Source organism: Limanda limanda, chromosome 23 (assembly GCF_963576545.1).
Source record: "Limanda limanda chromosome 23, fLimLim1.1, whole genome shotgun sequence".
NCBI classification, from domain to species: Eukaryota; Metazoa; Chordata; class Actinopteri; order Pleuronectiformes; family Pleuronectidae; genus Limanda; species Limanda limanda.
In genome coordinates, this window is record NC_083658.1 from 5651336 (window position 1) to 5717121 (window position 65786).

The window sequence follows — 65786 nt, forward strand, 5'->3', positions numbered from 1 at the left end:
ATAGACAACACTCTGCCACTTTTCAACATCTCCTTTTTTCCTCTTCCCTCGATTTCACCTCTGACAGTCGTGCTCTAGATATTCCTCCATCCTTGTCAGACACGCTAGCAGGTCTCAGCGGCTGCCAGCTGTGGAGGAGAGGAACGTGGAGATCAGCGCAGATGAGAAGTGAAAAGGATGAAGGGAATCCAATCGCTCCAAAAGCTCCATCCTAATCTTGTTGACATCCACAGATGGTGCAAACGACAGCCCTGGAGCAGCTTCGGGGAAGAATTAAATTAAGAAATCTCCCTTTTCTCCCTCTAATTCCTTGTCATTTCAACACAGCTGAGAGTTTAGCATGAGAAAACACAGGTAACTTAGACAAACACGTTCCGGATTCACCTCATTAATCCTTTTGATCATATTTCAGATATTGAAAACTCTTCAGGTGCGTTTGAGTTGTCAACTCTGGCCCCGCAAAGGTCTGACAAATCAAAAATACTCTGCTGCATCCTTGTGGCTGGAGAAGGAAGTGCAGCTCCACATAAAACAGAAAGCACATTATACGAGGTTTTAATATTTCCACCTCCGGCTTTTATTCTTAAGCACATGTACAGCTGTTTTCCGTCGATATCTACAGAAAGGTTGGCAAAAATCCACAAGTAAATCTTGATATGACTGTTTAAAAACTGTTTACAAAAAGACCCCAAAACTGTACATTAATTAACATAAGTACATTTATATCTTATATATATATATATATATTTATATATGTATACTGTATCAGTGTGTACAGAAGTTATAGATACTGTTTGGTTATGAGACATACAGAACATGACACAATAATACATTGTAAAAGAGAGAAGATAACATTCGGTTTGAAGGCTGCCAGTTTCAGTGGTGTTGAAAGATCCGGACAGAGAGTGATCAGTACAGTAAAGACCTTAAATCCACCATTTAATGGTTTTGAAAGATTCCTACAGCGACGTGTCAATCACCAGACGAAGACGGTTCAGTGCAGGGGTGTATCTGAGCGGACACCACAGGTATATATCTCTTGTCTTTTTATAATACTCATTTTTAAAAGGTAGTTGTTGTTCGAATCGGCTTCTACACAAAATAACAAAGCCTCATGAGACGTGGAAAACTTGAGCAGACACAAAGCTCTTGATATTCCTTTTCTGTAACAGTTTTGTGATTTGGGAGATGCCTGACTGAATGAAAAAGGGGCTTATGGCACGATTCATTTCTGATGTTTCTTTAAAAGACTCCCGAGTGCCTCTAAGTGCCGATATTCATACCTATTATTTTGGAATCCGGTGGGAAAACAATTTTTAAGATATTAAATACTGGCATGGTTACGTCTGACAAAAACCTCTACGATAAACTGAATGTGTCAAAGCCCAATTTAAATCCACACAAACAACAGCAGGAGGAGGAGGAGGATCTCTGATGACATGTTTACATTCGTAATCCTGAGAACATTAAGGCTCAGTTCACCCACATTGCAGAAATATATGTATTTTAAGATCCACTGTTTTATTTTAAGTTTGGATTTGTCTCTTCAGAATTATTTTTTCTTTTGTAATGTTTAAATGAATGGTATAAGACTGCTTGCTTTGCTGTTATTTTTTATGTCGGAGTCAGACATTAAAGTAAACATACACAGAACATATACTCAAAACAAATTCCAGTTTGTAACAAATCAAGCAGAGCTGAAGCAATGTTTCAGTGTCTGTAGAATAAAAAAACACCATTGGGCTGATATCTTCACAATGTACTTGGACCACTGAACGAGACCCTTACTCCCTCTTAACGTGGTGATGGGGAATTTTAAACTTTATACATAAATGAAACCAGTAAAAATAACATTTCAGAGACAAAATGCCCCCATGGACATATATAAAACAATTGGAATAAAAACAATAAAAAACTGATATTAAACATAAATTGTTGTTGAATATTTTTGGTGCAATTGCTGATTAATTTGTTCATTGATCGCAGACCAATCATATTTCAGTGCGGCATTGCTAATAAATGTTACTGGACAGTAGAACCTGACACTTACATCCACCCTTTCTTAATCTCTGCTCCATACAGCCATCATCTGCAGTACCTTTCCATCCAAACGCTGATTATAAGTAGTAGAATTCACCATAAAAGCGAGCGAAGACAGTTCTCTACCACAAGGCACCTAATGTAAAGCAGCTACAAGGATTTCTAGCAGCAACAAGGCTTTGGTTCATATTAGAACTATTAACAGTCGAGTACAAAACGATTTCTACTTTGTCTCACGATGGACGTGTAGACGGAGGGTTGGACAGACCGATGGAGGAAGCGGGTGATGAGGAGGACGGATGGAGGTGAGAACACATCTGCGTTGCTTCAGCAGGTGGAGAACGAGAGAAAGGTAGAAAAAGAGAAGTAGGGATAGCTAGAAAGAAAGAGAGAGAGGATACGTGTTCAAACAGGAAACCAGTCAAAGAACATGAAGGTAGAAAGTCTCATTCCCTCTGTAAGTCCATCATAAGGCATTTTAGAGGATGAGCAGTCTATAGCTCATTCATTTAAAGCAGAGTGATGACAACCAAACTAATTTTATACACATTTCTCTATATAATCATATATTAGTGAGGTTTAGAGGTGGGACTTAACCTGAAGCCAAGGCTACGTGTTGTCACCCGTTTCGTCTTTGTGCTAATCTGAGCTAACAAGCCGCTGGTGGTGCCTTCAATGTTTCTATATTGTGTCAACCTTTTCATATGAAAAGGTATAAGCACCTCATTCAGGCAGACATTACGTGGACAGAGCAAATCCAAGGCTGAATGAGAAATCATTTTGAAAACACACTGCTATTGTTTTCTGTTGGTGTTTCTCTATACGAGGAGCAGAGGATTTGGTGACTGTACACTGACCTGTGCACATGAAACTGCCTTTAAAAGAAAGACAGATCATAATAAAGACCAATATGGAAATAATTCCAATTAAGTGTGTCATATTTTCATACATAAAACTGTATTTGTTTGAATATTCCTGTTTCTTCTTATTGTTTGTGAATATTCTGTTATGTGTAGGTTGTGTAAAACCAAATAAGGATTGCATGGCTGTACCACCTCCATATTAAATGGCTGAACCACTGATGAACACATCACAGAAATACTGTTTTATTATTACTTTAAGGCATCAAGTAAGTTTGGATCACTTGACTTGGTATGTTCATTTCTACGGTGCTAAAAAAAGTATTGAACAATACATTATTATTTGAACCTCTCCAAACCTGACTATTAATGTATAAATTACACACTTTATCTAGATAAATAAAATTGCAGTATGTCTACGAAGCTGCTTTCAGACATGCACTAGTGTTGGAGTGAGTTGCTCTGGACGTTTCTGACACGTGAGGACACAAAACCGGAAGAATAGAGGACGTCTAACTTTCTTTTCTTCTGGATCTTTGTTTTTTTATCTCTGGTATTTACACGATGACATTAAGGCATTAAGTTGAAGTGAAGCCATTTCTACTGGATTCTATCGCTAAAATAATAAGGCATTTAAAACTTCAGCGATTAATCTCTCAGCATTACAGATAAATATATGTTAAAGTGCTTCAAAGACGATAAGAGAGACTGAATGAAAGCAGCACGAACACTAACTCTAGCTATCAACAAGCACACAAGTATCTAGCCCACCAAAAACTCTACTCTACCTACAGAAGAGTTTGAAAGTGGAGCTGAAGTTGGTCTTTTTCCCTTTAAGACACAATATAACTAATAAATGAGGAGAAGACCGACTCAGATCCACTTTACAAACACTAACAGCTTCTGTACTGCACCCTTCCTTACAGCGCTGAAGGATCTGACCCCAGAGTCCTACGGAGTGTTTCGGGAAAACAAGTTTGCACACAGGCAACACCAGTTTGTCCTATAGAGAGGAGGAACAGATGGACAGAAAGACAGAGAGATGGCAGGAATGGAAGAAAATAAAATGGTTGATCAGAGAAAGCATGTGCTGAGAAAGCACCGTCATCATCATCTGCACAATCACGACACATTTAAAGGAGTGTGGTATAAATCCTAAAAGTACACTTCAGCTGCCTGCTGTCAGCGGCAGACAGGTGTAAAGGGCGAATGTGCATATTTTCAGTCTCTTATAATCAAAGTTTTTAATGCTGTGACATCAGTACGCTGAGCCCTTTGCACGTCATGAGGCCCCCGTGGATGGAGTCCTTTCCAGAGTCGTCCCATAGTGCTTTGAGCCACACTTGGCTGAGAAGTTATAAAGGTCACGTTCATTGTTGTCAGTCAGAGATGGATTATAGATGCAGACATGGTCCATCATTTAACTCCAGCTCAGTAACACTTAGTCACCTTCTTTCCTCATTGAGCTCCGAATGTGTCTGATATCAGAACTCCAGGATTTAAAAAAGTACTAAAGAGAAATAAATTAGACTGAGGTCTCAGGCCCCGCCCCTCCGTAGCCGTGTCCCTGAAACGTGTGGCGGGAGCCGTCTGTGAATCGGAGGAGTGGGGTGAAGGTGCTGTAGTCTGGCTTTCTTTGCCAGCGTGTGAACATGAGTTTCTTGTTAAAGGGTTCAGACCTTCGAGGGTGCGCAGCGCTCCTTTGGTTTCCAGAGCCCCGCCGGCGGCTGCCAGCCTTGGATGGGGCGTGGAGGGACGCCAGGGGGGTGAACTCTGAGAGGTGGCCCTTATAGAGTTTATCAGCATTCTGCATGAGTGTGAAGAGGCAGGAGAAGGAGACAGAGGGGAAGAGATGGATATAAAAGATGTTACTTGTGGACAGATCTCGGAGAGCAGGTGGAGGAGAGGAAACACAGTTCTCTCAGCTGGCCAAAATTCAATCTGGGTTTATAGGACACTAACATTTGAGGACATCACATTTCTGTATTGTCTCAGGCAGTTTTTTAAAGTTAGGGCCATGGCTGCAGTTTGGACCAGTTTAGGCCATTCAAAATTTCCCTTGGGATCAAAAGAGTATCTATCTCTCTATCTATCATTTTATGTTTCAACATGACTGTCACTGTACACAAAACCAGATCGAGTATGGGTTTTCCCAGTTTTGCAGACAATTCATGATTATATCAGTTAATTACTTATAAAGTTCTGCAGTAACTTTAATCTAATTGGCCAGCTGTGTTGATAATGTCCCTCTTTGCAACCCAAGTACATATCTCATTAGAGCATAAACATGAAGAGATAAACAAATACCACAACACCATGTCACACCATGAACCAAACCATGCAAATGAAACGCATGACAAATAAAACATGCATGAAGGTTCAGTCCAACAGTGAGAAAACTGCCTCTGTAGCGATACTGTGTCACTAGAGGGCGGCAGAGCTCCGTGTAAAGAGTGAAGAACAGGACGTGAGATTGTACAATACCTGGAGAATCCTTGACTTTTAAGGTCTTCACAAAAGCTCAGAGACAAAATGCACTCGAACTCAGGTGTTAGTCAGCCACAACATCCCCAAAGTCAAATGTGAGGAACCACAAACCACGGCAAAGTAAACCCCCATAACTGCAGGATGTTAAACTCACCCACCATTGCCCAGTCCAACCATTAAAACACACACATACACAGAGAGCCAGGGTGTGTATTTTACCGTGCTGAAGCCCTCTAGGCTTCTGTGACAGCTACTCCATCTATTAACGAGTCAGAACTCTGGTAGGCAATGGCCCTCTCAAACCCTTTTTTATCCCTTACCCGCTGTGGACACACACACATTCAGACATAGTTGTGGCTTAATGTATAAAAAATACACATATTTCAACCTAAAAATTAAAAAAAACTAATATCTAAGACAAATAAAAGATGGAAGGCTAAACAGCGCACTTGCATTCGCTGCCTTTACACCACATACTCTTGCGGTGGCATGCACACAGACGAGTTAACATGAGACTCACGTCATGCAAAAAGAGTGGTAGGGAGAAAGCGATGGGACAAAGAGAAAAGGAAAGTACAGGGAAGAAGAAGGGTCACCTCCAAAAGGGGCTGGGTTAGAAACTGATTCTGCTGGAGGTCTGAGACAGCATAAAGATGGTGGAGGGCTCGGAGGCAAGGCAGCGACGTTTAGCCTGCCACTAGAACCAGAGGGAGGGATTCATCAAGGAGAGGAGGATGAGGGGGTCAGAGGAAAGAGGGGACAGGGAGAGGAGGGGAAAAGTCAAAGCCACATGATCAATTTATGAGATTTAAAAAATTCTAATGAATAAAGTCTCTGTATTTAAAGAGCTACGGGATGAATAAGTCTGGGTCAAAGCAGCAGAAATATCTCGACAGGTTCAGTTATGGGAAAAGGAGACGTTCAGGTTAAAGAGGAAGAAAGATAAAAAGACAATAGTTCACACCTCACTGCAAAGAGTTAGAAAACAAACAGGACACACTCTACACATTTATTATCTTGATGTGTTTGTGCCTCAGCAGCAACTGATCTCACTGTTGAACAGGCCTGGGAGAAAGTCCCTAACTCTCCATGTGCTGCACCTGCATCTAGAATAACAGCTGTGCTCCTCGCTGACCATATTCCAGAGCCTGGGTGTGGCTGTTTTTTTGTTCCTACACTGAACAATACGGTAATAAAAATCTGCTGTTTACCTGAGCTTTACCTGATTTTAGAAACATTGTTTTGTGTTATATACAGTATGCTCTCTTGTTTCAGTCTATTATCTCCCTCTCTGCTCTTTCTCTTGTATCTCTTCGTGTTATATCTTCTGTTTTGACTCTGTTTACAAGGCTCTTCTTTGTTTAATAATGACAGCGCAAACGTCAAGGTCCAGCTCTTTAACACCATAACCTATATTCAGTATTTTTTAAACACATCTTTACACATGTAGCTTCAGTGTCATTACTGACTCCAATAATAAAACCTTTTGAGTGTTAGTTGAAAGTAAACACACTATCTCTGTTGTCTTATCTGGCTTAGAAATAAAGGAGCACTGCACAAAAACAAAGAGGAGCGTACTGACTTACACCCAACAGAGCAGGGATGTAGCCAGAACCAGCGGACATCTGCTGACCCACGTTCAACAGTTAGACATTTAACACACGGCATTTACGCATTCAAAGATGCAATGACATTTTGATATGTACTCACTGTACAGAAAGTGAATAAAAGGTAATGGAGTACCATTAAAAATGCTCTGAATATCTATGGTTTGTATTTAGTTTCAGAAATGTTAAACTACAGATGCTATTTTCTTTTTGTAGTATGTACAACATGTTACTTGTACATACAAATGCACCCACCTGTATGCGTTCAGTAGTGGTGGGCCACAGCGCCCTCCAGATCACCTTCTTTAACACATCAGGTAACAGACTGGCTGTTATCAGGAGGCTGATACTGAGCCAGGCCGGACCACTGGATAGCATCTGCATGAACACATAGTACATCCTCTGGTAGTTGAGGAAGGGCCTGGAGGAGGAGAGGAGGAGTGGAGGAGAGAAGAGGATGGAGCAGAGATAGATTTAGTTCAGTAATGTTTAAGAAACCGACTGGTACTGACTTAAAATGTATGACACTGGGAATACGCAGGCTTTTACATAAAACAACCATTACAGTTACATCATCAAGTCCAAATTAGCATTTGCAATAGATTTAAAGAAATTCCCTCAAAGCATCACAAGAATGGAACAGATGGCTGACAACCCGGGAACATATTGCCTTTTGTCACTGGAGATATGTGAAAATATGTTGTCTTAACCTACCAGATGATTCCTCCCCACAGCAGAGAGAAGACCACAAAGAAGATCAGTGAGCCCCAGATGACAAAGTGGTTGATCCAGGTCCAGTAATGAGTATCTAGAGCCAACTACAACAGAAACATAACACCTGTCGTATTTAGAGCTCATCTTAAAGACACCAGTGATGCTTGGGAGAGATTGTGTGTAGATACTGTTTACTCTGTATTTGCATTACCTTGAATGTGACAGTGAAGACGAGCACAGTGAAGACCAGCGTCCCAAACGTCCAGTTTCCAAACATCTACGGAAACAAGGTGACAAGAGAAGCCGTCAGTGACCGAGGGAAGGATCTCATGTTCAGTCCTAATTCATTCATTCATCCATTCATCCATTCATTTTGTTGTGTTGTTACATCTCATTACGTTGCACAATCAGCTGGAAACAGCTTGAAAACCTTTATTCACCTGGATTACGTGAAATACACTCAGGATAAATTCACAGGTTAATGCACTTACAGCCCTGGTGTTAATATGATACATGGAGATAAACTTTGGTGCAAATATTCAATGAGGAATCAATCAATCAAACAGATGGCAGGTAGCTCCGATAGCAGCATTCAGGTGGAGCAGTAACTATCAGATGACTGATGAATGGGACACGTGTGAGATGAGCTGTTTTTAAATGACTTTATGTGTTAATTAATGAGCTACAGGGACCATTAATCAATGAACAAGTTGTCATGTAGATTAAAAACTTAAAGACGATCATGCCAACGTAAACTGAAAGTTATATTTTTATTTCTGGGAACAACAGATAGTGAAACGTGTTCTTTCAAGCCAACACTTAAATGCCAAAATTCCTGAAAACTTTCATACTCTGGCTTTTGCCTTTTCATCCTGGTTTGACTTTAAACCTTCGACAAATGACACTCAAAAAGTTTCTCTAACTGTGTTGGATACAAAAGAAAGGATGAAATATGTGAAATATGAATCAATAAAGTAAAAAAAATATCCAAAAAAAACAAATTTGGATTTTCAAAGGCCAGCTGACATGGTAACAACAAGCTGTGACCTGATGAAGAAAACATTTGGTTATTGCCTGCTGTTATCAAAGCAAAATTAATTAATTGATGAAATGAACCAGGATGATTTTTTTCCAGAAAATGTTTTACATGAGGCAGGACTATTTTCTTTAAAAAGGAGCAGCATGAAATAAAAAATGAATCATGGCGTGAATAATGACATTATTTACCAAGAAACTAATAACTAATTCATTAAATTTTTAATCCTAATTTATTGCCTATTTTCAGACGTTCACTTGTTGTTTTCACATTGACAATGTGCTGCTGTAACAAGTTCTCCACCATCAGATCATTAAAGTGATGGATGAAAACATCACTTCAAACTTCCTTGCATCAGATATATGTCTTTTTAAATAAGTTTATAAGCCCAAATAGTCCTGATGTTCAGAGAGAAACCTCAGAGATGAAAGTGTTGTTCTACACTGACCATCAGCTGACGGAGAATTAGATTAGACGGATGACTGAATGTCTCCTGTGTCATGTAATGGAGATAGAAATGCAAATCTTTTTCTATTCTTATTTATCCTCTGATTATAACTAAGTACACACACTCACACACACACACACACACTGGAAAGCTAATGTGTGTGATCACCACATCGACACCTGCACACATGAGCGTGGTTCGAGGAAAAGCCAGGACACTACACAGAAGCCTGCAGTTGTTGTATCTGCATCGGGCACGGAGACAAGAGCTGAAGAGATGATGGGTGGTCTGGGATCAGGCTACGTGACGGGACAGTGAATTGAAAAGTGAAACTAAGGGCAGAGGTGACAGAGAGACAGGGACAGGCTTACCATCTGTGTGTTGGTTGTCATTAGCTGGGAAGGAGGAAAGAGAAGCAAAAAAGATAAAGCAACACAAAAGTAAGAGAAGAGGAAGAAAAAGAGGAGAAGGCCAGAAGAAGAAAATCATAACAAAATAAACAACAGTTTTGTTGCTGGAGAAGAGAAAACAAATTAGATGCAAAAACTCAAGTGAAATCAAGCAACTCAAAGCAGTCCAGAGGGTTTCTGGGAGAGTAACGCTTCTTGAAAATGAAAGGACACAAACTGAGAACAGAGAGGAAGATGGTGGAAAACACGCCGTGCTGTCTGTCGCGTTTCGGATGTGAATCGAACGTCTGTCAACTTGTATATACAACTGTCAGTCCAATGAAATCATCCTTTACTCAGGGGAACACGTAAAATCAGAAGCCTGAAAAACTTTTCTACTTTTTTCTGCAGTCAGAAGCTGCAGAAAGTCACAGAGGAAGGTTGGTTTGTCAGTTGCAGAACCAATGAAGAAAACATTTAACATCACATGCTGCATATTTGTTTTGAAAATTAGCTGCAAGTGTTGCATTTTAGAATACGGAAAATATCTAGTATCATAGACTCTCATGTAAATAACATGAGCTTTATGAGAAAAATATACATGCAGCTCATCCGTATTACTATTATATTTGATATGCTCTAATATCAGTAATTTCTAACTACAATCAAAGTTGACAGCAAAAGACAAATGAAACACAGCAAATTATAGATGCGGTTGTGTCACAACACACACAAAATGTAACAGGAGTTTCTATAGTTTATAAAAAACTTTTGAAAGAAGTACATTTCGCCCAAATAAAAAAAAAAGATCTCCTTGAATATTAACTTTCACAAACGTGTGTTGTTACCTGTCCGTTGCTGGTGAAGGTGGTGTTGTCAAACAGAAAGTAAGCACCAAAGAACATCACTATGGCGTCATATACACCCAGGACGGTCCAATATATGAAGTTGTGCCATCGCAGCAAAGAGTTCTTAGCAATATCTCTGAGAACAGAACAGTAAACATCATGAATTACTTTGACTATATTGACGACCTTTCAGATGAGTGATTACACTTTTAATGATAAGTACGACATTAGCGTCCTTAGGGACCTACCTTTAACCAGAAACAAATGTAATGGGATATTCTAATTTGATTCATATGCACTGACTCAACAGTACATTACTGAGAGAGGCCAGTCGTTAAATCTGAAACACAACATCAGGCCTGTAATTTATCTTCAGAAAGAGAGAGACGACGGAAAAGAAAGAACAATGCCAGGGAGGAAAAAGGCTTCATCTAGTCATGTGAAACATGTTTTGTTTTTTATTTTGATTGAGCTGTGACCAAATTAAGTACTGATACAAATTTAAAAATATAAAATAGCATTACTTTTTACAATTATTGACCCTACTTCATTTGGTCCAGACCTTCAGACTATTCAAAAGACTAAAAGAAGTAGAAGTGCTGTTAGAATGTCTGAAAAGTTTGAAAGAACCTGAATTTGGAGGAATGTGTAAAAAGCTTAAACCACTGTGCTGTCCTGTATTCAGCAGAAATTGTCATTGGATTGGGGAACTCGGAATTTGAAATGAAGACAAGAAACAGGAGTCAACACTGACCTATAGAGCGATGGGTCCTTCTTCAGGATTTCCATGTTAATGTGCTGCTCTATGAGACTGTAGAGCAGAATGGGCAGCGAGGTGAAGCTGATGTTGTACAGAGTCAAGTAGGCGGTATCATACAGCGGCTGGAAATAAATACAGAAAGAGAGAAACGTTTCAGCCATTCATCCTTTCATTTTGTGTGTGTGTGTGTGTGTGTGTGTGTGTGTGTGTGTGTGTGTGTGTGTGTGTGTGTGTGTGTGTGTGTGTGTGTGTGTGTGTGTGTGTGTGTGTGTGTGTGTGTGTGTGTGTGTGTGTGTGTGTGTTAGTGTGTGTGTGTCTACCTGTTGTGAGAAGCCACAGAAGAACTGGTAAAGGAACTGGGGGAAGATGAAGCAGACATTCTGGAAAAAGACATAAAATAGATTTAAAGAAAAGCAGGTGGCAGAGAAAAGATATCTCCTTGTCTCCATCAAACACTGTTTCTACCTTGTAGAAGAAGTATTGCACTAGTTCGGAGATGCGTATGTAGTAATAGTGTCCATGGACAAGCAGAATCTTCTTCAGGTGTTTGAACTTCGGAATGGCGTAGTCGCTATTCCTCACAGCCTGACGACCTTCTTTACCCATTATACCTTGAGAGGCAGAGAGAGGTTTGTCATTTCCCGGTATTTCAGGTTAACAAATGCAGTCTACAACTGTACAACTTGGCTATAGAGAAACACGTTGCATCTGAGGTTGCAGGATGTAGCAAAACTGCCACTAACCAATGCCAACATGGGCTTCCAGGATCATGCTGACATCATTCGCTCCATCGCCAATTGCCAGTGTGATCGGATGCTCTGCAGAGGTTTTGATCATCTTCACAATCTAGAAAGAAAAAGGCAAGAAAAGAAAAAGTCTCATCATATCTAGGAACTCTTAACCATTCAAACAATACTGGTGGCGTGATAAGTCTCCGTACCTGTGCTTTCTGGAGCGGCGCCATTCGACAGCAGAGCACAGCGCTGCAGTTGCGGCAGATTTCTAGGAAGATCTCTTTGTAGTTCCCAGAGTTTGCGTCCTCTTGGCCGGGCCTCATCACTGCAGAGAGGGTGGCCCCGTCAATGATCAGACCAAAGTCGGGGCAGTCACCTGATAAGCTACACAAACACAAGATGAGTTAATAGTCAGGGAAACACAAAGGAAAAATTAAATGCTGTACCGACACTGTGTTCTCACTGCACAGGTACAAACCCAGAGAAAGTGTCCCTGGTCATGCCTCCGTGCTGCCTCAGGACCGTCCTGCTCAGGTCAAACAGGACGTCATGCAGGCTCTGCTCCTCTGTGCGCTTGGTGGTCAGCTCCAGGATCACGGTGTTGCGATGGAAGAGCTTGCTGGCGTAGCAGGTTGCAGCCGCTGTCTCCATCTTATCGCCTGTCAGCACCCACACCTTCATGCCGGCCTTGTGGAGAGACTCTATGGTGTCCGCTGCTTTTTCCTGGAGCCTGTTGTGGAGGAAGGAGAGAAAAGTCACAGACATGTGAATATGATGTCTTAATTTTCTGTCTGCCTCCCTTTGCACATAATGAGCTGACTTGCAATGCCTTCTGGGTTCAATTTCTCTTTCAATCCTGCACTATTATTACACAGAATCAGGAAGTAATGCTAAACAGAGTTTGAAGTACAGACTAAAAGGCAAAGACTGGATTTCTATACAATAAAATTCCAAGTTTAAAAGAGATCCTCCACCTGTCCTCCACAGCGGTGGCTCCCAGGAGTATCAGGTCTTTCTCTATGATGTCATAGGCCTCAGCCAGTCGTTTGTCGCGGTCCTGTAGCGACAACTTGGCCTCGTTCAGCAAGTGGCAAACCTCCTGGTACTGTTCAGGGCTCAAAGGCCTGTAGGCAACACAAAGGGTCCGTAGACCCTCCTGGAGGAGAGACAAGATTCACACACAGTCTATTCAGCATAGTGGAATCAAGTGATCTCTGAGTGCGAGTGTGTGGGCAGCAACTGCTCGATTTATTTGACCTTAACACCCAGCCCACATCCTTTTGCTTTCACTGACAACTTTACGACTTATCTGCAGCTGCAACTCACACATGCAACATTTCAAAATTTGGACAAATAAAGTAAGGAGAGTAAGGAAGTTATGATATTCCTCTTTTTTAAAAGGTGATGTGAAAAACTGCAATTTTTGTTTGTTACAAGCCGTTTCGGAACCTGTATGGGGAAACTAAACTCTGGTAACCATGGAAACCAATGTGGTCACGATACTGTAGCTTTGGAAACCACTGAAGTCACACAACCTTTGAAGCTTTCAGGAATGTTCCCAAAAAAAAAGACTCACCACTGCGTTGCGCTCCACCCGAGCTCGAACCTGATCCACCTTGCCTGAGACAACCCGAGGGAAGATGGAGGAGTCTGCACCTTTGCAGAACAGATAGAGCTCACCTGCTCATACACACAAAAAAGGGGAAAGTGTGTCAGACAAAATGTAAATACTGTACAGACATATGTGCGTATAATATATATATAAATAAACAGTTTGTTGTGTATTACCAGTGCCAGCTCTAACAATGACGCTCATCCTCCGTCTGACTGAGTCGAATGTCAAAACTTCCAGCAGCTCGAACCTGATGAAAAAAGTCACACAATCAACACTGTAGCAACACTTGAAATAAACAGCATATAGAAATAAAAAGTTGATAGTTTCTGAGGATTAAAGAGATAAACACGCTCACCTCTCGATCTCATCCTCCCTGTTCAAGATCTCCATGTGACCGTCTTTGAGTCTTAGGTAGGTGAAACCGAGCCTACGACAAACAACAACACACCATTATTGAACCGAATGTGTATAAGTCAGTGAAAAGAAAACATACATGTGTGTTTGTGCACTCCACCTCTTCATTCCCTCCACCAGCGCCACCTCATCCGGCGATGAGGAGATGTAGAAGGAGGTGGACTTGCCCTGGTGGATCCCGTGCTTGATCCCGTCCACCGTCTCCTCCTCCTTCACCTGCACCGTGTGGCACAAACACAGCGCCCGGAAAAACAGCTCCTCATGCTCCTAGGTGGACGGCAAAATATTGTGTTACCCTGAAACACACACACATGCACGCATACAACAAATTCAAACTCTGGATGTGCTCACCCTGGCTCCGGGACCTGGTGACGTGTCGATCATGTCCATATCAACTGCACCAGGCATCACCTAGCAACGATATGAAGCCATTCAAATATATGAAGACACTAAAATATGTGCGGCTCAAATACAGGCACACACAAATATGAGTGTGTGATGACGAGCTTCCACATCAGCTGTTACCTGTCCATTACAGATGGCATCTGGCACATAAACGTGTCCGTCAACACAGCACTCAATGAACTCCATGTTGTTCTCTGTCAGAGTCCCGGTCTTGTCGGTAAACACATACTCCACCTGGAATAAGATCAGATTGAATGTGTTTGTCATGTAAAACATAACACATGCTTGTTATCATCTAAGATTTAAGAACTAGATAATTTGTTGAAATCTTGTATTCAGAGTTTCTTAAAGATAATTTATGTGTTAACACCACATTTTCACATTAGAATCTCTCTCTCTCTATCCCCCTCTTATGTGCAATACAGTACTATTTGCTTTTACTTTAAGCTGCTCTGAGACATGCACTGAATAGTCCTGAAATGTTCCTGCCAGCTCCCTGATAAAAATGTCCCAAAAATGTTGGAGTAAGTTCCTGTCAGAATAAAGCAGGAAAATGTCTTGGCATGGAGTTGAAAGCAGCTTTAGTTTGCTCAGAGTTACGTTTGCCTCGCTACCTGTCCCAGCTCCTCGTTCAGGTCTGACGTGTTGACCACCGCTCGCTCCCCCAGCTCCTCATCAAACATCTCGTCGTCCCACATGATGAAATAGGAACCCAGGAACTTCTGCATCTCCACGGTGACGTACATGGAGACGGGGATGATGTAGTTGAAGAGAACCATGAAAGCCAGGAAGTCTGTGAACGCCCTGATCACCTGAGGATGAGAAGGATGAAGAGTGTGAGGAGATGAGAGGTTAGAAAGAAAACAGGATTTGGTTTGGACTGAAGGACTCACGATGTGCCTTTGCTTCTCTGTGTCCGTCCTATCGTTGTACCACGGCTCGTCTCTGTTGGGATCGGCCTGCCACACGTACTTCAGTGCCGTGTTGATGAGGGCCTTGCTGATGAGAATGCACAGGTAAACCACCAGGTAGGCATTCATTGACCTGTGGGGGGCGAGACAGCAAGCAGCTAATGACATATCTATTCACAGTTCTGCTCAGTTCCCAAAGGTACAGCGTGTTTGCATTGCAACACACAAGAATAGATGTATACAGGCAGCAGCTGAGAAGAGGCAGTTACTCGCAGCCAAGTTCTTTTGGCAAAAGGGAGACACATACTATTCCAATGCATTAATCAGGCACACGTTGTATCCAAGTGTAAATGTAATCCACCTACATATCTCTACAGGCCATCTGGCTAAAAGATTCAGATGGAGAGAAAGCGATCGAGTCAGTGTGAGCCACAGACTCACAAAGACCCACTGAAGAAATCAAGGGATGAAGAGTGGACAGATGGATGGAGGGATGAGTAAAAACACAAATGATTTTACACGTCTGTGTTAATTGGAGTGAAAAAGGATGTTTGGCATTAATTTTAATGATAATTGATGCAAACAGCTTCTTCTCCAGAAACAAATTATTTTATGTAGTTTAAAATGACAGAAGGAGAGATGGCTTACTTTTCTACTGCAGAGCGTTTCTGAGACTTGGACTGGTAGTTGAGAGCCATCTTGGTTTCCATGCCAGTGTAAATGGCAACCGCTGAGAGGAGGAAAAAGCAAATCATGAGCATTAAAGTGGTTCAACAAAACAGATAACATTCATTACATTTTACCAGGGCTTTATCCTAAAAAGAAGACAGCAAAATCCAACTGAAAGCTCCCAAAAGTTAGCAAGTAAACCCTACATTTTTATTTCAGGTGATGTTACCATAGATGTAGTCTGTGTTCTTGAGTGTGGCCCCTCTGAGCAGCAGGTTCTCTGATCCTAAAGGCCTGCACAGGGAAGACAGCACATTTAGACTTCTACAAGTTGACTGTCATTGTGATATTTGTTTCTCCCAGTACACCTATACGACATGATGCAAGTTCAAGGATAAAAGTATCAACTTTACCGTAGTTGGAAATCACTAATCAAGCAAAGATTTGATTCTATCATCAAGTGGAAAAAATGAGCACAATCTAGTTTATATAGATATGCAAGGGGTTCAGGTTACCTGGCCGTAGGCTCGTTCTCCATATAGATGTTGATACGTCCCACAAATCTGCACAGGACAAAGGGGAGAGACATGTTTCAGGTGTTTGTGGTACACAGCAACATTTGGAGAGTTAGCGAGTGTTTGTTTTGTACTGACTTGTACAGGTCTGGCTGTGGTTGTTCACATTCTATTGTGGCGTGGATTGAGTCCACCTCCTGTTCTGTGTTGTAGGCTCTGGTGTCTTGAACTGCATAGTATGTCTGAGAGGAGGAGAGAAGGTTTAGGAATCAAGACAAAGAGGGAGAATAGAAAAGATGAAGATTCAAAATACAAGAGCGAGAGGATGATAGAGGGAGGCAGAGGAGGAGTAAGGAAGAGTGAATTGGAGCAAGAGGGATGGAAAGAGAAAGACAAAAATACTCTTCTTGGAAATGCAGGCAACACCTTTACACACATACACACCTTGTGGCTGCTCTCCCCGTCCAGACTGGCTGTTGTTACAAAGCAGGTCCCATCATCTCGAGACGTGGCCAGAAGTATAAGGTCACAAGGAAAAGATTCATTTTCCTTCACATAGACGACATCTCCAACCTGATAAGAGGAATTTTAATATTTATTAATAAATACATCGTCTTGTATAAAACCCTGTTAACTATATAACTCATGTAAACTGTTGTTATCTCCACCAAGGAGGTTGTGTTTCGATTGGATTGGGCAAAAACTACAGAAGGTACTATTATATGGGTATAATGTGTTTGTTAGCCTTCTTCCTGAATACCACCACTAGCCGTTACAGACTACAGAGGGTGTAAATAAAACTGGGATTACCACACTATACTCCTGGTCTTTGAGGATGACGTGGCTCTGATCCTTTTAGTGTTGCTAATGCAGTTTCTACTAATGCAGTTTGCCAAACAAGCGAACCTCCTGCTTCACCACCTGAAGGCCGCTCAAGCTCAGCCAACAGTTGTTTACATTCGTTCTCTCACAGAACGTTTCATCCAGTAACTGAGCTCTTACTTCAGCTGAATATTTCTATCCGTGAATGTCTTACGTAAGTTAAAAGCTAAATTTCTGTAAAATTGTAGAGCCACTAACACACACACACACAAACAGCTTAGAAGCAGGACAATCCCTCAGTGTGAACCAATGAAACAAAATACACCAAATCCTTGTTTGGTGTATGGGGTGAGTGATTTATCCGGTGACAAACACACACACACGTACCCTGAGGTTGCGACTTTGTTTGCGGACCACTTTCCCATGCTGCACCACGAGGACGAAACACTGGTTGACAGAGTTGTCTGCTTTGTGTCTCAACCAGTCCTCGTAACCCTGACACACACACACAGAGAGAGAGACAGAGGAGGAAGTGAGGGAGGTGTGCAAAAGTGATAAGGTGCGTCGGTGTTGTGTTCATTGTCAATGCCAATAAAGATAAATTAGACTGAAAACCATGGTCTCACCTGTTTAATGGCCGTGACTGTGATTACAAAGAAGAGCGGCAGCCCGCTGGTGATGGGACTGGTGGGTGTGTCAATGATCAGCTGAAGTGACACACACACAAACACAGAGAGTAAGAGAAATGAATGTGTGAACATGTATAAATTATATAATAATAAACATTATTTATGTAGCACCTTTCCAAACAAGGTTATTTACCTAAATAAAAAATGTGAGTTAAATTAAATTAAAACATTAAAGCATTAGACTACAATAGAGCACAAATGAAAGAATGTATCACAGAAGAAGAAGATGTGGACAATTCAATATTTGATGCATGAAGAGAAAAATCTTTTACCTGGACCAGAAATATGATGAGAAAGTAGAAGTTGGCGACTCTCCTGAACTGCTCAAACATATTCTTCGGTATAAAGTTCCAAAATGTGTACTGGAAATGGAGACAGTGACATAATGCATTAAATGACAGTTCAAATATAAATCTATTTCCAAAAACAGCCACGAAGACCATTTTACAAAAGACACTGCACAAAAACATCAATGAAGCCCAGACTAGACAGATCACTGAAACCTTTTAAATATAACATCCCCTCTTCTAAAACCTATCCTTGAGTAACACAGAGTAAAATTACCAAGAATAACTCACCCTCACAATAAAAGAGCAGCCTGAACTGTGCTTCAGAACTAACTGTCCTCTCCTGTCCTGTCTATACCTGCTCTCTTACTCTGAATAGAATACAGTGGTGGAGTAATTGATTTTGAGCAGTAAAGAATAAAGTGAGTATTTGATCTTCGTGTGCGTTTTCACTGACCTTGGAGGAGACTATTCTGTTGTCTGGGAATCTTTGCTGTATGAAGGCCTCAGTACCAGGAGGAGGCTCCTTTTGTCCGATGTAGATGGTTCTGCTGTCCACCCAGTTCTCCTCACCAACACACTGAAGACAACACAGAACAGGTGTGAGTGGGACATGAAACATACGTGTGTTTGCACTGCTCATGTAATGTCAGTTTTCATTTGAACTGTATTCTCCTGGGTGATATAGAATCAAACTTGATTTCCCATTTTCATTTAACATCCAAGTTTGACAAGGATTTTCTGGAACATAAATGATTGTGTAAGGAACCCGTGGGTTTTCACACAAATCCAATCAAAACACAGTAAGGAAATACAGGACATGTGTGACACACAGAAAGAGATTCACAGACGTTTGCAGGGGGTTAGAGTGAATGAGTAATTTTTCCTCAATGAATGAGTGCTTTTGTTACCACGGATACACAGACCTGCATGTGACTCAGACTGGAATGCAGATACAACACACACACTCACAAACTCCCACACACACACTTGAGCGCATATACAAACAGACTGATAAGACGGAGGACAGATCTCGCTGCCATCCATGCTCCTCTCTTTTTGTTCGTTTAATATTCTGTTGTACTTGTTTCCTGCTGGGATATCTTTAATGTTAACATCAACTGAACAAACGACTGTAATGAAGATGACACCGTGTTAGAAGGGATTTTGTTTTAAACTGCTTATTTTCTCAGTCCTTCTCCATTTGCCAGAAACAGCCAGTGCCACAGAATGTCATAGCTTCCTTGTGTTGTCTGATTGGTTTATGTTAAATCCAATGTGCCAATTTTGCAAAATGCCACATGCAACTTCTCTTACGAATAACATAAAAAGCTCAAATATCTAATATTTCATTTATTCTTAACATTTTAGCAAAAAATGCCCCAACATTGAAATTCTGCAATTCAGTTTATGTTCTTACCCCCTTTTTCTGCTTCTTGTATTTTTCCATTTCATGCTGTTGTTTACAAAGAATATATCTGTCACCTTTTACATATTTCTAATATACACTAAGAACTACAAAATGCAACACAGAGCTTAAAGTCTGCCAGATATACGGACAAGAACAAATAGACGTTACGCTGCAGAGCTTGGTATTTGTATTCTGAGACACCAGCTACACCTCATACATGCATGTCAGATATTTTGACTTAAAGTATTTCAGACAGGACTAGACTTGCAGTGCTAAACACACACATGCACTTTATGACCAGCCGGATGAGGGGAGCACAGACAAGGACAAACTCCCTGCAGTCCATTAATCCTTTCATTGATCAACTCCAATACAAAAAAAGCCAGAAGGGAACTTTTTGCACAGCTAGGTTTTTACAAAAGAAGCTCATCGGCTATTACAACCTGTAAGTGAATCCATCAAGTCAGTGCAAAGGAGAAGGTCACAGACAAAAACCTGCAAGTTTAACCACCATCTGAAAACACTGCCTTTGTACAAATCAGCCAAGCATAAACACTGTAAGTGACCTTGCAAATTGATTATGAAGCGATTGTAAAAAAAATGAGAAAAGTTATCAACAGCCTCAATCTGACTTGTGTGCAGAGGGCGTTCATGTCACAGCAGGCCACAGTCATCTTTAAGCCCCTGGTCGTTTTCAGCTTTAGTAGCCGGAGTGAGAGGCAGGCCTGGACGAGAGAGCTGAACATTGAACACACCAAATCCCCTCTCTTTCTTTCTTTCAGTCAAAAACAGCTGTCAGTCACAGCATCAGAACAAATACACATGGTGTTAAATCGCTTAAAAGTTATTAGCACACACACCCACACAAACACACACACAGACACACACACACTAACAAGAGTTGACAATAATCTGTTGACCGGTCAATGAGATTGAGTGTCAAGAGGCTGCATGTCCCAGTTTCTCTACGTGTGTGTGTGTGTGTGTGTCTTTCACTCGCACACAGACAATAACCAGTTAACTCGCTGCTCTAAGGTTACCATGTTTAGAAATGGAGAGCTATTTATATCTTGTGACCTCTAATTATCCATTGAAGAGCAAAGGTAGGGAAATGGAAAGTGATAGAAAACTGATGTATGAATTATAAACTTATATCTGCAAGATGTTCACGTGTCTTCAGCGCCCTTTATCTTTCCTTTATCGGACGGCCAGTGATTATGCTGTGTTCATGCATTCAGCAGTCAATTCCTGATGCCTGTTCTAAAATAAATACACAATCAACCATCGCATCAGAGAAGAACCACACTAACTGGCTGATATCTGACGAAAACCAGATCACATGGACAGCTTGCCAACTCTGTCGCCCACACGGCGTTTCTGTTTCTCCTCTTCACGCCCACCTGCCTGCGCCGTCTGCTTCAGCCAACACATTTCTTACACACTCCCTGTGAGTTTACTGCATATGGAGCAGGAACATACAAACACACACAGCACAGTGTTTCACATGCAGTGTGTGAGCGCTGATATTAAATTGGACGGCCAGTTTTTTTATCATTGGTAGTAGAATCTGTTTTCTGTTCCCCTGCAGCTACTGAAAATAGGTGTGCAATTAATTCTGGTTTAATCTTCATCACTACAGGCGTTCTACTGCAAAATGTGTCACATCAGAAACTGTCCCTTCTATTTGACGGCTCAATTCCTAAAATTCAGAGGTACTAAAAGGATGGTCTTCTTTCCCTTTGCACAGATGCAGATCCCGCTGTTTACCTGTCTTTCCAGTCTTTATGCTAAGCCAAGTTAATCACCTCCTCCAACTCCAGAAAGTCTTCGTAAAATGATGTCTGGAGATTTTGTCTTTCACATATAAAAAGATTCTTAAAAAACATGTTACCACTTGTATGTCAGCGTTAAACATATGCCTTGTCGTTTGTTATATCATCTATTTGCCTTAGTAACACCTGGTATAGGAGGAATACAGTTTGTGAGTCGTCTATGTAAAGTCCACATGCATTAAGAGTTGATGATCTTATTAGAAAATTCTGATCAGATACAGTGAATGGAAGTGACTGGGAATCAGTGGGCCTCCTCTCTTACTGTCATCTCCTCCATTTTCCCCGTAATGCACCTTTATTGGTTTTCTCACCTCTTTGCACTCCCATCTCTCACCACAACCTGGACAGCCTCTAAACCAGACAATCTACCTCCTATCGATTATGTTTAGCTTTCATCCGCATTTATGCTTTTTACATGAAAGCCTGTCTGTGTTTAATCAAATAAAACAGCATCTCTACAAAATAAAAGCTGGGCTTATAAAATAAAACCTAGCTCAGGCCTTTGGCTTTTGAATGTAACCCGAGACTTTGGGCTATTCTGGACCCCGATAATCACTTTTAGCTGCGTTTTATGTTTCAAGACGCGGCAGGTTTTCAGCGGGTGTATTTATAGTTGGAAGGGAAACATTTGTGGTCAGGGGAGAAGGATGGAGAGTGTGGAGGTTTTGTTTCTGTCTGTACCGATCAGCAGCCATCTACTTTCCTCAGAGCTTCATCAGTAGAAAGCACAGGGAGTCTTTCAGGGAATCACACACATATACGCCTGCCACATCAAACATATATGAGAGCAGGCATACGCAAGACAATGACATAACATGTTACCTCTGTAGTCACTGGTCCAAATTTAGATGAGAAGAAAAGCCCCACTTCCCTTATTCGTCTAGAGCGCTGTTTTTGTGGTGAGTGTGTTTTCATCTATTTCTTTACTTGATTCTGAAATTCATCCAAACAGGAACATTAAAGCTTGAGTTTCCACAGGTGTGTTTGTCTGTGTGAGTGTTTAAAGGAAGTGAAACTAACGCAGGGAAGTTATTTTAAAACGCATGCAAAGAAAACATGAATCTAAAAATGTATCTTAAATTTGAATTTCACATTTGATTCCGCTTTTCTGGGAGACTATGTTAACTTACATCTCAAGAATATACCTGGAAATTTGTGTAAATATCTAACTAAAATCTCTATGGCTCTACGTTAAATAATTATGAATAAAATAATCGTTCTTTACAGGTTTGCTTAAGATAACGTCTTGACGAGCAGAAAATATGTTTTTCTGAGGTCACTTTAGGCATAAATTGGAGATTTTAGATAACATTCTTTATTCCCACATGACCTGAACGGAACAACTGTGTCCACAGTGGACAATATGCTCTTCAGGAACAGAAGAGCATATTTTAAACAGGAAGAGCTAGACCCATCCGGTCACAGTGACACATACACACACTTCCTAAAAATAAACTCACACCCGAGACACAGGAGGAAAGAGGGATTGAAAAACAAGAGAAGAGACTGGCAAATTTACTGGGCCACCATAGAACAGTAATTTGATTATGGGTTATAAAAAACACCCATTAACCAGATAATTATTGTGTTGTTCTGCTGAGAGAAGGTGGGTGACCAACATGAATACAAAACAACTCACAAATTTGCCTCAAGGGACAATCTGCAAAACACTATGATGACTAACATGAATGAAGAATATGAAGATAGCTGCACAATCTCTGACTCCACGATAACAATACATTTTACTAACAAAAAGTGTATTCTGCGATCTGCTACAAACATTTTAACTGCTGGTGACTGCATCTTAACAGCTCCCACTTCAGCTTACAGCACTGTTCTCCAAAGAACACATTCAATGTAACCTACGTTTTGAGTATTCTTGACATAAAAGAGAAACAATGTGTTTTCGAATGTAGCCTTTTTACCTATGATTTACTGAGATGTATTAGAAGTATTTAGTTTTATTGCACAAACTCCAGCCTCCAGGAAACAACTATCAGAAAGGTTTTCCATCTCATGTACTACAGACGCTACTGTGTGATGCCTGTAAAGTGAAGATAACATTACTGGATACATGCGAGCGGCAGAGAGGAATCACTACAACACACACACACACACACACACACACACACACACACACACACACGACTTGTTGTGTGTGAGAAGCTTTTAAAAGGCTGAGCTTTTGTTCCACTGATGACCAGCTCCTAAGTATTTTATCTGTTACTGCAACAGGCAGCGCTGAAAATGATTCTCGACAAAGAGCTATGGAAGACAACCTGCTCTATGCGATACCGCTGACTGAGACACTCACACATCTAAATCCTGTGGTATACATCAGGGTTGCATATGCAAACACGATGGCACACATGCCTCATGAATGTGTGTTATCTCTCTGCTGCCGCTGAACTATGGAGATAAGAGAAATCACCTCCTCTTTGCTGAATCACAAGGCATTAAATACAGAAATACAGTGTGTGTAACTGTGTGTGTGTGTGAGTGATGACTACTGCACATAACATTGGCAGGAAAGTGCTTCAACAGAACATTTTCAGAAGGCTCCAGATTCGTCATGATTGCTGTCGATAGACTTTTAATGATTTAAACCAGGTAGAAGTAAACATGTATTAGCCTGTGTTTTAAACTGCGTGCACGTTGCACGTGGAGATCTATTGCCATAACACAGCTGGGAGGCCTGGGAGACCGTGAAGTGATTAACTGTTGCAATATGTACGAAGATAACGACCACAATGCAAATTAATTTGAGGATTAACAATTAAATGTCAACAGTTGCTGTGGATATTGTTGTGTTACATGTGCATGTGACATTTAAAAAAAAAGAAAAGTTTATAAAAATGTGTGCGACGCTGTGTGTGTCCCAGAGTCACAGATTAAATACCAGCTGTGTTCCCCATCTGTCACTGTGTGGTTCAGCCTCATCCGGGCCAACAAGCCAGACTAAATAAGATAGTGATAAACCCTCATCATCCACCTTTAAACGGCCCCTCTTAACCTTAGAGCATGATGCAGCGTTTAGAGCCGAGCGTTGAAGAGAAGTGGACGACCAACAGCAATGTGTTCAAGATTTTCAATTTAGGCTTTCAGAAAAACTGACATGAAGTTTAAGCTTAACAAACTGTATGTGATACCAACTAATGCTGATGATTATTTTCCTTCGGTTCCACTGTCAGAAACTTCCAAACGTCTGCATTCAAACTACTATAACCAAACTCTAGTGTGAATTTTCATTCTGTACTTTTAATTCAAAAAGGTGCTAAGGGTGAAATCCTAAAGGCTACCAATCTGCCACATTAACAGATCCATCAGGGCAGACTGCATTCACTTATGAGGACCATGTAAACGTCCACTGATGTCAACAGTCAGAACAGGAAAGGCTATAAGTCCCCTGTAAATCTCTGGTGATAGTACCTATAGTGCTGGTTCAGCAGTACCTTGTGGATTTATGTTGGGATGTTTGATTATGTGTCCCGACAAATGGTGACATGAGCCTCAGTACAGGTTTATAGAGGAGCTGGCAGGAAGAGCTGCAGGCCAGACTGAAAGGGAAAAACTCCAGTGAAAGAGAGATGACTGACTCGTGTTAGAGGAAATCTGTGATTGTGGGGTGTGTGTTCCTGTGTGTGTGTGTGGATAAAACAGCAAGGCACGGTGGCATTGCAAGAGACGAAAAAACAGAATACTAATCAGTTAAACCAAAGCCAGTCATAAAGCAAACTGTCTGCAAGTGTCTGTCTCTGGGGGATTTAGTGATTTGACCCTTGTAGTCGTCACCACTTTGTAACCACACACACACATGCACATACACACACGGCCTGATCACATGAGAGCAGGGTCACTGGATTTTACGATTCAGCGTTTGTACTGGTGTGTGTAGCGTGAAAAAAATTGTATTCATTACACCTGCATGTCCTTACATAACCTTATTTCATCGAATAGTTGAAAAGGAAAGGAAAACTAATCTTTTGTTTTGCCATTCACAAATGCATCTGAACTTTCTACCCGTTTTTTTTCACCTGTGTAATCTTATCGTCAGTATCTTTTATCTGTACACCCACAAAAACTACTTCTGCCGAGCCTTTCCCTGCTGAATCTCAGCGTTGATACACTATAGAAACAGAGAAGAGAGGGGAGGAAAGGAGAGAGGACCTTTTTGACCTTTACCCTTTTAAATTATTTTTCAAGAAGTTTGGGGAAAATATATAGACATAAACACACTATCAAGGTTCATGATGCAGTGAGGTGAACGTATTTCCGCAAACAGAGACTGCCTCCAAGCTATGGAAGGTTTGGAGGGTCAGACCTCCACCCAACCCCAGACCTCTTACTAAGACAGATGCTAATTTTAGGTTGCTTTATCAGAAAATGTACCAAAGTGACAGTGTGTGTTTTGATGCTGCGCACCTTGGACCAAAATGAAAGGAGGGAAGAAGAGAGGAGGAGAATGATGTGACCTCAATTCTTCTGTTATCTATACAGAGCAATTCATTAGCCTGGTTTTCACGGAGCAGATCTCAGATGGGCTCTGGAATAACACACCTGCTTTCCCACACTGTATATGCATGACCCCCGCTCTGGATTTAAATTTGAGGACTGAAATACCCCAAATTACAAATACTCAGTGTCTTCCCCGGGTGTTTTTTTTGCATCAGGATTATACTTGGCCCTATTAAAAGCCACATCCTAGAAGCACAGATTAAGGTACGTTTTAAGCTGATTTAAGCAGTTACTGCACTAAATGAAGTCGATGCAGGATTATGCAGGATAGATGCAAGCAGGCGGCAGGTCGTATAATAGACCAACTACTGTGCTGTTCCCTCAGAGCTGGATAGAGGAGCATTGTTGGAGATTTCCTGTGTCATTTTTATCGAGGAAATAAGCATACACGCTGGTCATACTTGCTTCATTGTGTCTGCTAGTGTGTGTGTGTGTGTGAGTGTGTGAAAGAGAGGGATTAGAAGGGAGTGCTGCTGGTGGTCACATGACACCCCTCCCCATGACTTTACCTCATGTTGCATTCAAGTCACATGGAAATAGATGTCGTAAAGTCTCATAAATCCCAATGATTCAGCTCACCATTGATGCAATGCTACTCACAAACATCTGAGTAAAACTTCAAGAATGTGCAAAGATCCTAGAACACAGAAAACGCTGTAAAAACTTCAAATCTACTTTTCCCCAAAGAAATACATTTCTTAAATTTGTCTTATTTCACACTGAGCCATTCGAATCAGCCCGACAACCCACATTTTCTCATGCAATCAAAAAAATAAACCACATTAGTAAGTGTTACGGAAATTTATCTGTAAATCTGTTCTTCTACACTAAGCAAATCTGTGTGTGTTTTAATGAATCTATGAGCATGTGTGTGTGTGTGTGTGTGTGTGTGTGTGTGTGTGTGTGTGTGTGTGTGTGTGTGTGTGTGTGTGTGGTACCCAGGTCACATTAAATGCCTGCATTGATTTGTGGACACAACCAAAAATAACTCCAGCAGCACCATTTAAAAGCAATGGGCTGTTACGAGAGGGTAACACTACACATTTTTGCAGCGATAGCACGCTCCCTCCCAGATACATTGAGGAGTATTTAGTGGATAAAACATAATGGTTATGTGGTTTCTGTGCAGGAGAATGACTTTTGAGGGTCAGCTATACTCAAAGTTTCCTGAGATGATGAAAATTCATATATGAAAAAATAAATATCCTTAAAAAGTGTATACAAATAGAGTAAATCCCCTTTTCTACTGGTTTCACTACCGGGTGCATAAGAGTTATAAGTGTGAATGTACCATGTTAAAAGCCGACCTGTCAGTCAATCCATCCTTTATCAATACTGCTTATCCTGTGAGGGTTGTGGGGGGTCGGAGCAATTCCCAGCTGACTTTGGGTGAGAGGCAGGGAGCAACCTGGACTGGTCACCAGTCAATCACAGGGCTGACATACAATCGTTCACACCTATGGGCAATAAAGTCTCTTATCAATCTAATCTGCACGTTTTAGACTGTGGGAGGAAGCTGGTGTGTGTGGAGAATGCAGCCATGAGGAGAACATGCATATAAACAAATACTTTTCTTCTAATCTCCATTTTTCATTTCCCATTTTCCAACAACTTTTCCAACTACTTTTACAAGTGAGCTGCTTCTTGCAGGTATATACAACAAAAACATAATCCACTGCTGGTATTTCTTTCACATTCAAGATTTTAGTTTCCACTAATATCGGACTTGGCTCACTCACCTATAAAACATTTATGGTAAAAGCCGGGGTGCTTTCATATTCCTGGTAACAACCAAAAGTCCTGTGGGGTTTTCATCATTCAAGTTTCAACTGTTCATCAGACATTTTTATTTTCCTCATGGTGACAATGCCATTAGCTTTTGGGCTTGTATACATGCGTCTCACCGCACTCAGTTAGTGCTTTCACTTCCTGCTGTAATGTAACTCTGCCGACTCGTCTCTCAGGAGCTCGAGAAAAGCACCAAAATGCTTTTAATACTTCTTGTTTCTTCTGCCAAAGTGTTTATTCCCCTAACTTTTCAGCCTCTCTGCCTTTCTCCTATACTCACTAATGGGAGCACTTTTCGGTCTTCCCTAATGTTTGTCCTGTACACAGCTGCTGGATGGTGTTCATTACACTGTTTGTGATGCCAGTAATTATTCCAACACACACACACACTATAAAAGTGTCTACCTCTGCATTTACAAACACTGAAATAAAATGTGGGCAAATTTAAATTTCCCAATTAATCTGCCATTTAAAAACAATATATTTTTTCCTTATAGATTTAAAGTTTATAAAATAGCAGAAAATTACAATTATAATATCCTGCAGCCCAAGGTGGTGTTTTCACATCCACAGCAGGAGGTATTGATTTATTCTGACTTGGAAAAGCATCAAACCCTGAGAAGCTGAACTGGAACATTTCTGCTGCTGGATAATGACAGAAATGATCGATGAGTTGTTAAAATTGATGCTGAATCGTGGTCTGTAAACATATTGATTAACTGACTGTGACAAAAAAAAAGAAAAAAGAACAACGCTATCATAACAGACGGCCAGACTTAAAATGTACACTCCTATTCCATCATCTCAAATCATAGACAGAATATAAAGATGGACAACATGACAGCTCCCCTTAAGTGAAGCCAAAGCGTCTCAATCACCACCTGACTGCAGCATAGTGCATAAAAGCTGCCTACTCCATGTTAGTGGATAGGAAATGGGCCAAAGCCGAGGTGAGGTCACCTTACAGGAAGTCTGGGTATGAAAGTAACAGTAGTTTTATGCCACAAGTGAAGTAGGATTAAACACTGAAGCTTTACATAGCAACAAATCTTTTGTAAAATTGCAGAAAAGCTGTGTGAGTTCAGACAAAGTGATATCAGATGTTTCTTGACAGTGTACCAGCAGATCTCTAGGTTACTGCGATCTACTGCTGACCCAGATGCCTCGAAGCTTCAACCGTTGCTATGGCAGTGCTCAGATGTCAAGCGAGGCCAAATAAAAGTTTTTATAAAAAGCAACAACGCAGAGAGAAACTAGATGAAACAAAAACATGAGAAACGAGGCGGTGACATATTTGAGGAAATGAAAGCTTTACCTGAATAAGCCTCTTCATTCTCATCATCTGAGCAGTGAATTCATTCCCTGTCAGAGACTAACTGCAGCCATGTTGGAGTCTGGGGTTGTGTGAGCAGGAGTTGGCATTAGTTCTTTAATGAGGCCTCACTGATTATTCAAGTCTGTCTGACCTTTATCTCTGTGTCTCTCTCCATTGCTTTTCTGTCTGTTTGCCGGTCAAACTGACTCCTCAGTAACTGGTCCACCCTCCTGGTTGGTGTCGCTGGTCCGGGCTCCAGGGACTCCACATCGATCACATGATGATCAACTGATAAAGAGCTGCAGTCAAATGCTAATTCAAGCCTCTCGTTCAAGAGCTTTTAGTTTCTGTTCAGCTTCTAGTTTGAACTTTTGAAAAGCTGTTGCTCTTTTTAAAAAAGTTTTGTTTCAGCTAATGTCACTCTTCTCTTTTCTTCAAGACAAAAACAAACAAATGTACAAAAAAAAGAGCAAATTTACAGATTTTTACCTGATAGTTGTTTTCATTTATAATATTGATCTGTCCAAATTCTGTCCCGATAATACGCCTGCATTCAGCTATTCTCGTTAAATGCGTTATATTAAATGACTGTGATGTAAACTATGCTTTGTGCTGTTTTGACTTCACTTTATTTCATTACCATTCAACTGAGCCCCACTGTTCTGCCCGATTCACAGCATCACACTGTCATGTGCCCATGAATCCTGCTGCCCTTCAATCTCAGACACACACAAAGCTAATGTGAGAGGGTGCATGGGAGGAGAAAATTACTGTGTGGTCAGTTTGTACTTCATTATCTCCTTGACAACCACGGGATTAACAAGTTCGCTCTTTCTACGCACTCACTTCTACCGCTGACTTATTGTCTTTCATTCCTAGAGGATGAGAAATATATATTTTCATCAAGGGTCATAACAAGTTCCAACAACTGCCTTGCACCAAGCGTGATTATCACATTATCTCCGAGGGCGAACAAATCACACGTGGATCAGAGGGTGAGGGGAACCTAATGGCCTCATGTGGTTCTCATGAGACCAGTCACTTGACCGGGGTGTAGGAACGTGGTAGAAATGGATTTCAGGTTATGAGATCATTGCAAGAACCTCACACTCTCCAGCTATTGAGTTGCATTTACGGTTACAGAAGTGGTAAAAAAAGCTTTATGTTGTACAACTGTTGTGAAATGCACTTTGTTAAAGCTAAGTCACAAAACAACCCATCATGAAACAAAGGGAAATAACTCAATGAACACATATACAACAAATGCACCTCGCCCCTGCTGTTGGCAAAATACTGCGCTCTTTCAATGAGCGAAACCTGGAATAGGCCGAGTCCACTGAGCGCTGCATCTATTCAACTCCACCCACCAGTGCCAGCATCAACTATTTCTAAGATGCTGCTGCAGCTGACTTGTATTTACTGTGTGTGAATCTTTGCCACCACTTAAAACTTATAGTTTAATCTACAGTTTTCTAACTTAATTATACAGAAACCTGCACCATTACTGTAAGGCTGACACTAATCTTCTATTTCTAAACCTGTTGAGCGTTTTAATTCTAGAAAAAAACAGCTCTTCCTTCCTGAATCCTATTTTTCAATCCAGCAGTTTAATGGCCTAATCCAACCTGGTGACACATAATGTAAAAAGTACTGCTGTAAATGTATCAGTGGCTTCTTTTGTTTTGTGGCTATTACACTCAAATATTAATGTGGTGATTATTTATTCATGTTTAAATGCTTCACATCGCACCTATAAAGGGTTCGGTCCTGTCACTTGGGCTCATCCTGAGGAAAGATGCACTCAGAAGAATGTATTTATGTGACCATTGTTCCATTATTTATATTCATCTCCTGGGTAATACTTCTGCCAGTCTGGGAACACTTGTCTGCCAGATCTAGTTTTACCACAGAATTCTCCGAGACGATTTCGAGAAACACTTCCAACACAACTCCAGCACTGAGAAGCTTCTAATCTTTGAATCGAGTAAGATATCTTCAACATTTCATAGCCATCGTGACCATGAATGACCAAATTATTTGATGTCGGAGTCCGAACTGAATGAATGTCGCCTTGTCATGGGCAAACAGAAAATTAAGACATCTACACAGTCCAGTTTGGCTCTAACACGACAACATGTCATCTCAATTCCATCAGAGACACTTCAGAGTGCAGTGATGTGAACGCTCAGAATGATATCACTTGATGCTGCGCTGCTCCGGCAGACTGACAGAGTGGTGAGAGAGGATCAGTGTTGTGCAGTTCATGGTGGCTGCCAAAGTGCATTGATATTTTTACAGAATAATCAATGCTGTTTCATGTGCACGACTCATTTGGCTTCAGTGCTGACTAAATACTGAACATTCGCTCCCAGTGTAGTTTTACTAAGTGCATCTTGTGGAAGGGACAAGTTTTCCTTTTGGACGGGCTCACTCGTTCCAGAAAAAGTCAGCAGCCACTGATTCAGACATTTGAATCCTCACATACAGCCCCTCTGGAAAATGTCTGAAAGCACCTTGGTTGTTTTATTATGGGTCGATAGTCTGTCAATCCACCTAATGGGACTAGAAAGAGCAAAAGCTAAATTTCTTGCAAGTCAAGGCAAAATGTAGCTTCACTTCCTGTGTCAACGTGCAGTAAGGGGTGAGTGCTCCTTGCCAATAATCCAGATAATCAATAGTTCAATCTCTGGCTAATGTGTCAAGTAAACAAAGCAAAGAGAGGGGGGAAAGGGGTGAGATGTTAGGGCTAAATGGAAGGGAGAGATGTGGGGGGTGATGTCTGCAGAGTGCACCATCAGCATTTAGAGGCAGGGGGTGGCTACTTCACGTTTCCCGCTCTCCTTCTCCCTCTCTGGCATGAGGACCATGGGGAATGGTGTGTTCCAGCAGCGAGTGGACCAGCGATCACTCGCTCAGACAGGGAGAACATTAAGGTGTATCTACCCGCTCAGCATTTTCACAGGCGACCTGGAGCAACGTTATTAAGAAGGCCTGAGTTCAAACAGCATCTCTCTCTCTCTCTGTCTTCTCTGTACTGGCCTCTCTTTGGATAGAGACCTCCACGCACCATTAACCCAGGGCGATCCATCATCTGTCTCCTTGTCCAATGGGCTGTAATACACTGTTAATGTTACCGCAACAACACCGATACTCACTCTTAATGGAGCGCACACTCCTCAGGAGAGGAGAGAGGAGAGAGGATGGAAACTATAAAATTGTATGAGCAGGTTTAGGTTGTGTCTAATTATTATTACAGCTTTGGACATTTATTCAACTTTTATACTTGTATTTTTTATTTCTGGTTCTTTGTTTAGTGAATTACAGGATATATTTTAATGCTCCAATAAAAACAATCAAATAATCAGTTATCAGTTCAGAGAATTAAAAACATTACATACCAATTTGGGAACTCATTTTTAGTATAGAAGTAACGCAAAAAACGTGTCAGATTTCGTGGAAGGCCACTGATTCTAGCATTCACAAAATAAACCCAGCTATCAGTCAACACTTAATCATGACATGTATCACTACTTGTTTTTTGCTGAGCATTGAATATCATTCATGCGGCCAAATAAGATTGAAAAGTGACAGCAGTAAAGTCAAGCAGCCAAACAATCCCAAGACTGAGTGGCTTAGCGAGAGCCGGCAAATCTTTTAGGTATAGAGGTTAACCCTGGTACACGCTGTGGCCAGTATAGACGGGCAGGTGTTAAATGATTAGCATGAGGAGGAAAAATCTGCTGTTACTGCCAAACACGAGCACAAGAATCAACCATACAGATTTCCAACAATACCACTGTCCTTCCAAATAAAAAAATGTATGTTTTAAAAGACCGGAAAAGTGACCTCAGACACATATTACTGTCCCATCATCATCCTCTCAAAAACTAGAGCTTTCAGTGCTTGAGGAAACTCTAGGCAGAAGTATTTAAATTTGAGGGTCTTAAAAATGACAGTTTGACCTTGACCAAAAACATGTTTGTGACTTTGACGTTTGACCGACTGAACTTTAGATATCGGGTTCACAACAAAAGGACGGACAGATGTACGGAAAACCAAAAACATTATGCTCTACTGCGATATTTCCAACATAAGTGAGTAAGACTTATCCATTCCTTATTACACTGGGGTCTTCCACCCTTTTTCTAGCACCCGTGGGTGTCCCTGCACTCCATAGTAAGAAAGGCCTGCAGTGGAAGCCTCCACTACAAGCTACATTATCACCAGCCAACATTGCCAGCCGGCGTGCTAATGAATTATTGACAACCAGACAACGGCAATGAATTCATGTGATCCGCTGCCCTCTGCGTCACCTGGCTATTACTGTATTCCACTTCCCACTTACAACCTGCATGAAGTAACAGTAACACTACTGAGGCAACAATATGACCACCAACCACTACTCACTCTAAGCGCTTAGTCTTGATTATGTGCCGATGAGAACGTGCAACAGGTAGACTGTGAGCAGGAGGAGATCAGTGTTTGTCTTAGAATTGACATTAAACTGGATTAAATGGGTGAAGGTATAGCCAACGCCGGTAACTCAACACTCCATGTTAGGGCAGGAAGCCAAGCAGACGCAGAGGAGAGGCACTTCCTGTCCAGGAATCAAGATTAGTCAGCAGCACAGGAATGCTGCCTGACAGCTTCAGCCCACCTCCACACACAGAGACATGATAACTTCACTTGTTTCACTCAAAGCTGCAAAACAACTAAAGCTCCTAAGTCTGGATTCTCTTGTTTTTCAAGATAGAAGATCTTTTCAAAAACATTCAGTGTAGATAACATTAGATTAACTCTGCACAAAGCCTTGGCTCCCATTGATTTCCTCATACACCTATTCTTCTTACTCATTTAATCGATGTTGAAGCTGTCAGTGGAGGAAAATCAAAAGACAAATATGACTCAGACGGGAAATAACTTTTCACTACAATTAACGAATGAAATAATCATAGCAGCCCTAATGTAAACATATTAATCTTTCATTGGACATAATCCACATGTCTCTCCTGTATTAAAAGTGGGGACTAAAGGTGGTAGCCTGAGATGATTCTTAGTTCGTATGACATAAACTTAAATTTATTGAAGTAATGATTTTCTATACTGACATTACTTAATACTTTCATATGTGAACAATGTGGATTTTTTGTTGTTTGTCATAAAAAACAAGCGAAGGGACACGTCAGCTACGATTACTTGGAGAGGAAACAGGTTAAAAATAATCAAGGAGCAGACAGATTATTTTTCAGATGGCTCGAAGAGTCTTTGATTATTCCGGAAATAACTTCAAACCACACTAAGTGTCCTTAAATTAGGATTTTCAAAGATCAGTGCTCATAGAAGTGGATTATTGTGAAAGAAACAAAATAATGGGCTAATTTTACCCATGATGCTTTGTAAACGCATGCACCTTCAGCAAAACAGTTATCACCTAATTTCTGCAGCAGGAAACTGCCTTTATATCATTATCACGATTTACTCTCCACAGTAAATAGAGAAGTACAGCAGCTACTTCAGAACTACAACAATCACATAGATTTCTAATACTTGTCAATTAGTGAGGAGTGAGTATATAGATCCTGACAGATAAAAAAAGTGTCTTTTAAAACTTTCAGAGCCTAAAACAACCCTGAGAAGACAAAAGAAAGGGGAAGAATACAGTACAAGTACACTGGGTCTCAGTGCTACTGCCCGTCACTGTGATTACATTTGCTTCTCATTCAGCCTGAACAGGAGTGACAGCCACAAAGACTACAACTCTACATGTTCTGCTTTAAAAAGAGATCCATAGGCTTATATAACATCTTCTGCCTTTTTGCCTAACCAGAGATGGCAGCCACTGGAAAGACTGGCTTTGAAGACGGAATAATCCTGTGGCCGTACGACCTGTAAAATGTAGCATCTCCTCTGCGATGCTTTATTTATTATCATCTGTCGATTGACTAATACATCAATAGACTCAGATTTCAATCCGTATGAAAGTCGCTGTGATATATATATTGATCGCATTTCATACATTGTACAGACTAGGGTTGGTTTGGGTTGGATGCTCTTTTGATGTGTTTTCACAGAATCCTATGGTTTTTATTGTTTGATTACTGGTTAATATTACCGTGAAACTACCAGGATTATTTATGACTCCATAAAATTCAGTCTGTGTCTCAATCACAGCTGTTTGAGGCGTTTTCACGAGACAGATCTCAACACGCCCGCACTGTCAGCCCACAAGGACGACTGCTTCCTGGATAAAAGCTCCTAATAAATGACGGTAGAAGAATGTAGTGCATTTAAAAACAATGTTGACATCATGAATATTAGAAAAATGATCAAATTGAACTGCTATAAGAACAATTGACACTTTCTATCTATCTATCGAACAGGGAAAACTGCCATGAGAGACAAGTAACATGCATCTTGTCCCAGGCTGCAGATGATGGAAGCAAGTTTCCTTTTCTGACGTCTCACCCGGTCATGAGAATTCTTTAGAGCGCAGCGAATGGATACATCAGGCTTTTAAATATAGACTGAATTTATAATTAGGTTCATTTTCAAAATGCGGTCAGAAGTAGAGCCCTCCCTCCCGTCCCACTTGCTCCTATAGTATTGACTGATATTTCTTAAAAGCACCGTATTGACAAACAGATAAAGGCTCCCAGCCCTAATTTTTGTATTCAGCAATCTCTTTGCATCCGGGTTTTTGTGACGGCAATACAATCAATTTACCCATTTGCCTAAAGCAGTTATCCAGATCAATTACAGCAGCAGACCTCATCAGCATCCCACATCCTTCCAATCAAAGGCTTGTCTCGGCATGTTTCTTACTACAAGGCTCCATTTCACCCTGCACACAGGGGGGACTTATCTAATCAGCCATTTGCAACAGTTGGGAGGCTGTGTCTAAGCCTCAGCTGAGCGTGGAGCCTGGATATGAAGCTCGCTATCCCTCATGTGAGTGGGGCTTGCTCTGTCTGGATTATTGTCAAAGACATTACAGAGGAGCCTAATGCAACCCATAGCCTTACAGGCCGGTTGCTCCACTGCTGCCCATCGATTTGACTAGCAGGGGAAAGACAACTGGATTACATAATTCATGTGGCCGACTTTTCCATTTGTAGTTATGGTCAACTGGAAGAAAGAGCATAATAAATGAGAGCGTATAGCACAGGAGATTCTCCATAGTGAGTTAATCACTGTTTGGGTAACAGGAAAATATCTATGAATATAAACGTGTAACAACTACAGAATAAAACCTTCCACTGGATGCATTCAGAAAGTGCGTTGATTTATATTTTCTTACAAATTAGAGTTCACTGATTCTGAAACTGACTTATCTATACGTTGAGAAGACAAATAATGTCTGTCTGCCTGCGTGTTCTGTCATGAATGCATATCCTCTCCAGAATGCTGCATTACATCTGGTGATATAATTTCTGGCTCCACCTTTCTTATTAAAGTGCAAATGTTGACTGAAGGCATGAATGCGGCTGTGGCACAACAGTGGCAGCTCCACTGCTTTAAATTACATCTTTATAAATATCACATGTGACTATATAAAATAACACCTGGCGGATTGCATGCATGCAAAATCTCATTCAAAATAATGCATTTTAACGCATCATTAGACGATCTAACATAAATACTCCACTTATATTACTGTTATTACTGTTTTACAATCCACAAAATTAGTTTTAAAAATTGAGAGTTGGAGTCTTTCAAGTTAAAAATGTATGGAGAAATCATATAAAGACAGGGTTTTGAGTTGATTTGATTGTGAAATATTCCTGCAGATATTTCAACTTCAAAACAAGACAAAACAACAACTTCCTGTAAAATAAGACTAATGGCTGATAGTGTCTTCAAAGTCTTTCCTCACAATTTCCCCATTCAGCTTCTTTCCACTCGCTTTCCTGAGTGTAACTTAATCCGGATGAGTGGCTGCTTCGGTGGAATCTGAAACCAACAGTGTCTGGAGGCTGCACTGTTTACTGAACACAAAATAAAAAATAAACTTACATATCTGCTGATGAGGGTCCGGAGGGTGCTGAGATCCATCCCCATCTTGTTCCCCTTCCTCCCCGGACACTTCTCCTGCTCTGCGGGGCGTCGGTGGTGGTCTCTCCGCTAGCTTCTCTTTAAATCTCCTCCTCGCTCCATGACTTCCTTCTCGTCTTCCTGGATGGAGAGAGAGAGAACAGGGCTCGGTCCCGCAGCACTTTGCCTACAGGCTCCGGTGGGAGTTGGAGGAAAGGTGGAAGAGCGGAGCGGGGGGTTCACGCAGTTTCTCGCAGGTACAGAACAGGCGCGCTCCCTAATCTGCTTGGGCCGCGCGCCGCGGCCAAAAGGAGCTTTTCTAACTGTGACGTCACGACGAGTCCAGGTGGGGACTGCGGGAGAGCGCCTGCGCACCATTTAATTAGGAGATCAGAGAGGGAGAGGGGGAGAGAGAGAAAGAAAGAGGGGGGAGGGAGGAGAGAGAGAGAGAGAGAGAGAGAGAGAGAGAGAGAGAGAGAGAGAGAGAGAGAGAGAGAGAGAGAGAGAGAGAGTATGTGTACTTTTATCATATTATTTATTTACTGTATTTAATTTTGTTTCCTATTTCATATATTTATACTCATACCTGCACAAACAAACCACAGCAAATTCCTTCTATGTGTAAACCTACTTGGAAATAAACCCAGATACTGAATCTGGACCTGATGTCATGTGACTGGGATTGAAACAAAAGCAAGTGTGTGTGTAAGAACTTTAGTAGTTTGAGTTTTATTTCTGTTGTCTAGTCTCAATTTATCTTGTGATCTGCAAATTTACTTTAGTTATGACTCCCTGATTCCCAAAAGATGATATTCTGATGATAGACATTTATTTTAAGACAATGTTTGTGTTAAATATCACTCAGATACACACAGCCACCAGATTTATACCACATCATGAAGAGACCTCAGCTAATCAAGTTTTATTTTCACCTGATGTCAAACAATGAAATTCCTTTGCTCCGTACTTCTGTGATATATAATCAATATATATATAAATTATACATCCTTGCATTTGGTGATGTGAACTTTTTCTGTACATCAAATCAGCCGAATTTCACTTGTCTTTTTAATGCTGGTGTTTTTAAACTTAATTTGTGTTCATTTATTCATATGATAAATGATTGCAACAGAAAATTAACACAATATTAAGTCATCACTATATATAAACAAATGTTCGGAACCATGTTGCTTCGTGCTTTGTTTCTGGGGGGAACTATTTTCCTTCATTTGTCCAACCTCTGTTTCCTGGAGACGCTTTTCGGCGGGTTCTGTTGGGACACCAGCGTCAAAGTCACTGCAATAAGAACCACCGCATCCGGTTATTATCTTCCCAATAAAATCCCAGCTGAGGGCTCAAATTCTTACCAAAATTTGCAGAAAGTTAGAAAGTGGTGAAAATGTACGTATTCTGGAGGCTTTTTCAATGGGCATCGCAAAATGGCTCAACGGTGCCCCCCCGAGACCCCCGGAACGTGTTCACATTGACCGAACTTCACAAAATTCGATACACAGGTGTATCATGACCAGACAAGCAAAAAAGTCTGTAGGTGCAATTGGAAAAAACTAAACAGGAAGCCAGCTGTATTGCATTCAATGGCCATTTTGGCCATATTCCACATTTTTACTTTGAGGTACTTGTACCAGGGCTTACATCAGATCAACTTCAAATTGAGATGAGTGTCATCACAACAAGATGGAGATACAAAGTTATCCAAAGATCGATTCTTCGTCACACAGTGTGACCGTGGCATGGAGTCAAAGTTTGATTACACACCATTAAAACACGATGTTCTGTAAAGCGGATATACATGGACCATGCATCCTTTGATGCTGAGCCGTAAACAAACAACTCCACTCTTGCAGTGTCAGTGGTCAAAGATCAAAGGAATCTTTATGTCTTGTTCATATTATGTTTAAATTGTACATACATATGCTCAATGATGCAGCCCGAGTTCCGTGCTTTTACGTTGAAGGAACAGGCCGCTAGTTGCTGTCATGTGCTTCCTGCCTCCCGCTATCTTCACTCAACTTGTCAAAATGGCGCAGCTCGTAGTGGGAGTCTGGAGTTAGTTCTCCTCATCATTCAGAGACATTAGAGAAATCCCCGGGCCTCACACGGTAGCAGCATGGCGACACTGGACCAGAAATCCCCCAACGTGCTTCTCCAGAGCCTCTGCTGCAGGATCACCGGGAAAAGCGAAGGTACGCCCGGCAACGCTGCCATGCTCCGCGCCAGATGCGTTCAATGCGAAATCCAAACCAAATCCCATTCAAATAAATCTGCAATCAAACGTTTCTCCTCATAATTCAAATCTTAAACGCGTCACTTAACCTGTAAAGCACTTTTCTGAATCCTTACAGTCTACTGATCATTTCGGCATATGTCTCCTGCACCTGTCCGCCCCACATTTATCAATAATTTAACACTTTCACTGCTCTCATTGGCTCAAGCCGCTGTGTTTCTGTGGCGGAGTGTTGTAGAAAACGATGGGACTTTCGTGAGGATGATCGCTCCTTGCTTTTGTTTTAAAAATGCCGAATTAAATATGTCACATTGCTCCTTTCTTTAAGTGCATACAAGTGATCCAACACACTAAACCATAAGAAACTCAGATGATGTTTGGTGTCACTTTAGCTGAGCAGGATAACGGCACGTCAGCGGGGCTTGGTCCGCTGTCAGCCAATGAAACTTAGCTTCATGCTACATGGAGCTATTAACTATTAGCTTTGTATTGATCACATTTGGTTTCAATAAGGCTATCTGTTAGCTTGTTAGCCATTTAGCTGTGGTGCTGATCACCACACTGGTTGGTCCTGCTAGCTGCAGGCCTCTGCTGGGTGCTGGCATCTCAGAGGAAGGTTAGCATGTCTTCATCACAGAGGAGCAGCACACAAATCACTGTGATCAGTTGTTTCTCAGTCACTGTTAAAGAGATGGCAGCTTGGACCATGTGATGAAACACAACAAATAGTACCTGTAATTGTTTTTATCCCAGTCTCATGAATAGTTTTCAAAACAACAGCACATTCACACCAGAATCCTGCAGTTTTATAATGTGCATTTTCTCTTTGATTTTGGGGATATCTTGATCAAGATCAGCAGCAGTCTGCTGGCCCTACTGGTTCTACTGGTTTCTGAATTACCTCAAAGTGAGTCCTTGACCTCTACTCATCACCGGTTGTTTTGTCTCTCCAGCTGAAGTCGCCCACCAGTTCCAGTATGCAGTGCGAGTCATCGGCAGTAACTACGCCCCCACCATTGAGCGGGATGAGTTCCTGGTGACGGAGAAGATCAAGAAAGAAAGTAAGCTGGCCTCTGGAAGGATATTGTCCCGACACAGTCGTACTGCGGGTTATTGAACTACTGGAGCCTTTCTCCCCATGTGTTTGATGCCTTTTACGCTGGAGCCATTCCACCAAAGAAACTTCCATAAGAGGGAGGATGGCACCATTAGTGGGAGAACATTGATCAAAGCTAAAACAAAAATAGTGCAGCACTTACCGCACAGAATGATTTATTTATCACAGGTTGACCGAAGGCCTCAGAGGTGCCATTCAGATAACGATTCAGGTTGTTACTTTGCAGTTTGCAACAGGCACCTGCTGACTGGATTTACATGTGGATTCCTGATGCGAGCAAATCAGATATTTGGTTGAGGATGAGCGTTTATTCCAGTTTATCAACTAAAGCAGCTACGGGAATACAGTTCAGCTCTCGGTACAAAGTGGGACGCGTCAGCAACATGTGGTCAGACTGCTGGTGTTGTTCAGGTGTAATAAAGTCTCATAGAAACAGACACTGAAGGTTTTTTGTTTCTCTGCAGAACAGAACAAGCCTTTAGTCTTTTCTAATCAGATCTTCTTGACCTCATGTTCCTCATGTACTTTCTTTTGCTTTACTCTCGTTCATGATTGCAAAGTTCATATTGTAGGAGACTTACGAATTTTGTCTTGATGCTGTTGCAGTGTTGAGACAGAGGAGAGAAGCCGACGCTGCTTTGTTCTCTGAGCTGCACAGAAAACTTCAGACACAGGTTAGTACTTTATTTTCTTAATTTCTTCAAATCATCATGTGGAATTTGATCAAATTAGATTCATAGTGTATCTTTTTATTCATGCTTTCTTTATGGATTGCATTATTTGTTCATTGGGGATATTTTGTGCTGGGTTGACTGTTCAACAGGGCATTCTGAAGCATCGCTGGTCGGTTCTCTACCTGCTGCTCAGCCTCTCTGAGGACCCTCGTAAGCCATCCGGCAGGGTGAGACACACACACACATCCCATTCTTACATGGGTTTTCTAAAAAAGGACCATAATAAAAGCATGAGGATTAAACTTACTTCTCTCATCTCCTTATCGTCTACCCATCCTTCTCAGGTTGGCAACTATGGGGCGCTGTTTGCCCAGGCCCTCCCCAGGGACGCCCACTCCACCCCATTCTACTGCACCCGGCCACAGAGCCTGGCCCTGGGCTACGGTGAGAGAAGCGGCGTGCTGACGGCCAGTATTGGCACCAGTGGAATCTCCAGTATGGGAGTTTACACGTTGAATGGACCCACGCCGACGCCACAGTCACTACTGGCTGGGTGAGAAGACAGATTTAAAATTAAATTATTTTTTTTATCACGTTTCATTTAAAAGCATCTGGTGCCAAGCGCCATTGTGAATCTGAAGTCTACATTATATTGTTGTAAAAGTCTACATGTTGTCAAAATAATAAGTACACTCTCACAGTTTCACCTAAAAGCCTCTGGTGAGGGCAAGTTTACTTATTTGACACTCGTCTTGTTAAAACACTTGGCGTGAGATAAAGGAAGCATCAATTAACAGTGGAGCCTGAACATAAATCTCTCTTTATGAGGCACCAGAAGGCCATTTAATTCCATTTATCCTCATTAACAATGCAGGAGTCCTCCAGTTAAAAATGACCATCGAGCTGTTGACGCTCACCTTTTAATTGTGAAAGGTCAAGTCCCTACTCCAAACATAAACAAAGTCTCATGGCATTAGGGTTCGGGTTAATCCTAACCTTTGAAATTAATTTTGATCATAAATTTACATCAATGCAAACTAGATCATATCCAGATGTTTGTGTAATGACAACATTAGTGCAGGATACGTTAGGTTAGAACCTTGTAACTAGCAGTGAATGTGTGTTTGTGTGTGTTTTAGTCAACCTCCTCAGTCTGCAGCTGCAGCCACTCAGCCTCTGGGCTCTCGACTGGCCTGGACTCTTCCCATGAGCTCCACCCCCTTCACCGCTCTGACCCTGCCCACCACCCGGCCAGCTCTCGGACCTCCGGCTCTCTCCACACGTGTTGTCCGAACTCGCCGAGACGGTGACACAGGTGCTGAGCGATGGATATAAACACAGAATAACGTTATAACCATAAGCGGTGCAGGTTACAGACGGATCAGAACATCATTAATGTGTGGTTATAGCAAATATAATCAGCAGAGCTTCATCATCGTCCTCCATTTTTTAAATCTACTCTCAAAAAACATTAATAAGTTTAAACTCATGTCCCAGATTCTGTCATAGTTTCAGATAATCTTTTTTTGTTTTAAAAATTTTCCGGGAACTCTAAGCACACAGTCTGTATTTTTGATGGACGAAAAAACTGTTCCTCCCCTCGTCCTCTGCTGGTGTAGGGGAGGTCAGCGAGGCGGCGCTGGTGCGGGACATCCTCTATGTCTTCCAGGGCATCGACGGCAAGTTCATCAAGTTGAGCGCCCAGGAGAACTGCTACAAAATAGACGGCAAGGTATGTGAACCGCATCGAGCCCTGTACAGCACACAGTGGCCCGAGTATCGGTTACAGTACAGTACATCATCATCCTTGATCAACTGTTACAATATAAACAACAAGGTGAAGAGCAACAGAGTAAATCTGGCCAGGCTGGAAGCTTTACATCACTTGGATAATGCCACTGTCTCCCTGCCATCTTATGAAGCCCATTTGAAGTAATGGTCACCGCATATTCAGAGAAGATGACATGATATCAAGGGAATTGTTGATGATTGGTTTTTAAACGAGAGATTCAACAGATCAATATGAAGCTCTTTGGCTCCGAGCCCCATCGACCCCTCTTTTCTCTGTCCTGTCAATTTCTTTTTCCCCTCTCTCTCATATCATTGATAGGAAGACCTGAGATGTAACCTGTCCTGTAGCTTCTCGGGGCTGCTAAACATAGACTTGCGGTCAATGTAGGAGCCACTGAGGCCAGAGATAAAAGAGTCGAGGATAGAGATACTTGTCTTTGGCCACTTTACGTCTCATTAAAGCTTCCTGTATACAAGGTTTTGTTAATCAGATAAAATTTTATGCGTCGTTTAAAGATAAATCTTTAGCTACAAAATTTGAAATTGTCTCCTAATGTAACTCATCACAGCCATCTAAATATAACTGGGGACAGACTTGTGTTGTAATGTGTGATGTGCTTCACTAGGTGGTGCTGCACAAGTCCCTGAGGGACACCTGCAGCAGACTGGCGGAGCTCGGCTGGCTCCACAACAAAGTCATGAAGTTCACCGACGCCAGAAGCGTCGACCGGGCCTTTGGGCTGGTCGGACAGGTGTGTCTGCGTTTACCACATGTATTAATAACCCTTAAGGATATGTTCTTATTTTAATGCAGGTCTTTTTATCCATGTCTGTCCTCTCTGTGTCCTCAGAGCTTCTGTGCAGCGCTCCACCAAGAGCTGAAGGAATATTACAGGCTGCTGTCTGTCCTCCACTCTCAGGTAATCGCATTAACGACTCATTTAAAGAAAAAACTCCAACTTGATCTCAGTTTTACTAAAGGATTTAGAGAAATTAAAGAACTTGAAGAAAAAGCTGATCAATATTGAATTAGAATGACACTAAGAACGCATACCTCGGCCAAAATGAATCAAACAGTCTGTCTCATGTCATCATTCTGTTAACTGGTGTTTGTTGCTCTATATGTGTCTCAGTTGCAGGTGGAGGACGAACAAGGTGTGATCGTGTGCACAGAGAACAGTCTGACCCTCAAGAGGCTGCTGGTTTGGATGTACGACCCCAGAGTTCGGCTCAAAACACTGTCCGCCCTCGTTGACTACTGCCAAGGTGGGCTGGACATGGCTGCAGTGTTTGTGTTGAGGTGAAATATGTTAACATAAGATGAGTGTGCGTTTTTTAACCTGTTTGTGTGTTCAGGTCGAAAGGGAGGAGAGCTGGCTTCAGCTGTCCACGCCTACGGGAAAACGGGCAACCCGCAGATGAGAGCGCTGGTTCAACACATCCTCAGCCTGGTGTCCAACCCTATCCTCAACTTCCTCTACAGGTGGATCTATGATGGAGAGCTGGAAGATACGTACCACGAGGTACAAACGTCTTTTGATACGTTCAGTGCATGTGGGAAATCTTAGGAGAAAATATAGGACATTTCTCACTCACCACAACCAACTGTAGAAAACCGTGTGATGCGTGTGAAGCTCCTGGCTCCCTGCGATCCTTTCATAGACTAATCTAATCTGTACGTTGTTCCATTTAACTCCTCTGACGTTTGACCCTGATGAGAAAGAAGAGGGTTGAGAAATAAAGAAAGTGAGGATAGGCAGGACATCTTCCTGAATGAGAACGGATGAGAGGAGTGTAATGGAGAACCTGCTGATGGATGTTTCTCCTTCACTTCTCCCTGCTCTCTCGTCTCTGTCGCAGTATTTATGTGTCCAGCAGTTATCACCGCACTCTGCTCGTAAGTGCTGTGTTTAAAGAAAGCAGAGAGAGAAAGTTATTGCACCTTTTAGAAGGGAAATTAACGATGAGCTCTGTAAAACCCGATGTAAGAAACAGCAACTGTCAATGCAATTTAGTGAAACACAAGTAAATAAGGGATGTTTTAGTTTCTAAGATGACAGCGATTTCTTTTGGTGAACAGTTAGGAATGTAAATCTAGATTTCTGCTTTGGCTCCTTTATTTTTTACCAACAAGCATCAGCAGTCCTTAATCGTTCCCACCAGTCACATATTTTAATACATTTCCCCTAAATCCATCATAAAGAAATGGCTTAATGGAAGTGACTGTGAAATACACATAGGACCATAGACTAAAAAATAGACTTGTGCAAAGTGAAGCTAAAACATCCTGGATACAGATGCTGCCATCTCTTTAATTAAGCATCTCATGAGCAGTAGTGACAACACCTGATCTGAATTGAGAAAATAAAAGTTTACATGTTTATTTAATTGTCTTTATTTCTTTTTGTGTGTAGTTCTTTGTAGCATCTGATCCCAACGTGAAGGCTGATCGTCTGTGGCACGACAAGTACTCCCTCAGAAAATGTATGATCCCCTCGTTCATCACTATGGACCAAGCCCGCAAGGTATATACGCACCCACCCACATATTCTACTACTATAGATCAGAGGTGCTGAAGGACTGACACACAAAACAAATATAACCTAACTATTATCTCCTGCCTGCTGCATTGCTTTATCTCCCCTCCAGGTTCTGCTGATCGGTAAATCCATCAACTTCCTGCACCAGGTTTGTCATGACAGAACGCCGCCAGGCAAAATCACGGCAGCGTCCCAGTCTGCAGACACGCCGAAAGATGGTAAGAGCCTCAGCTGCTTTCAGATATGCACAGAAGTCAGACATTTTCCAAAAAAATTTCCTGAAAGGGTTGATGTGAGAACGCAAATGTCTGAGTCAGTTGTTCTGGATATTTTCTGGACTTTTCCTTTCCAGGAAAATGTCACAGAAAATTCAGAGAACAAGTAACCGTGTCGATGACGTACCTGGTTTAATGGCATAATTAGGATAACATAACATTAATAAAGAAACAATAAGACGCAGTTTGCTCATGTATAAGCTGTAATGATGCTACGAGCTTTATAGTTTTGTTTTTTTTTGTCCTCATCGTATTGATATTGTTGTATTGCATGGGTCAGTGGACTGGCAGTGATCGATGCTCTTACCGGTCGCTGGCCTTCTCCCGCTCTCCTTGTACATACGAAGTGGAAAGAGTTATACTTAGACTTATTCTATTGATTCTGTGTGTCGGACTTCATCGGTCGAGTCTGATCTGTAGCTTTTACTGTATCAGCTGAAGGACGTCAAGTTGAATTGTTCGAGTCCCACACAGATGTTGTGCCCTATCAAAACCTGAAAAGTTGAAGTCAAACATCAGTTTTATGTATATATCATTTGTGAACTTTTCGTCTGTGAATACCTTCTCTGCCTTCTTGTAGCTGCAGAGCTGCTGTCAGACCTGGAGGGGGGGTTTCAGGAGAAGATCGACGCCGCCTACTTCGACACCAGCAAATACCTGCTGGACGTTCTCAACCGCAACTACCTGCTGCTGGAGCACCTGCAGGCCATGAGAAGATACCTGCTGCTGGGCCAGGGAGACTTCATCAGACACCTCATGGACCTACTAAAGTAACAATATGCACTTGATTTCTTACAATAACACGTTAATGCTAATTTGTACATGTAAAGCAAAGATATAACAGCAGAATATTATTCAGGACATATCCATATCCTAATTATGTCGTTGCAGACCAGAGTTGGTGCGTCCGGCCACCACCTTATACCAACACAACCTGACTGGGATCTTAGAAACGGCCGTCAGAGCCACTAACGCCCAGTTTGACAACGCAGAGATCCTCAAGAGGCTCGACGTGCGTCTGCTGGAGGTAAAGTGTGTCTGAAAGTGTGTGTTGGTGTGTGTTTGCATGGAAAAGATGTCAGCAGGTCCTCAACGTGTTGTTTTTGCTCCAGGTGTCTTCAGGCGACACAGGCTGGGATGTTTTCAGCCTGGACTACCACGTGGAGGGACCCATTGCCACAGTAAGACACACTTTCACATACAAATTCCCAGTAGATTATTTATGTTTTGTTTTGACCTTTGAAGATCTGTTGTGTTGTGTTTCCAAGTTGTTTACAAGGGATTGTATGGGCCACTACCTGCGCGTGTTTAACTTCCTGTGGAGGGCCAAGAGGATGGAGTACACGCTGACCGACATCTGGAAGGGACAGATGTGTAACGCCAAGCTCCTCAAAACCATGCCTGGTACAGAAACAGACATAACAAACACTTTCTTACCACATGAAGGTTTATCCCGCACACACTTTATTTTGGTCCTAACAAAAAGCACATTTAACACTTTAGTGAATAATGTTTTATAGATTTTTCAGATATTCTAGTAGAAAAATTTCAGCAAAACAAAGTCTATTACTGCTCTCTCTGTAATTTGCAGCTCATAAAACATTTTTTCGTTTTACCCTCCAGAGTTGTCCGGTGCGCTGCACCAGTGTCACATCCTGGCCTCGGAGATGGTCCACTTCATCCACCAAATGCAGTACTACATCACCTTTGAGGTCAGACCATTAGCAGCGCCGTTCCCGCCACACCAATAAAAAGTAGTAATTACAGTAAGGAGGTGATTCATCGTGTCCGGTTAATTCTGATTTACACGATCACCAGATGCAAAGTCAGGGAGTTTTCAGAAGGTTACAGGTTCTAATCAGCCACACAACAATTGAGGGCAAGAGACTCTAAAACAAAAGTGAAAGTCAGACTCATCAGTTTGTTTTAGCAGTTTAACGGTGATTAAATAATGACAACAATGATGGTTGAACCTGACTCAATGATACCTTATGATAGAGCAGTGTAATTCCTGTCTGTATATAGGTGCTGGAATGCTGCTGGGATGAGCTGTGGAACAAGGTGCAGCAGGCTCAGGATCTCGATCACATCATCGCCGCCCACGAAGTCTTCCTGGACTCCATCATCTCAAGATGCCTGCTGGACAACAACAGCAGGGTAATACACACAAATGCTCACACAATAATCTGATGCCATGAAAGAGATTGTCCGTCACATTTCCTGTCTCTTGTTTTCCCCCAGTCTCTTTTGAACCAGCTGAGGTCCATATTTGACCAGATCATTGAGTTTCAGAGAGTGCAGGACTCCCTCTACCGCTCTGCGCTGGAGGAGCTCACCCTACGGCTGCAGTATGAGGAGAGGAAGAAGCAGAGAGAGGCGGAGGTAGGAACTGATCACGCTGGGCCACTGAGTAAAGATAGTACTCTGATCGACTAACCCGTCCCTATCTGTGTCGTCTCTTGCTGATTCAGGATCAGTGGGGAGTGAGGGCCGAGTCGGAAGCGGAGGAGAAGCGGAGGATTCAGGAGTTCCAGGACACCATACCAAAGATGCGCTCCCAGTTTCGCATTCTCACAGACTGCTACCAGGTACTGACCTGAGCCACCTGGAGAAGCAGCAGTCATTTATTATGGCAGAATCTTCTCGTTCTGAAATGTTCTTTTGACCTCGATCCTTTCAGGGCAGCGTCCAGCAGTTCCTGGTGTTGCTGATGACGAGCACAGATGAGAGTCTGCGATTCCTCAGCTTTAGACTGGACTTCAACGAGCACTATAGGTTTGCGATACATACTAAACAGTTCCAGTATATCAACTTTCAAAACCTCAGGGGAATTGTTGCTAATGTTTCTTATTGTTAACACATTGTAAACGTCAAGGAGAAAATTCTTCGTCAAACTGTGTTTTAAGATGCATTCAGAAGAAGATGTCTCACAGTTACTCTGTTCGCCACAGGGCCAGAGAGCCGAGGCTGCGGGCTTCACTCGGGACCAACCGAGGGCGACGACTGTCAAACATCTGACAGGGAGACAACGGAATTGACAGGCAACCCAGCCATTGGAGCATTGGGTGATGACATCGCGGAGATGGGCCAACCAGCAGACTTTCGACGCTTCATATCCAGATGATGTCATACCCAGGAGGAGCGTTCTGGCACCGCTCTGAGCGTTCCTGGCATTGCAGCAGCGATGACATCACAGCAGTCGGCTGAGTGAGATCACAAACGAATAAAGTCAAGTAAATCAAAGTTATCAGAGCTTGTCGTGACGTGCAGAGTAAACACCCCAAACAGACGTCGCACAGGGCCGCAGTTCATGGCATGCCTTATTCATGAGGGAAAATATTTTCTCTCAGCGTGTTTGCCAAAATCTAGACCCAACACAGATAATGTATGTACATAATTTATGCAAAAATGTATGTATGTCTGTGTATCTATAGATGCAGTGTGTTTGTGTTGCATTTCCTCACTAGGGTTTGACAGATATGGGTCAGATATTGATATTTTTTCAATTTTCTATCTGTAGCAGTTAATAAAACGACAAACTGGGATTATTTTATTCCATAACAGAAAGTTTTTCTGCTTTTTAGCTTTTACTGCACGAGGCACTGAAGCTGTTAGGACCGGCAGAAATCGTCAGCATATAGAATATTTAATATTTATAGCCAGTGTTGGTCCCTCACTATCTGTCTAACCCTAGTTCACCAGTCTCCTTAAAATCCAGGGTTTTTCAGAAATCAGGTCGGCTGTCCAGTCATGATCATACAGAGGATTTCTACTTACACACAGGAACAGAAAACGGCTCGTGCAGACATAGCGCCCCCTTGTTGTCAACTTTGTTTACATCCTATAATCGAAGTGTGTGTGGTTAGATTTGTAGAACATAGGAAACAGAATCTGTTGCCTCAGCAGCGAGATGTTACCTGGACTGAACCGACCGATGTGAAGAATGTCATTAAGGGTTTATGGAGTATTTAGGCGTGGTTCCCCTCAGCTTGTGCTGCAGGAGAGACGAAGCATGTTCAAGAAAACAATCCTCACAACAACCACAACAACCTCACTTCTTTCTCACCGCATATAAAAAAAAACAGCGTTAAATATTCAGATATTTCCGTTTCTTTAAATATTGTAAATATTTCAAAAACCAGAGTCCGAGTTTAAAAACTTTAATGGCTATAAATGTTAACATGGGCCGTTTATTTTATGAAACAAGTCAAAAAACTCAGTGTTGTTGTATTATTCTTCTGTTATGTTTTCACTTACAATCCTAGAAGAGTGAGGAGAAAGATCTTACCTTTGTTTTGGCTCAATAATCACCAGGGCCTTAATTGCTCTGGTACAACATGACTATTTGCTGGATGTCCTTTTTTTAACCACCATTCAAATGCGTTTTGCTGTAGAAAAAAGCAGAAATTGTAAGTTGAGGTAGCGAGTAGCAGTTTAACTGTGGAGTTATACAGTCACTTCGATATGAACAGCTTTGAGAGGTGGTCTCACCCCATTGGAGTGTGAGCCGAGGCCAGGGAACAGATGTTTCTAAAAAACAAAAAATCGAATAAAAGATCACACATTGCACTTGCATTTCAAAAGGATGTGATTAATTTATTAAATAATCAAACCTCCTGTTCCAATCTGGTCTATTAGATGCCACCGTTAAAGTCTACATTTAACTAAATAGTAACCAAGCAGATGATGTTACATTTAGGGCTGTTTTTGAGTTTGAAGTTGAGTTTGTGTTTTCTAAAAAAAAAAGGTTCTTGGGGAAATGTTTACTTATGCACATTTACCAACATTTCAGTTTTGGCCCCAGGTTTGATTTGACATTTACATTTTTTTATTGTCATTGGAGTAAATGGGTGCTGCATAGGGTCTCTAGACCAATCAGCTGCTTTCTGACAATGATTTTCTTTCATATGAGTGTAAAGGAAATAAACTCCTGCACTGTCTGTCTTCTGCATTGTATAGCACATACTGTATAGAATATAGGGAAGCAAAGCATCCCACTTCTTCTTTAATAAAATGTTTTTTTCATATAAACATATAAACGTGTGTTCCTTTGTGTTTGAATTTTTACTACTGATGCAGTTCGGTTGGGCCTCCTAGCTTTGAGGTACTGCCCCCCTGTGGCTTAAAGTATAAGATCATAGACCTTTTCATTTAGTAAAATACTACATTACATATTTGAATAGTAGGAGCTTTAAGAGTTACTAAAGGAACTTGTAAGAGACAGACTAAAACAAGAATATGGAAAATTAATTTGAAGCCGAGATAACCTGACCTTCACTACCCGGTGTGGGTCAAGCTCCACAAACATTGGACCCTGCTTTTCCCGTAATGCAACTCCCTAGTTAATTTTGAGTTATTGTTCTTTACTGGGGTTGCAACAAGGTAGGCAGAATGGGTTATTGCCTTGGGTCCCCCGAGCTGAGAGCGGACTCAAGAGAACAACTATTCATGTTAGACCACAGCAAGGACCAATCTGTACATAAGAGTGAAACAGCACCATAGTTTGAAACCATTTCTTGGTAATTTGAGAGGTTTATTTGGACTTAAACCTTACTATTTTGATGTTATTTATGTGAATGCACAGTTTTTGTGTGGTGACCCCCCAATCCCTTGATATGCTCCTGTTCCTGACAAACACCATCTGAACTGACAGTTTGAGTTCAGCACCAAGGACAGTGACACGTTGCTGTTGTGTTGTAGACACATCATTTCCTAATGATAGTGATTTGACTTATAGTATCATAATAAAGCAGTTTTCTTTTTGAACCACTAGAGGGGGTAATAGCTTATCTTATCCAGTGTCTGTCCCCTCCTCTCTCACTCTACTCTGTCTCATCATCCTGGCTATAGATTCTCGGGTATATAGGAACTGCAATTAAAAACACTGATATACTTTTTAAATATTTGATTGTTCTCTGAAACCATTTTCAGTGAGTAAAAAGGCTGCTCTTGCGTTGAACGCTGGAGGAAGATGTTGACAGATCAGAGGCAAGAGAGAGAGAAAGTCTGGTTCCTCACATCTAGCATCACCGTGGCCTCTTTCTCCTGCAGATATTTCTTCTGTCTGCTTTGATTTCAGTCTGGAGAAACCAATCCATTCAGCGGCTCTCTCATTCACACGTTTGATTCTCTGCTGTTTGTGAATGTGCGTCTGTGTAAATACCACTTTATTTGTCCGGAGAGTCATCTCTTCAGGCCTATATAAACAGACTCACTTTAACACTCCAGATAGCCCTGACTGTTGAGCTGGAACAGACAAAGCCTGCATCTACTTATCTTTCCTCCCATTCGCTCCATCTTCATTTCTTTCTATGCATCCGTGAGTGATGCTGGATATCTGAGCATATAGAGGTGTTTGTCAGTGTGTTGGTCTAGGAAATCAAAATGGTTTTCTGAATGCTGGAGACGTTTCTCCCAGTATTCCCAATGCCCCTCGTGTCATTTCTTTTCCCCTCAGCTGAAATAGCTTCCACTGTTGACCTTTATATTGAGCTGGACCTTCCACACTGACCTGGTGTATCAGCTCATTCTAAGGCTCTTTGACAGCCTCAGACATGCTCTCTTACTCATAATCTTCCAGCAGCTTACATTTGACAAAATAAAACTTTTCAACCCAAAGTTATGGGCCTCAATCAATAACATTTCCTAAAATGTCAGATATTTCAGATTTATGTCTGTGTGAGTCAGCAGCCTGGTGCAGTGAACCTCATCTAATACCTGAGAAACAGATCCAGCTGCCTTGGATGAGCACATCTGCACCTCCTCCAGCTTCAGGGCTCGTTGTTACTGAGGTGAGGGCGAGGACCAGCGAGGACACCGATGTGTTTGGTATTATTATCTCTGGAAAAGAAATGATTTCATCAACCACAGAAAGTTTTAAATGTAACATATTTGTGGCTAATTTTAGATTAATTGATAAAATCCTATAAACAGACCTGTTGAACATTAAAGGCTAATTTCCACAGTACATATATTTGGTTGATATGGTGTTGTTTGTTTATGATTTGTTAATTGCCTTTAATTTGTAATGATTAGTACATTTGAATAAATATCTAACGCTCACTATGTGACAGGGGTAAAAAGAATTTGCTAGTCTCCTTTGGGTTCGAGCAAGGTTTGTCTCCAACTCTGCCGCAATAAAAACAAGAAGAACAAGTGTCATATCCCATCATGCATCAGCTGCAAACACCAAAGGATGGTGCGCCATCTTTCCTGTCCTCTCAATGTTCTCCTGCGTTATTAGAAACATAAACCTGCATGACTGTAAATGTCATTAGAGAAAAAGCAGCTTAATTTTCTTGCGACTGACTTGAGCCCTCGTCTCCTTTTGTACGACCTTCTGAGAGTGTTTTGAGGTGAGACAGAAAAAAACACTGCCTGCCCGTGTGTGTCTGTGTGTGCGTGTGTTTGTCGTCAGCCAGGAACGAACAGACAGCTGACATTTAATGGCATTTCCTGGCAGCAGGTGTGTTTGGGAGAATCTTATCAAACGGATAAATTCTTGTTCCATGTTTCCATCCCTCTTGTCTCTGTGTCTCCAGCTCGACCCACGTGTCTCAACCCAACGACAGAAAGAGCAAACTAATACAAAACCACTTCATTATGCATTACAACGCAACACAAACCCCATACAACAAGGCCACTATTCCAAAACATCGCATTGTGTCGGAGATCTCCTCCTCTTTTGTTCCCAGTCTGCTTTAACAAGAGTCTTGAGGATGCATGTGCAGCATTAATTGCACATTAGCATTTTGAGGTTTTAATGAGGATAATTAGAGCAGCAGGTCATATTTAAGTCTGATACCTTTACAGACGCATAGCAGGGGAGTGAAAACTACTCTCAGCCGTGATCACAGTATCTGTCACCTCAAGTGACTACTGAAGGTAATATAAACCGTTGATGAGCGACTAAATCCATGTTATCTCAGCTACTTATCGGGGGTAGTAACAGGTTTCTAGCCCTATTTGTTACAGTACAGGAGCTGAAGTAAGGTTGCCCCCTTGTGAAACCACATTTAAATTAGCTAGATCCAGGTTTTATAATCACTTCCCAAAATATACCAAATTTGTTCACATCAAGATTCCCTTGGAAATCAGACAAAATCTCTCACAATGAATTCCTGGATCACACCTTTGTCCGAGTTCTTTCTTGATCCATGTCTCATCCGTCCATCAAGTCCAATGAAAATCCTCTCAGCCGTTTTGGCCTAATCCTGCTCAAACTAACAGACAGGGGTTGAAAATATAAGCCCCTCAGCGGAGGTAATAAAGAAACACGTTATTGATTCACATCTGACTGACAACACACATGGACTGAGGCCAGGGTCCCAGTAAACTGATGTTGACGGCTGAAATGATGAAGAATGACACCGTTTAGAGAACATAGTGAGAGTCAAACGCCAAATATCAAAAGGTTGACTTGGGTCAGGTCTTGATGAAGTCCTCACTCTCTCTGTCTTCACTGTCTCGACTCCTTTCTTCCTTCAAAAACGCGGAAATGTTAGTTTTCTCTTCAGCTCGGCTGGATTTCTTGATGTTGCAGCATGGTGACTTCACTCTTTTCGGCCTCCTCTCCTCCGCGTTACCTGACTCCTCCGCACATCCCCATCTTTGACAGCTTCACTCTGTCGTTCCCCTATATAAATTTTAAGCGAGTCACACATCCAACTGCTTCTCAGAGATATGGGTGTCTGAGCTGTCTCAGCCACTACTCTGTCACCAGTGAAACCATCTCAGATTCAAACTGCAATCGCCAAGAATATAATACAACACAAGTGAGGACACTGATCTGCCTGGAATTCAAAAAAATCTTTTAACATCATTTGTTATATTTAAAGGTTTTAACTTTAATGGCATCTGCTCCCTCAAGTTATATCATGTGTGGAGAGTCAATATCACATTTAAAAAAAAGGGATTAAAGTGATCATAAAACGAGGAGAAATGAAGGAGCAGACATTCATTTGAGATGGGGTATGATATGGAGACATACAGTATATGGAAACAGAATAAAAACAATTGAATTTAAAACCAGTATAAGGACTTATTTGTAAGTATAATGATTTAATTTTTGTTGTTTAAATGCTAATTTAATTAAAAAGTCTGCAATGGCTAAGTCTTACAAGGGATCAGTTTATTAATAATACACTGGAACGCTCCAGCCTCTGCACGTCATGCAGCTTTAACACCTTTGAAAAAGCTTTCCCTTCCATCTGTGTCACTCAGAGATGGATCAGTCCGAGACATCTACAGATACCACACTTTATCAGGAGGTGATTTAGAGACAACACAATGTCTGTTTCTCTTCCTCTGCTCTGGAATCGCACTCTCCTGTCGTCAGATGCTGCACCATGTGACATTCTCTCCACCCCCTGGCCCCTACAGTTGCGTTTGTCCTGCCTGCGGTTTATCAACCTTGTGCATGTGGGAATGACGCAGTTTGGCTGCTTAAATATTCTGGCGAAGTCAAAATGCACGAGACAAATCATCTACTGAACTCTGCAGGTGTAATGACCAAAAAGGTCACGCAGGGGAGGAGGGATTGATGGATGAAAATGTAAATAATCTGAGACTTTTTATACAGGTTTAGTCTCAGGATGCGTGTTTGTGCGAAACACTGCAAATATATACGGAATACAGACATGAAGCTAGGTTTGCCTGAGGATGATGCATGAGGAAAGGTCATGGAGTGTCCTGAACGGAAAGTAGAGATCCTCTGGGGAGCATGAATATCCGCAGTTCATTTTTATGGAGCTCAGTGACAGTAGAGGAAAGGTCAAAGGTCACCAAATAACCCAGAAGAGGATCACATCTGTAAATAAGTCCTGCATGAACAACCAATCCGTACACAGACACTTTAAATCTGCGATTTCCACCATCGAGTGTGACATATTTTATTTGCGTCGCAAGCCCCGGCTGCTTTAAAGCTATTTATTTAGCTTAGATGGTCAAACGGATTGATGGACAAGTTACAGGACGAGGGAGGAATAGTTGATTAGCGCACTTGTATGCATGCGCATGCACGAGGGTTCCAGCGTCAGTTGTGAGGCCTGATGGGAGAAGCTGTCTGCAGGCTGGAAATGCCATCCGCTCCCTCTATTGACAGACAGAAAAAAAACAGAATGGGGGCCTGATCGTCGGAGACTGAAACATTTTTATCTTTTGGGCAAAGAAAACAAGGCGGTGTGTCATCGTTACTCTTCCACTGCCTAGTCCAAAGTAGGAGGCACAGATAAGTCATTTTAAGTAATAAGCTTTCTCTACATTGAACTATGGATATAAGCATTGGTTTACTCAGACTGGTATTTAGCCTTTGTTTCACCATACAACAGATATTTATAATCATAAGGGAGACTTACTATCGGCTGAATTATTCAATAAGGGGATAACACAGATAAACCAAACCATCTCACAGTTGTATCTTGCTTTAGACTATCGACTGTAAATAGAAACATCCTCCCACTATCCAGAAAGAGGACAGGGGGAATTTAAAAGAGAAAGATATGAATTAATTCGTTCTTAGGAATGAAATTTAAAGTGGTAATGTGATGAACTGACACACACTGAAGCCTTGAATCATTTCTTGCTCTTGACAGCAGCTGTACTAAAAGGTCTCCTCGTCAACCACAGCAGGTTAACTCAATCTATTCCTTTTCTTTTCCCACCATTTAGAGTAATTGCCGTAACAGCTGCTGACACACACCTGCTGCTGATGCCGAAATGGCTGAAATAGCCAAAATGGCCGAGTGTCAGCAGCACCCAGAGGTGAAATTGAGGCAAGGCGCGTCTCAACAGACAAAACTGTCTGACTCATCGGGCTAAAAAGCTTCACTTATGAAAGAAAAAAAGAAGGTTTTATTGTGAGGAAACTTAAAGCAGCTTCTACCCCGAAAATCTGCCTTTTCTAGACGTGAGGCATGTGTAAGTAAAGAATGTATTGATTCTACGCTTGAACACCATGCTGTCGCCAATCAAACGTTCCACTCCACAACCAGTTGCTAAGGTCACCAAACCTGTGCACCTACCGCTGCCTAAAAGCTAAGAAAACCACTTTATTTTTCTTGCTCTTTGTGCTGCAGTCGGGCCTTGATCTCTCCTTCTCCCCCCCCCCTCTCTGCTCCAGTCCGCTTTCCACCCATCGTACCTGCAAAGAGGCAGACAGAAATAAAGCGGCCTATTCTCAGAACTCTCCAAAGGAGGTGCGTTTTTCTATTTCTCTGAAACCACAGAGCTGTGACTTCAAAGCTGCCCTCTAAAAATGAAGGGGAAAAAGCCGATAGGACTCCTACCTGACAAAGTGGGGTTGTTTTTGTGAATGAACCAACGTGCTGAGTTACCGGTAAGACCCAGAACTCGGGTTAGTTTATTCCAGTTGGAGCTTTTTCTTCTTCTTTTCACATTCACAACCATCAATAAAACAAACGGCTGCCGGATGGTTCACTCTTAATTTTAGCTCCACTTCTTCACAAAGAAGATTGTTTGAAACATACCTTTTTTACTTTTTTAGCTTTTAGAAACTCATATTCTTATCATTCCCAATAATCGGCACAGGTTTCCAAACTCTTGTTTCAGTTTCAAAGAAGAAATATAGGCTTTTTCAATTCCTCTGTCCTCTAGTACGTCTTCCACCTCACAGAAAATACAGAGGCTTAATGCATACTAGGCTCAAAGTGGTTAGTCTGGCACTTCCCCCAAAAAGGCAGGTAAAGCGAGATTTCCTACACGGAAGAGGTTGATAATGAGTGACCCAAATCATACTAGGATATTGGCGTGTGTTTGTCAGGTGAGAGCCGGCCAAGGAAATCATATTCATATGAAATATTTATAAATTCTGATATTGAAGGTTTTTCTCTGACTTGGATATATGAAACCTGCTGAGGTGCCTTGCAAAGCTTTGTAATAACCCAGTCCTTCTTTTCTCTGCTCACCCCATCCACTTGTCTAATAACACCCCCATGACACTGGGTGCATCACTGAGGCTGAACCGACATTAAGGTAAATATGAACAAACTGCTCAAACATTATGAGAATAAAATTGTGAATAATCAACAACACAGGATTTTGTATTAATCTGCAATCGCTTACAGAATCAAGTATTTAATTCTGAGCTGTGTTCAAGCTAAAGAAGGCACTGCTCAATACAAACGATATGTAACAGCAGATTGAAGTGGACATGATTATGTGAAAACTACCCGATGACTCATGGCTGTGTGTGTGTGTTCGTGTGTGTGTGTGTGTGTGTGTGTGTGTGTGTGTGTGTGTGTGTGAGAGCGACAGCATGGCTGGGCTACGTGGTGAAACCTAAATCTCTGGGATTGGGTGAGTAAATAATACAAGTGCTTGTGTGGTGAAGTGGCACAGTTCTGTAATGTACTCTAAATGTCTTCAAACTGTAGAGACAGGGACACGTTTCCATGGACACCGATAATCTGACTACTGACTTTATTAGGGCCCGAGCACTGACAGGCAGTGACAGACAGTGAGGCCCTATTGAAATTGTAATTATTAATATTATTTTTCAGGCAAATTAATTGGCTTTTTGAGGGCTTTGACATGCTCAAATTCTTACCAACATTTTTATTTAATTAACAATACCTCGATCAGGTTTATATCAGAATATTTGTGTTCATGTAAATGTGCTGTGAACAACCTTAATCCCCAAAGTTTAGATCTAAACATTGACTTTGTAGAGGCCTCTTTGCTTTTGGCCCTATATGAAATAATAAAGCAGATTTCCATTGACTCTTTTTTTTCCGCTCATCCTTCTCCTTGTGTTTCTCAGGCCACTGAGCCTCATTTGCATGACAGTTGAGAACAATATTGGCGAAGCGGCGAGACAAAGGCGCTCCCTCTCTTTAATTTTCTTCTCTTTTCTCTCTTTCGGTGACGCTCAGATAATAAAAATGCTTCACAGTCCTCAAAGTGCGTTAGAAACACTGCGACCGAAGCTCTGCGTAGAGCAAAAACCAGGAAGAGAAATATCCTGTGTCCAGTGGCTCTTTAACAGAAAACAGCTAATTGGCCAAATATTGCACTTCCAGTTGGCCTGTGCGTTTGTCACATAGACTTTAAACAATGAAAGTCCTCCCATATCCAGAAATGAAGCCAAAAACATCCCATATGCGAACCTCGCCATCTTGACCATTTGGAGCCAGAGTCTGGTGATTGAGCCACGGCAGCGAGTTCCCATCGATGCAGGCGCTTGACCAATCGTGAGTCAGTCGCCGCTCTCCACCATAACATTTAAATTAACAAAGTAAAGACAAACTTACTGGAAAAGATCTACTACAACTAACAAAGACCAAGACTGGGTCTCTGTTTTGTCATTAGATCAATCGTTAATATAAAAAATATTGGTTACTCCTGAAAGATTAAAAACTGTAAAGATGGCTGCCGAACACAAACAAGTTCAAATGCTTGGAGACTTCTCACATTGCAGCGGTGACACTTGCAGGAAAGGGAGACACGCACACACACACACACAAGAGCAGAGTGGAGGTAAAAAGTTGTTACTCACAGTTAAAGGAAGACGAGCGAGATTCATACGAGAGAGAAGGAAAAACATGAGGAAACCATATCTACACACCTGGGGAATTAACGATGTAGGGTAGGGGTTTCCTGTCAGGAAGAGCAGGGCCCTGGGATTTTCAAGTCACCCAGAATCAGCGAGTGAACGGAGTTTGCAACATGACAAATAAAACAGGAACTGCATGATGACCTGAAATCTATAAATGTTACTTTACGTTTTATTATGAGATATTATTAAAATCATGAAAATGGGTGGAGGACACACACACACACGCATGGAGGAAGAGGCGACTACTCCCTCTCCTTTAAGCTGTGATGCTTTCTTGGTTGCCATGGCAGCCAACGAGTATCTCTGGTGCTGGGCAGAAATGGGCTCTGATTGGTTAATCAGTATTCAGGCAGCGTGTTTGCTTGACTGGATCCTGCTCTGTTCAGTTAGTGTGTGTGTGTGTGTGTGTGTGTGTGTGTGTGTGTGAGTATGTGTCCATCAAATGTCACTTATCACCTGGGAGATAAATTATTCCTCTCTCTCCTCCACCCCTCATGTTTCTTCATCATCCCCTTCCTGTTGTTATTGTGATTAAGGAGTTGGAGAAGGAGGAGAAGGAGGAGAAGAGGCAAATGAAAGAAAGAGGGGTGGCGAGCAGGGAGAAGTGATGAAGAAGAACGGTTGACAGTGGTAGAATGACATGTGTCTGACCTGTGACGTGCGTACAGTTTAGGCAGGGGCGTTTCCTTTGACCTTTATGAGACGTTTGAACCCATTTCCAGACAAGCACACGTTAGTAAATGACATTTTTCATTGTCTTCTCAGACCTTTGTTGGCCTGTGATAATCTAGATCCTGAGTCGGAGCCCTGAAAGAATACATTTCTTGGATCTTTCAGTCTTTCTCCCTCAGTCAAAAGGAGAAAATTAGATGTAAAAGCAGTAATTACAAGCACGTATGTGTGTGGGGGGTTCGATCTTAACCTTTCAGAGGGATTGACAGTAACCTGGTTGCCATGGCAATATAATGAAACTGCCGTACATATCGCTATAGTGTCAAAACCTCATTTTTTTTTTTCATCTAATATTATAAGATATTAGATGTTGGCGTCAGTTAAAAGCTACTTTGAGAGCCGAGGAAAATCACCTCACATGAGACCATTAAAAAAATAAAAAAACACCAAGGGAAGTGATGGCAGCAAGAGAGTCGAGCTACATGCTGCACTACTTATGTTCACGGTGGCTTGAAGTGGCTGTGATGACTGTGAAAACCATCTATGATGCATGGCTCTGCATGTGTGTGTATGTGCGTGTAAGTGCGTGTACTGGAGCGCCTGTTGTCTTTGATGATAATGAGGGAGATGGAAACAGGCTCTTGAGTGCGCTCTGAATGCCACCTCAAACACATTGCCTCTGCAGTGTGTGTGTGTGTGCATGTGTGTCCGCGCTCGTGCGAGTTTGCAGAAGATAAGAGACCCACAAATCCCAACTCGATGCTGTTTTAATGAAATTAATCAAAAAGACAGGAAATCGAAACATTTTGTGCTGTGTGATAACAAAATGTCATTTTGCTTTGCGGCTATAATTGGCTGCTTTTTAATAAGAGATTACCGTGCAGCCATTTTGCTTTGTGCATAATGGAGTTTTGGTGTAGCTGCTGGCCAAAGGGATCTCATTGGTTAAGGCAAGCCAAGTAACATACTGAGTGAATGTGGTAATGTGCATCCACTAAAGCTGAAGTTCATTTAATTTGGTTGATACCATTAAGTTCGTTGATGAGTAGTGTGACGTGTTTGTTTGAACGTTGTGGCACCGGTGACCTGCCAGGCCAAGTTGATGCATCACATGTCAGTGTGACAGGAACTACAAAGTCTGGATGTCACCGTGTTCACGGTACCAGAACAAACTAAGGAACAAATTACCTGGGATGACGGGGGAAGACCGGAGACTCGTGAATTCTCAAATCGTATCTTTCAAAGTAGCATCTGAGCGATATTTGCTTTGAATTAGAGGGGAAGCGTGCAGCATGTCACTGGATATAATTAAAGTTTGACTCCTTCCGAAACCCCTTCCCGCTAATTAAACACCATGTTCCCTTCAAAGTACACCTCATTTACATTACATTTACATATGCACATTTTAATTGGCTTCACCTAATTACAGTATTTGCTGGTTCATCTGTCACTTAAAGGAGGCCAGACACCATGTGTGCATGTGTGTGATGAGCATCTTCCTGCCTGTCAACCTTCTCTGCATGTGTCTGTCCCTCCAGCTCTCTCCATTCTTGAGCTGCCTCCATCATATTCTGCTACGTAGAAAGTAACTCGTGGTGTATTTCCCCATCTCTGTTACTCTAGCTACAAGGCCACCCCCCACCCCTGAGGTCCTCGGTTTATTGTCCAAGGGTCTATGAGGAAGGCTTCTAACCATTTGAGACATACAGCTGGACATTTGAATATTTGCTTGCTATTTGTTCAGATTTGAACCAAGATCCTTCTGGTTCAAAGACCTTTAGCATTACCTCCACACTACAGAAGAACAATGGAATAACTTCAATCAGGTGTCTGATGCATTGGCTCAGACGGTTTGATGAAAACTTGGTGGAAGGTCTGGTGAATCTAAATTGTGGGGGGGGGGGGGGGGGGGGGCATTACGCCTTTATTGGTTGGACAATAACTGGGAGATAGAGAGAGAGAGAGAGAGAGAGAGACACATACAGAATATGGAGTTTAAGTTTGCAGACATGGCGAGGAACATTTTATGCATACAATTCCTGAAAAAAGAAATACTCCTGAAGAGCTAATTAAAAACTAGACAACTGCATTTAAAACAAAAACCTTTTACCAGCTTCCTTAGCAAGGGTATATTTCGTTAAATGTGTGACTGTAGCAGCTGAATACAGTTCTTTGTCCACTTCCTGAGCAAAGTCAGTCACCCCCTGCTTCTTTTCTGCTGCTGGAATGGCTGATAATGCCGGCTGCCCTTCAGTCAACACCGAGGATGAAAGTGTGCGAGTGTATGAGATGCTGGGATGCTGACAGTGAGAGCGCTTATATTAAACACATGGAAAAAATGCAGTTCTGCCGTGTATCAATGTGTGTGAAAACGTGTGCAGAGAGTCAATCAACGAGTCCAGTCACGCTTCCTTTCTATAAATCCTTTATTCAATATCGTTGTTTTCTGTGTGTATACAATGCATTGGACACAAACTGTACAGTGCAGACAAACTGTTTGCATAATATGTATGGAAAGGTAACTGTACATTTACTGACAGACAGAGAGAGATTTCCTTTAAATGTTTGCACCACTCACATTTCCCTGTGGCTCACAACTAGCACAGTTTGCACTGGAAAAATACAACAGGAGATGAATATATTTAATGTGACCTCCTTCATCTTTACACTATACATTAAGTAATTCCGACAAAGCAATTTTGGTACAACTATATGCACAAGTTTGTTGTTGTTGGTTGTTTTCTGTTATTTCCCGACTCGTTCTCGGAAGGTCACACCACATATCACAGTGATAAACCTAGTTTGTTGACACCGAAATTTTGATAAGGGAAGAAAGTTGAAAATATAAACTACATTGGATGGTAACAATGAGATAAGTGAATTAAAATAAATGATAAAAGGCGTAACAAAGAATAAAACCATGTAAAATCAAAAGATGGTGCTTGATTTTTTTGTATACACAGAGTGGTTATAAAGATGGACAACTGTAAATCATTGTTAAAAGAAGAAGCAAAGACTATCAAGCCATTACTCTTTTAATCTTGTGATTTTCGTTTAGTATTCCTGTTTTCAGCCGCTGGAGTTAGGCATTGATGCTCTTGTTTGCCATAATTTCACTGTCTGACATGCATTAGTGTAACAACGTTAGTGATGTGAAGTCATTTTGATTCATTATTTCTTTCCTCCATTACTGCAATAATGGATCATGTTTAAAAATCATACGTCTTTGTAAGTTGTTTCTGTAACCACAGGGAAATGAACGTAAAAGATCTTTAAAATGCAAATATCAAAAGTCATCGTTGCATCTGTCCGAGTGCAAACCAGTGACAGGAATGAGCCAGAGGCAAAGTTTTACTGGTGCTATGCTGTAAATGTTTGTTTTGTTCGGATAACACATTTCCTACATTACCACATGCATTACCCCCTCCCCCTCCATCATCTTTCCTCTTTTAAAAACCATGCAACAAGTGGGAAACTGTCCAAACCGAGAGAGGAGGAGGAGGAGAAAAGAGGAGGTGGGAATAAGTTCTCTGGCCGCATGATTATGAAACGAGCAGAGAGCGAAAGCTAGCGTAGTTACAGTGAACAGAAGACAGGGGGATCAAATGATAATTGAAAGTAAAATTGGATGGAGAGAGTGTGTGCGGAGGGTGAGGGAGGTGAGAGGATTCAGAGAAAGAAACAGCTGGGAGGAGAGCACATTTACCCTTGTTCTTTCTCATTCTGATGTAATAAGGCAGCCTTTTGTAAGAGGAATAAAGGGGAACAGGGGAAAAAGAAAACCTGAGGGAGACAAGCTACATCATGAGTGCACTGCTAAAGCATTACATGTTCCCGTGTCTCCGACGTGCACCCGGTCACGTCTTTTACGTCTCGTCCATTTTGTGGCTCCCTGATTTCAGAGGAGAGTAAGATGGCTACATGTGTACCTGCCATGAAGACATGAGTGGTACTTGGATGTGGAAATTAAAAGTGACCCAGGATGTCATGATTGCTCACGTCTAATTAAATCAGCTGCTCTCTTCCTGCACAGCGCTCGCTGTTAGACGTCTCATAATTGCAGCCCTGGTACCTGGCTAACCACCAGTGGGGAGAAATTTCTCAGGAGACGCTGACAGTAATTGCGCCTTCGTTGTTTGAACCAGGAACTGTGATTACAAGCCTGGAACTGCTATTGTAGCACAGGCTTTGGTCAGTAGCCAGGAAACCAGGCCTTTTTTCTCTGGCCTCAACCATAATTATATCTTGTCCCACAGATCTTTAATAGCGGCTTTCACAGGATGTGAACCCTTCTGCAGGCCTAACAAGCCGGGCCTCTCCGATCTGAGGGGGATTTGCCTCCTGTTCCTCTGCCAGTAGTGTAGCACAAATTAGCTGCTTGATAATCATTCAGTGAAGAGCAGTTGGCGTCCTGGAGTCATGCTACCGGCTGCATCTATAGATGGTCACGAAAGAAAAGGCTCCTTGGAAGGACACAGGCAGTCGGGAAAACATAAGATGCACAAAATAAAAATAAAAAGGACATTTACAGACCTGATTGTCAGGTTTTTTGTTTTTTTTTATACCTTTTTTTCCAGTGTCACAAATAGTTGATTAATGGTACATCCACATATCTTTGACGTTCACAACACTGGTCACAAGGCTTCTTCTTTTTTATCCCAATTTGCTTCTAAAGTAACATCAGACAGGATGAAGCTGCAGTTTGCAAATGTTGTGTAAAACTGCTGAGCTTTTAGCTACAGGCGCCCTGCATCTCACACCTTGAGCTCGGCTGGGGAGGAGAGACACTCTCAGTGAATGTCACACTTTCTGATGGACTAACATCACTTGTCGAGAGTACTTCAGTGTCACAGTTTGGTCGACACAAAAATGGAAAATGCTCAACTCTGAACCCTCTTGAAACTGTATTTTTCTTCCTACACATTTTGCCATTAATAACTAAGTATTTTGCAACTGGTTCTCTAAGGTTTCATTTATGCTGCCTTAACGTTTGATAAGAGAAAAATAACTGCTTGCAGACCTCTGTGCACACATCCAACACAGGGCAGCGCAGAGGCTGGAGTTTCTGACTATAACAGACTTCTGTCCTTGTGTCCTACGCTTGAACCATTGGCTACACTCCCCCCCTCCCTCCGATTTTAATTGGTACTGCTCTGTTTCATCCGTGTCCATAAGATGTGCACAAACACGTACGATAATAACACCAGAGCACGGACAGAACAGATCGTTTCCACAAAGTTTTGTGTCTGTTATTCTAGTGTTCAATGCACAGAAATGTATTTCTTGATGAATGGATAGAGACACCACATGGGAGAAATTATGTCGGACACAAACTGTTTCTTCAGATTGCTGGTTAATAACAATCCAGACTGGGAGGGAAAGAGTTTCTCACCACAACGGAGATCACGGTGGTTGCCACAGGAATAAAATACACTTCTTGGACAAAGTTTGGTGGAAAGGAGGCATGAGGCTCAGTCGGTTTCTGTATACATATCTAACGTGAAGCATTAATGAGCCTTAAACTGATTTCTTCCAATACAGAACAGAAAGGCCACGAGCTGACACCAGCACGAACACACTGGACAGGCTGAGTTTACGTAATGAAAGCTGACCAAGCTGCACACATCCAGAAGACAAAGCTAATGAGATCAGAGGAGAGAGAGGAAACAATGTGCTGTGTTGTGAAGGGAAAGAAATGTGAGAAATGCCAATTAGAAACACTGTGAGCCACCGAGCATTCTCACAGTCTCTTCAGTT

General features: G+C 41.7%; 2 protein-coding genes across 2 annotated transcripts; one reads left to right on the forward strand and one right to left on the reverse strand.

Moving 5' to 3' along the window:
- Positions 1-576: 576 nt before the first annotated feature.
- atp11a (ATPase phospholipid transporting 11A) lies at positions 577-37173 on the reverse strand. The gene is made up of 30 exons (XM_061067281.1): positions 37125-37173; positions 18708-18830; positions 18236-18325; positions 17901-17981; positions 17662-17769; positions 16897-17025; positions 16591-16694; positions 16453-16500; positions 16167-16231; positions 15917-15998; positions 15251-15401; positions 14972-15169; positions 14478-14591; positions 14304-14363; positions 14053-14219; positions 13894-13965; positions 13712-13785; positions 13500-13603; positions 12898-13079; positions 12402-12653; positions 12130-12307; positions 11933-12035; positions 11655-11800; positions 11510-11569; positions 11184-11311; positions 10430-10565; positions 7920-7985; positions 7709-7812; positions 7250-7415; positions 577-4707 (listed from the first exon to the last, which is right to left on the reverse strand). The coding sequence occupies exons 1-30, from the start codon at positions 37167-37169 to the stop codon at positions 4426-4428; spliced, it is 3618 nt and encodes a 1205-aa protein (XP_060923264.1). The 5' UTR covers positions 37170-37173; the 3' UTR covers positions 577-4425.
- Positions 37174-39195: 2022 nt separating this feature from the next.
- On the forward strand, positions 39196-50815 carry tubgcp3 (tubulin gamma complex component 3). Its single transcript, XM_061066893.1, has 23 exons — positions 39196-39346; positions 40341-40448; positions 41111-41178; positions 41328-41405; positions 41523-41731; positions 42318-42493; positions 42798-42910; positions 43596-43721; positions 43821-43889; positions 44103-44235; positions 44326-44492; positions 45384-45494; positions 45619-45727; positions 46365-46554; positions 46676-46811; positions 46897-46965; positions 47053-47188; positions 47408-47496; positions 47810-47941; positions 48026-48166; positions 48256-48372; positions 48465-48559; positions 48736-50815. The coding sequence occupies exons 1-23, from the start codon at positions 39271-39273 to the stop codon at positions 48800-48802; spliced, it is 2715 nt and encodes a 904-aa protein (XP_060922876.1). The 5' UTR covers positions 39196-39270; the 3' UTR covers positions 48803-50815.
- Positions 50816-65786: the final 14971 nt, after the last annotated feature.

Coding starts and splice junctions, on each gene's coding strand:
- atp11a (XM_061067281.1), bottom strand. CDS start 37,169: ATGGGGATGGATCTCAGCACCCTCCGGACCCTCATCAGCAGATAT. Junction 14,592..14,971: donor TGAACGAGGAGCTGGGACAG/GTAGCGAGGCAA, acceptor ATCTTATTCCAG/GTGGAGTATGTGTTTACCGA. Junction 11,312..11,509: donor TCTGTGGCTTCTCACAACAG/GTAGACACACAC, acceptor ATTTATTTCCAG/CCGCTGTATGATACCGCCTA.
- tubgcp3 (XM_061066893.1), top strand. CDS start 39,271: ATGGCGACACTGGACCAGAAATCCCCCAACGTGCTTCTCCAGAGCCTC. Junction 47,189..47,407: donor GCTCCTCAAAACCATGCCTG/GTACAGAAACAG, acceptor TTTACCCTCCAG/AGTTGTCCGGTGCGCTGCAC. Junction 47,497..47,809: donor AGTACTACATCACCTTTGAG/GTCAGACCATTA, acceptor GTCTGTATATAG/GTGCTGGAATGCTGCTGGGA.